Raw genomic sequence first — 72,089 nt, forward strand, 5'->3', positions numbered from 1 at the left:
TGTTAATATTTATTTCAGAGCCCTGCCTGGAGTGGATCATAGAAGCAATAAAAGGAGCATCCTTGTTCTCCTGGTTGCTGTCTGATCATATTTACTACCTACAGACTTGCAAAATGGCAGCCCCACATCTGTCCACTATATGTGGTGAGTTCCTAGGGTAGATTCACTTTACCAGGATTAAGTGGGCACAAAGTAAGGGAGTTGAGTAGCCACAGGGGACTGGGAAGAAGGGGCCGAAATGAAAGGAGGTGGGTATGGAGCTCTACGAACACTTGGTGCCCCAGAATTTGCTCATGTTGGATTCAATGCCCTTTGGGATTTTAGAGGAAGGGCATATGTGCATGGTGGGGAGAGGGAAGAAAATTTAGGGGTGGCACCTCCTTATCCCATCCATTTTATAAAGCTGGGGAAGGTAACAACTCAACCTTTCTGACTTTCAACTTCCTTGCTAGGAAAGTTGAGACTATGTATGTGCCTAGAAACTCATGTCACCCTCTCCTCTATCTCTGCCTGTCCTAGATCCTGTCCTAGACCCTTCGTGTGCCCATGAGAGGATCACAGAGATGGAAAACTTCCACTCTGGGTTACAAGTGAGTCATAATTTTTTTTCTTTCTCCTAAAATACATTCCTGTCCCTTGGGGTGAATGCATCTCCTTCCAGTACTCTGGAGCCTCATAACCCAACCTGCATTTTGATGGTGGTTAAGGGACTTCCAAAAAAAAATTCTTCTACTACCTTACTACTTACAGTTTTTTTTCAGGCATCTCTCCTGCTTAGTGCTGTTAGTAAAAGAAGTAAAAAGTAAAAGAAGGATATAAGTCTGTCTTAGCCTCAAAAATGTATGGCCACTCTGTGGGAAGTAATTTTTTCATTTAGGAAGTATTTCTCTCATTCTTGCAATGTGTTCAGGTCTCTGATTAACCCTGCAGATAGAAGAGAGTACGATTATGAAAGCTTTCAGGCTAGGAGTGGAGAGATACATTTCATCATGTGTTAGAGAGGCCTTAAATTCTTGAGGCTGGTTGAAATTCCTTAAGGAGTGAGCATGAATAGAGAAGGAAGGATTCTGAGGACTGAGTCCTGGGTTAAATGAAGAGCCCTCAGAATCTTGAATTTACTGTGAAACAGGTCTTTCATTTCCAGTGCTATTGCGCATGATCCTCTCCCCAGGAATATTGGTGGGGTTGGTGGCTGGTTGAGACAGAATGTGTTGTTATTTTAGAACTCAATAACCTTTGAGGATGTGGCCATAGACTTCACCCAGGAGGAGTGGACATTGCTGAATTCATCTCAGAGAAAACTACACAGAGATGTGATGCTAGAGAACTATAGAAACTTGGCTTCACTGGGTAAGACTAACAGAATCCCTTGATTTATTTACTGAATTTGAGCATGGAGTTCTTGGGTGAGTAAGACCCAATCAACTTGTGATACAGACTATAGGAGTTTTTTTTGTAGGCTTTTACTTTTAAGAAAAATTGCCATATTGAGACATAATTCACATACCATAATTTACTCATTTGAAGTGTACAAAACAATGATTTTTTTTTCTAGTATATTCATATAGCTGTGCAACCGTCACCACTGTCTAATTCCATAACATTTTTGTTGCTCTGCCTACAGGGTGTTTCATTCCTCCTTGCCTGCAGCCCCTGGCAACAACTAATCTACTTTCCTTTTCTACAGGTTTCCCTATTCAGCATTTCATATTAATGGAATCATACCAAATGTGGTCTTTTGTGACTTATTTTTTCACTTAGCATAATGTTTTCAAGGTTCATTGAACCTTATTGTAGCATATGTCAGTACTTATAACCTATTCATTGCTGAATAATATTCTCTTGCATAGATATACAACATTTTGTTTATCCATTCATCAGTTGATGGACATTTGGCTTTTTGACACTCGCTGTTACGAATAATGCTGCTACAAACATTCACATACAAGTTTTTGTGTGGACATATGTTGCCCTTTATCTTGGGTATATGCCTAAGAGTGAAATTGTTGGGTCATTTGGTAACTTTATACTTAACATTCTGAGGAACTGCCAAACTGTTTTCCAAACTGGCTGTATCATTTTACATTCCCTTCAGCAATGTATCCAGGTTCCAAATTCTCCACATTCTTACCAACATTTATTTCCTGTCTTCTTTTTTTTTTTTTTTTTTTTTTGGTTTGCCGTACGCGGGCCTCTCACTGTTGTGGCCTCTCCTGTTGCGGAGCACAGGCTCTGGATGCGCAGGCTCAGTGGCCATGGCTCACAGGCCCAGCCGCTCCACGGCATGTGGGATCTTCCTGGACCGGGGCACAAACCCATGTCCCCTGCATCGGCAGGCGGACTCTCAACCACTGCGCCACCAGGGAAGCCCACACACAGCCTTTTAGATCCCCAGGAACTTGTTGGGAGTTTCTCAAAGTTCCCTGTGGTTTGTCTAGTTCTTGTTTTCCTTTCAAATTCCCAGCCAGCCTTCTGTTTTCCCCAAGTGAAATCAGAGCCTTAAGCATATGGGGATGTTACTAGCTGGTTGCCATTGTTTGGCTAACGCCTTGGGGGTAAGGGCTTTTTTTATCTGCTAAGCTGAGCTCTGAGTAAAAACAAATAGCCACACCTCCCAGAGTGTAGAGATTTTCTAGGGAGCTGCAATTTTAGAAAAAAAAAATATTGACTGTGTTCTGGGGATGGTTCTTTTTTTTTTTTTTAATGTTCAACTCTTTTATTTATTTATATTTATTTTTGGCTGTATTGGGTCTTCGTTTCTGTGTGAGGGCTTTCTCTAGTTGCGGCAAGCGGGGGCCACTTTTCATCGCCGTGCGCGGGCCTCTCACTATCACGGGCTCTCTTGTTGCTGAGCACAGGCTCCAGATGCTCAGGCTCAGTAGTTGTGGCACACGGGCTTAGTTTCTCTGCGGCATGTGGGATCTTCCCAGACCAGGGCTCGAGCCTGTGTCCCCTGCATTGGCAGGCAGATTCTCAACCACTGCGCCACCAGGGAAGCTGGGATGGTTCTTTTTTTTTTTTTTTTTGCGGTATGTGGGCCTCTCACTGTTGTGGCCTCCCCCGTTGCGGAGCACAGGCTCCGGACGCGCAGGCTCCGGACGCGCAGGCTCAGCGGCCATGGCTCACGGGCCCAGCCGCTCCGCGGCATATGGGATCCTCCCAGACCGGGGCACGAACCCGTATCCCCTGCATCGGCAGGCGGACTCTCAACCACTTGCGCCACCAGGGAGGCCCTGGGATGGTTCTTTTAACAGAGCTCCCAAAGAGGTCAGACCTCTCTGTTGACTGCAGCGCTACTGGTTTTGGCCTTTTTTTCTTCTTTTTTTTGACTGCACCATGCAGCTTATAAGATATTAGTTCCCTGACCAGGGATCAAACCCAGGCCTTCGGCACTGAGAGCACAGAGTCTTAACCACTGGACCACCAGGGAATTCCCAAGGGATGGGAATATTCTTAAATTAAAATGTCACAGATCCTGTTCTCTTACCAAGGTTCAGTAATTTCTCTTGGAAAGACAATTTTCCATTTATGGAAAGTTGATCTCTGAAATGCTCTACTTTTGCTTTCTCTGTTAGAATTTTGTCATTTTGCTGCTTATAAAGTCACAACTGCCTATCTTCAGAACCTCAAAGAACAAGTTGTTGTCACAGTTTGATGGTAGTTTTTGTTGTATACTGCATGATCCTCTCATATGTATCTTTCCCCATAATAGGACATGAACTCAGCAAGCCTCCTCTCATCACCCAGATGGAGCAAGGAGATGAAATGGAGATAGTAGAGAGAAGAATTCACCAAGACACCTGTTCAGGTGAGCACCAGGCATATATGAATGTCTTACCTACAAGATCTGTTCCCTGTGCTAAACATCCCACTATTTTATACTCTAGGAACTTGAGGTTATGTTTCCCATTTGTTTCAGATTGGGTTGGGGCATTACCTGCTTTTTGTCAGCATATTGTCACCATGTCTTTTCCAAAACTTTTTCCCACTTTGTTCAGATGAGCTGATTCTCTTTAAAACCAAACAACAACAGCAAAAACAAGGTATTTTGGAGAAATATACGCTCAATGGCGAGAAGGTAAGAGTCACATGGGATAATTTCTTGTCCTCACATTAGTAGTCCGGAATTCTATAAGATAGAAAAGGACTAGAGGGTAATATGAGTGATATCACACTTATTTCCCCAATAGAAAGCAGATTTTCTAAGTATTCATTGGAAAGAAACTCATAACTTAGTTCCAAAAATGGTTACAGAGAATCCCCAAAGTAAATATTTGCATAATGGAATTAGTTGTTAAATGTTTAAGATACTCTAAGGCAATTTTATCTTAAATCTGTTGAGGAGACTCCAGTGAAGCCATCTGGTAGAGCAATCAGCTTATTCAAGCTGATAAACTCAGTCAGAAACTGCATATTCACTAAGAAAATGTGAAACTCTCATGCTAATAAAGTGCTCATTAGATGTATCAGAATTTATGCCGGGGGGAGATTCTCAGTCATGAACATGATAAATCCTGTGATTGTAACTCATATTTTAATCAATAGGAACAAACTCTTGGAGGCAATCCTATTCAATGCAGTGAAATTGTTGAAGCCTTGAGTGTGAAATCTAACATTACTCAGAATAAAATTTACCCTAGCAAGAAACCCCATCAATACCTTGACTCTGCAAAAGCCCTTAGAGATTCTTCACATCTTAAGCCACCTGAGGGAATTCCTCCTCGGGAAAGATCTTATGAATGTAACAAGGACGAGAATGCCTTCCTCAGGAGTTCTGACATAGCTGGGCACAAGAGACAACATACAGAAGAGACATCCCATGAATGCAGTGACTTGGGGAAAGTCGTAAATTCAATCTCACACCTTAAGAAGGATGAAAAAACTCACTCTAGGGAGAAACCTTTTGAGTGTAATCAGTGTGGTAAAGTATTACGGAGCCATTCATCCATTAAGTTGCACATGAGAACCCACACTGGAGAAAAACCGTTTAAGTGTGATCAGTGTGGGAAAGCCTACAGCTCAAGCTCTTACCTTACGCGTCACAAGAGAATTCATACTGGGGAGAAGCCCTATGAGTGCCATGACTGTGGAAAAACCTTCCGAGATAGCTCACTTCTCAGACAACATTCAGGGACTCATTCAGGAGAAAAACCCTACAAATGTGATCAATGCACCAAAACCTTCAGTAGAAGCTATAGGCTTACTATACACCAGATAACACATACTGGAGAGAAACCCTATACGTGCAATGACTGTGGGAAAACCTTCAGTATTCTCCCATATTTTAAAAGACATAGGAGAATCCACACTGGAGAGAAATCCATTGAATGTAGCCATTGTGGTAAAGCCCTGAGTAGTAAGTCATCTCTTAAGATACACCTGCGGATACATACTGGAGAGAAACCTTGCAAGTGTGATCAATGTGGGAAAGCTTTTAGGCTGAGCTCCAACCTTACCACGCACAGGAAAATTCATACTGGAGAGAAACCCTGTAAGTGCAATGACTGTGGGAAAGCTTTCAGGGATCGTTCATGTCTTAAAGAACATGTGAGAATTCACACTGGAGAAAAACCCTTTACATGTAATGAATGTGGAAAAGACTTCAGAGTGAAATCTTTCCTTGTTTTACACAAGAAAATTCACATGAAAGTGATACATGAATGTAAGGAATGTGGGAAAACCTTCCGTGGTCTCTTATCTCATAGGAGGCACATGAAAATCCATACCAGGGACAAGAAACCTTTTAAGTGCAGTGAGTGTGGAAAAGCTTTTAGCAGGCATGTGTCCCTTACAGTACACATGAGAACTCACACTGGAGAGAAACCCTACGAGTGTAATCAATGTGGAAAATCCTTTAGTGTAAAGTGTAATCTCATTGTGCACAGAAGAATACATACTGAAGAAAAACCCTATAAATGCAATGTCTGTGGGCAAGGTTTCAGTAAATCCTTACCCCTTCGGCGTCATGAGAGAACTCATGCTCAATAAACCCCCTTTTAATGATATCCATGTAAAGTAGCTTTCAGTGAACTCTCAATCTTTAAGGCATACAACCAAATGCTAAGTGAAAAGAACTTGTTGTGAAGAATGTGAGAAAGCCTCTAAGTAATGCATATATGGAAGAAACCTAAGTTATGCAATGACTGTGAGAAATCCTTTATTCATTCATTATCCCTTAGAAGATATGTGGTAATGCTGAAGGGAAAATGTTTTAATATCTTCAAGACTTGTTACTTGAGAAAAATAAACACCTAATGTTTTAAGCCACCATGTTTTCCATGTGTTTGTTCCTTTGTTTTGTGTGTGTGGTGGTGGTAGGGAGGTTTTCCGTTTTTCTTTTTTCACTCCTAATTGACTAGTCACTAATCAATAGAGTCCACAGATGGTCAGTTTTTAAAAAAGTTTTATATATGGTAACAAAAGTGAAAAATTATTTGGTACAGGGATGTATGTTTAATAGATGTTTACCTTTTGAATAAAGCTCCTAAGTTGTGCTCACAAATCATCTGTGTACCTGTATATTTCATGTGTCCTAACCTGCCATTGCCTGCACAAGGTCTATAATGAACCTTCCCATGAAGATTGCAGATGGTGAAATTCTTCGTGGAATTCTGAACTTTTTCCAACGCATTTTGTTTACATTTAACACGTACAAGAATGTACAATTGCATGAATTTTTACAAGGTAGAACACTTCTGTATTAACTACTGTACACTCTGGTTAAGATATAGAATATTATAGGCACCTGAGAATCATTCTTTAATGCTCTTTCCATTACTAATCACTCTGATTCCTACCACCAGAATGTAGATACTCTACGGAATCATGTCTTTTTAATTTTTTAAGTCAAACTATAGTTGATTTACAATGTTGTGTTCGTTTCTGGTGTACAGTAAAGTGATTCAGTTATAGATATATATATACATATCCTTTTTCATATTCTTTTCCATTATGGTTTATTATAGGATATTGAATATAGTTCCCTGTGCTATACAGTAGGACGTAGGACTTTGTTGTTTATCTATTTTATATATAGTAGTTTGTATCTGCTAATCCCAAACTCCTAATTTATCCCTTCCTCACCCCTTTTCCCTTTGGTAACCATGAGTTTGTTTTCTATGTCTGTGAGTCCGTTTATGTTACCTAAATAAGTTCATTTGTGTCTTTTTTTTTTTTTTGGCCATGCTGCAAGGCTTGTGGAATCTTAGTTCCCTGATCAGGAATCGAACCTGGGCCCTGGCAGTGAGCGCTGAGTCCTAACCACTGGACTACCAGGGAATTCCCTGGAGTCATGTATTTTAAAAACAACTTTATTGAGACATAGTTCACATACCACAAAAGTTCACCCATTCGAAGTGTAAAATTCAATGATTTTTATTGTATTTAAGGTTATGTGCACTCTGTGCCTGATACCGTATGTTATAATTTGTGCCTGCCTTCTGCTCAACATTACATTTTCGAGATTGATTTTTGCTGTTGCATTTAGCAGGAGTTTATTTTCATTGTTGCATAGTTTTCTATAGAATGAATATGCACACTTTATCATTCAACTGTTTTGAACATTTTATCTGTTTATAGCTGGGATATTTTACAAATGGCTCTGCCACAAACATTATTGTACATGTTTTTTAATTCACAGTTGTACATGATTTTGTTGGGTATGTATTTAGGAGTGCAATATCTATGGTCATATTTATTCAAAACTACCAAACAATTTTCCAAAGTAGTTGCACCAATTTACATTCCCAGTCTTGCCAATATTTCACATTGTCTTTTCAGTTTGGCCATTTTGATGAGTATGGAGTGCCATATTTTGATTTTTAAAATTTTATATTGAACTACTTTTACACTTAGAGAAAAGTTGCAGTAATAGTGAGTTGCTGTATATCCCTCAGGGTTTCTCGGTATTAATGCAATCAGTTTATCAGTCACTTCCTTTATGATTAGTGCTTTTTTGTGCTTTCTTTAAGATTGTTGGTTTATGTCTATTTTTCAGGCAACCTCGAAAAGCCTGCCCAAGTAACTAGTAAATTGGTTTCCTTGCTACCTCTTTCCTACAATAGTACTAACTTCATTCATGTAGGTACTTTAATTAAGAAAGGAGAAAATTTTCTTAAGTGACTGTGTGACAATGATCCCATGATACATTCCCTGCATCCGTGAGTCTCTGTCCCTATGGGGACTTAAACCACTCTTCCCTAGTCCTTTAGTGATAATCTCTGGCTCAGAGAAGGCTGGGAGTTGGTCTTAGGAGGAGGCCATCAGGTCCCTTAAGGTTAGACCCGAGAATCCAAGAATGCAATACCCTGGATGTGAGAGGAAACGTGGGAAGAAAATGACACATAACCTGTCTGTCCTCTCAGGGTCAGGAAGTCAGCCATGCAGGAGCTCGCCCTTCTGGCATCTGTGCTCCTTAAAGATATGAGCTGCCTGGGGGAAGTAATGACAGTACACATTTGGCTAATGAGGAGCTTTGGAAACTGAGCCCCCAGGGCCATAGAGACTGCGTATAGTCTATCTGTGACCACTCTACTCAACAGCCCTACTCAGGTCAGGAAAGAGCATACTGGAGTCTCCTGAGACGATCCCTCTTGCCCAGCATCCAGTTGCCTTACTTGGTCCATCTGCCCTTCCTGGGGACAGATTTTCCATCCCCGTCCTTCAATATCCAGAGGAAAGGTGAATGAGTATATTGATGGCTCCAAGGTAATCTGAAGTGCCCAGTAAATGCAGGGAGAAATTGAACAGTTTATTTTGATTTTTATTTTTTTTAAATAAATTGCAATTCAAGACATCTTTATTTTATTTTATTTGTGGTACGCGGGCCTCTTCACCGTTGTGGCCTCTCCCGTTGCAGAGCACAGGCTCCAGACGCGCAGGCTCAGCGGCCATGGCTCACGGGCCCAGCTGCTCCGCAGCATGTGGGATCTTCCTGGACCAGGGCACGAACCTCTGTCCCCTGCATCGGCAGGCGGACTCTCAACCACTGTGCCACCAGGGAAGCCCGAACAGTTTATTTTTTTAACCAGCCTATCTGGAGGACATCCAAGAGGTAAGATAAAGTTCAGTGGAATTACAAGTGAGATGACAAGTTTTTGAGGTTCTTGATATATTTACTTTTCCACATTCATCCTATTTGCAATCAGCTTTCATCATTTCTGGCTCCTATTCTGTCTTCCTAATCCAAGGGACTCCTTCCCCAGCTGAGTATGAATTAGCCCCTTCAGAAATTTGGCAGATGTTTTTACAATTCTCTGGTTTCCCTCATTCATTTGGTAGTGAGTGGGGCTGGAGTGACGTGAGTTTGGCTTCTCAATTTTCCCAGTCCTCATTCCAGATTTCATCCTTAGAGAACTCAATAAAGTCTTGTCCTTATTTCTTACTTCTGAGGACTCTGGGAGAGGATGTTGAGTCTACTGTTCAGTCTTTCTTTGAAAACCCCCAAACAAGACATTACAAAATATTTTAAACCATGAGAACTGCACAGTGAGCAGTAAAATAAACAGCCGTGCAACCACCTTCCAGAATTAATGCCAAGCTTTTGCCATATTAGCTTCAGCCACCTTTAAAAAATTGTGACGAAGGCAGACATCATTACAGAGCCTGCTAGGTGCTCAGAAGAAAACCACCAGGACAGAAGTCCAGAGCCATGCGCTTACAGAGTAAGCAGGGTCTCAGTGCAGTCACAGGAAAACTTACATGTGTGCTGGAGCACATGGGCATGTGAACCTCCCTTTTCAACTGTAAGTTGTATGAAATGTAGGTATAGGTCAAGTATTTCTTTTTATTTTGGCTGCGTTTGGTCTTTTTTTGCTGCGCCTGGGCTTTCTCTAGTTGCGGCATGCGGGGGCTACTCTTTGTTGCAGTGCTCAGGCTTCTCATTGTGGTGGCTTCTCTTGCTGCGGAGCACGGCCTCTAGGCACGTGGGCTTCAGTAGCTGCAGCGTGCGGGCTCACTAGTTGTGCACGGGCTTAGTTGCTCCCGCGGCATGTGGGATCTTCCCGGACCAGGGCTCGAACCCCTGTCCCCTGCATTGGCAGGCGGATTCTTAACCACTGCACCACCAGGGAAGTCCCTGTAGCTTACTCTTGGCATTTTCTTTCTTTTTTAAAAATTGAGATATAATTGACATAGAACATTGTATTCTTAACCACTGTGCCACCAGGGAAGCCCTCAAGGTATTTTTAAGTTTCCAGTTTGATTTCTTCTTTGACTCATTAATTGTTCACAGGTGTGTTGCTTAATTTCCACATATTTATGGAAATATGTGGAAACCTCTTGTTATTGGTTTCTAGTTTCATAGCATTGTGGCTGGAAAAGATACTTGGTATGGTCTCAATCTTTTTAAATTTGCTAAGACTCTTCTGTGACCTGTCATGTGATCTATCCTGGAGAAAGTTCCATGTGCACTTGAGAAGACTGTGTATTCTGCTGCTGTTTGATGAACGTTCTATATATGTCTGTTAGGTCCTTTTGATCTAACATATAGTTGAAACCCAATATTTTTTATTGCATTTCTGTCTGGATGATTTATTCACTGTTGAAAGTGAGATATTGAAGTTCCCTACTATTATTGTATTGTCTATTTCTCCCTTCAGTCTGTTAGAATTTGCTTAATATATTTAGATGTTCTGATGTTCGGTTTATATATATTTCTGATTTTTATATCTTGGTAGTGGGGCCCACTAATGCTGGACAGTCTGGTGGTATTCAGGTGCTTTATTGGAGGGGCTGGCTACACGTAAATACAGTGGTGCAGGCCAGTGACAGAAGACATGGCCTGATCTGTGCCCACAAACAGCCATGGAGCTCTGTCTGTTGGTAAGCTCTCCCATTGCTCACCATCTCCTCCTGGGCATGCACACAACAGTGGAGGTCAGTGACAGGTGTCAGGCCAGTGACTTATAAGTTCACATCTGGAGAAGTTAGCCTCAAGTGAGCACATGGTGCTGGGGGGCAGCAAGGGGTGTCTTGCACTCAAGTAGTTCAGAGGCCTGAGCTGGCTGCTATGGTGGCTTATGGTCTCAGGATGTAGGGGAAGGAGTGATGAGGGACTCAGGCGGCTGGCATTAACAAATGCTAATACTTGTGGGGTGAAAGCCGGTGAAATATGCAGGGAGCCCACGGCAGCTGTGCTGGCCATTAGTTTCTTCTGTGAAAAAAATCTGCTGTTTTTTTCTACACAGCAGGTCACTGTGATCTGCAGTCGGTTCTGCTACATGGCTGCTATTAGTATCCCCTGCTTTTCTTTCTCATTCCTAGTTGTCTCTATATGTCTTGGCTTTGCCAGACTGAGGTGGTGTGAAATGGAAGTGTATAGTGCCCCCAAATGCTGGAGAAGCTGGTTACTCACCCCACTCTTCCTTTCCTGGTGAAAGGAACTCTTTCTAGCTGGGAAATTCCCTCTTGGTAGTGGACAATGCCAGCTTAAGGGATAGGATGATGCAGACAAAATGAAGCTGTCTTTCTTCTCTTCTTGTATGATTATTTTCAGGTTTGTATTCCACTATGTTGGTAGAAAAAAATAGTAAGTTTTATGTTTATGTTAATGCTTCAGTTCATAGTGCCCTAAAGTGAAGAAAACTATATATTGAAGCTATTTTGATAAAATCAGAAAAGATGGTTTTGAAAACCTAAAAAGGGAATAAGGGATCTATATGAATTGATCAGAGACAGGATTGTCACAGAGAATATATTACAATCAATTGTATAAAATAAACAATTGTATAAAATAAAGTGAAGATTAAGATTCAGGAAACATTTAATGACTCTTGGAGAGATAAACCCTGGAATGTTTGCTTTTTATAATAGCTTAGCTATATTTTAAAATGTTATTTATATAATATATAGCATATATTGTATAATTAGTTATAATATATAAAACATAGAGTATTATAATATATTATAGGATTACATGTATAGTACAGTATAGTATAATATACTGTAGCATTATAATATTATATCCTTGGTCTTTAAGGATTTGCTGAGCCCTGGGATCACAGTGACAATAAAATTGCTTGGCTAATGAGGATCTTTGGAAATTGAACCTCTAGGGGTACAGAGAGTGTGATCTGCCTATGACCATCTTATTCAACAGTCCTTTCCCTGAAAAGAAGTAGCACACCTGAGCCTCCTTCCATAGATGATCCCTCTTGCCCAGGAGCCTGGTGGCTCACTCAATTCCTCTGCCCTTCCTGAGTATGGATTTGGATAGAACATTCAGCAGAGATATCAAGCACCATTCCACTGTGATGCCAGCCAGGTAACCTAATGTCCATTAGTGAATGTTTGGAAAAGAGGACAGTTGTCTCACTATAGGTTCATCCAGGGGAGGCTGTGAGGAGAGTACATACATCAGATGATTAGAACTAAGCTACCCCTGGGCCTCCTGCCTAGCTGTCTGTCATCTTCTTCTCATGTTTCCTTGTAGTTTGCACCAATACTCAAACATGTCTCATTTACTAATATCATACTCACTCTCTACTCTAACAAAGACCATTTCCTCCTGAGTTGAAATCTGCTTCTCTTAAAAAAGGATGACTGTTATACAATTAACTGATATTCACTTGCAACCCTGTGGTTGGCGGGGGTGGGCAGGAAGTTTGGTAAATTTCACCTTATCTTCCCATTCCTGGTCCTTGTTATACTTATGTATTATATCAGTTGCCTGGCTCTGAGGTCTCTGGGGATCCAGACAGTATATTCAGCTGCCTCCCTAGTCTGTTTCTCTTTATAAAATTATCAAATGTTTTAAATAATCTAAATAGTATAGATAGTGTAATATAAAAAATGACTACCCTTTAACCCTTGTGGGAATTAACAATTGATGACTTTCTGCTGTATCAGCTTCAGTTTTTTTAAAAAAGTAACAGAATAATATGTATACAGAAGACACATTTCTTATTCCTCTCTGTTAGTGTCCATCCATCCCAAGATAGTGTATGCCTCTGGTGATTCTCCTCCTGCTGGTATAGAAAACCACCTTTGATTGTGTTGTCAGTCCATCTTTCCCACCAGGTTTGTCAACAACATGGGACCCAGAAACAAAACAGGAGTTTCAGAATTCCTTCTTATGGAAGTGACAGAGGATCCAGAACTGCAGCCCCTCCTCTTCATTCTGTTCCTGTCCATATACCTCGTTACCATCCTGGGAAACCTGCTCATCATCCTGGCCGTCGTCTCTGACCCCCACCTCCACACCCCCATGTATTTCTTTCTCTACAACCTGTCCTTGACTGACATTGGTTTCAGCACCACCACAATCCCAAAGATGCTGGTGAACATCCAAGCACAGAATCAGAGCATCACTTATACAGGCTGCCTTATACAGATCTACTTTGTCCTGGTGTTTGCTAGTTTGGAAAGTTTTCTCCTTGCAGTAATGGCCTATGACCGCTATGTGGCCATTTGTCATCCACTGAGGTACACGGTTATCATGAACTCCCGTCTCTGTCTCTTTTTGATTCTTCTTTCCTCATTTATTAGCATTTTGGATGCCCTGCTCCACAGTCTGATGGTGTTGCAGCTGACCTTCTGCACAAACCTGGAAATCTCCCTCTTTTTCTGTGAAGTTGTTCAGGTTATCAAGCTTGCATGTTCTGATATCCTCATCAACAATATCTTGATATATTTGGCAGCTGGCATATTTGGTGGTATTCCTGTGTGTGGAATAATTTTCTCTTATACTCAAATAGTGTCCTCTGTTTTGAGAATGCCATCAGTGGGTGGAAAGTATAAAGCTTTTTCCACCTGTGGGTCTCACCTCTCAGTTGTGTCCTTATTCTATGGGACAGGCTTGGGGGTATATATTAGTTCTGCTCTTACTAATTCTTCCAGAAAGACTGCAGTGGCTTCGGTGATTTACACTGTTGTCCCTCAAATGATGAACCCCTTCATCTATAGTCTGAGGAACAGGGACGTGAAAGGTGCCTTGAGAAAACTCATCAGTAAGATACCACTGGCTTTTCAGGAGTATGTTATTTAATTTCCACGTATTTGTGTATTTTCTAGTTGTTATTCTCTTATTGATTTCTAGATTGATACCATTGTAGTCAGAAAAAACACTGTATGATTTCAATATCTTAAAATTTATTGACACTTGCTTTGTGGTCTAACATGTGAACTATCTAGAGAGTTCTGTGTGCTCTGGAGAAGAATGTTTCTTCTGCTTTTGTTAGGTGTAGTGTTTATATATGTCTCTTAGATTTTGTTAGTTTACACTGTTTTTTAGGTCCTCTGTGTCTTTTTTGTCTATCCAGAGTTACTATCCATTGCTAAAAATTTGCATTAAAATCTGTAAGCATTATTGTAGAAATATGGATTTCTGTCAAGTTTGCTTCACATATTTTGAGGTCCTGTTATTTGATGTATATATAATTGTTCTATAATCTTGATTATTGACCATTTTATCTCTATCTCTATTTATCTATCTACCTATTTTCTATCTATCCTTTTTTGTCTATTTTAACAGTTTTGAATTAAAGTCTATTTTTTTCTGATATTACTTTTTTTTTTTTTTTTTTTTGCGGTACGTGGGCCTTTCACTGTTGTGGCCTCTCCCGTTGTGGAGCACAGGCTCCGGACGTGCAGGCTCAGCGGCCATGGCTCACGGGCCTAGCCGCTCCGCAGCATGTGGGATCCTCCCGGACCAGGGCACGAACCCATGAGCCCTGCATCAGCAGGTGGACTCTCAACCACTGCGCCACCAGGGAAGTCCCCTGATATTACTTTTGATTGGACAATTTATTTCACTTATTTAAAGTATCTACTGACAAGGAGATACATAATTCTCCCACTTAACATTTATTTTCTGTAAGTCTAACATTTTTTGTCCTTCATTTTGTCCATTACTGCTTTATTTTCTGTCTAGTTGATTTTTCATGGTGAACATTTTGGATTTTGTTCTCATTGCCTTTTTGGAATATATCCAGATAATTTTTATGTGGTTACTATAGACATTGCACTTAATATGCTAAATTTATAACAATGTAGTTTGAATTCATACCATTTTTACCTCAATAGCATGCAAAACCCCTTCTCTTACATGGCTCTGTCCTTTCTCCTTTATGTTGGTGTCACAAATTAAATGTTTGTACATTATTGCCAATAACATCGATTTAAATTTTTTTACATTTTCTTTCTAAATCCAGTAGGAATAATTTCCTACTTTTCCTAAAGTAAGAAGTGTTGTAAACCAAAAATACATTAAAATTTTTTTCCCTTTCACTTGACTTTACCAAAAATCTTTATTTTTTTCATATAACATTGAACTATCTAGTGCCTTTTCATTTCAACCTGAAGCAATCCTTTAGATATTTTTATAAAGCAGGTATAGTGGTAATGTACTCTTTTGGCTTTGTTCATCTGGGAGTGTTTTATTTCTCACTCATTTTTGGAAGGAAAATTTTGTGAGATATAACATTATTGGTGGACAGTTTTTTCCTTCAACACTTTAAATATGTTATCCCACAATTCTCTGGCCTCCATGGTTCTGATGAGAAATTGGTTGTTAATCTTATTGAAGATCTCCTGTAAGTAATGAGTAATTTTCTCTTCACTTCTTATATGTAATGAGCTCCTTTCAAGATTCTCTCTTTCCTTTTGGCTTTGTCAGTTTGATGATAATATTAATGTCTTAGCGTTAATATCTTTTATTATAGATATTCTTGGAGTTCTTTGAGCTTCATAGATTTGTAGTTTCAAGTCTTTCATCATATTTGGGATGTTTTTGACCATTATTTCTTCAAATATTTTTTCCATCCCCTTTTCTTTTTCTTTTCCTTTTGGACTCATATAGTGCTTTTTTTTTTTTTTTTTTTTTTTTTTTTTTTTTTTTTTTACTTGATGATATCCCATTGATCCCTTAAGGGTCTGCTCAATTTTCTTTTCTTTTTCTTTTTTTTTTGTTGATGTGTCCTTTAAGGGTTGCTTTTATTTTTTGTTTTTAAAGATAAGCGTTCTGATTTATACAGTCTCTCTGGTAACTTAGAATATATATGCATATTTGAAGCATCAAAATTCTCATCTAGAGAAGAGTAAGAAAAGAATATTTTTTTCAAGGAAATAATGTCTCTGTCTTCATATTTTTCTTTATTGAAGTATAGTTGATTTACAGTGTTGTGTTAGTTTCTTCTGTACAGCAAAGTGACTCAGTTATACATATATATACATTCTTTTTATATTCTTTTTCATTATGGTTTATCCCAGGACATCGAATATATCAATAGTTCCCTGGGCTATACAGTAAGGCCTTGTTGTCCATCCATTCCATATGTAATAGTTTGCATCTACTAACCCCAAACTCCCAGTCCATCCCTCCCCCACCCCACCCTTGGCAACCACAAGTCTGTTCTCTATGTCTGTGAGTCTGCTTCATAGATAGGTTCATTTGTGTCATACTTTAGATTCCACATGTAAGTGATATCATATGGTATTTGTCTTTCTCTTTCTGACTTACTTCACTTAGTATGATAATCTCTAGTTGCATTCATGTTGCTGCAAGTGGCATTATTTTATCCTTTTCTATGGCTGAGTAGTATTCCATTGTATATATAATATGTACCACATCTTCTTTATCCATTTATCTGTCGATGGACATTTAGGTTGTTTCCATGTGTTGGCTATTGTGACTAGTACTGCTATGAACATAGGGGTGCATGCATCCTTTCAAACCATGTTTTTCTCAGGGTATATGCCCAGTAGTGGGATTGCTGGGTCCTATGGTAATTCTATTTTTAATTCTCTGAAGAACCTCCATACTGTTTTCCATAGTGGCTACACCAACTTACATTCCCGCCAACGGTGTAGGAGGGTTCCCTTTTCTGCACACCCTCTCCAGCATTAGTTATTTGTAGACTTTTTAATCATGGCGATTCTGACTGGTGTGAGGTGGTACCTCATTGTAGTTTGTTTTTTTTTTTTTTTTCGGTACGCGGGCCTCTCACTGCTGTGGCCTCTCCCATTGTGGAGCACAGGCTCCGGACGCGCAGGCTCAGTGGCCATGGCTCATGGGCCCAGCCGCTCCGCAGCATATGGGATCTTTCCGGACCTGGGCACTAACCCGTGTCCCCTGCATCTGCAGGTGGACTCTCAACCACTGCGCCACCAGGGAAGCCCTCATTGTAGTTTTGATTTGCATTCATCTAATAATTAGCAATGTTGTCTGTTCACTTTTCTTTATTCCTTTTTCTTTCCACTCTTCAGACTCAATATTATAATCTGGATATTATAATCTCCCCCAGAGTTTGCTTTTCTTTATAATTGTTGAAGGTGGTAGTAGTCTATGTGTTTAGTGACTTTCCCAAAATACATTTGCAAAGACTGTAATTCTTATTGTATGTGGTCATTGAAATCTATGTTCCTTACATTCGTCAAGCTTATGGTTTGACAGATTTCCTTGAGTGCCAGGAGTGATACAAACAAAGAAATAACACACCTCTTTCAGTCTTTATAGATTGGATCTGTGCTGCAGTACTCTTTTAACACTTATTCAGGTTTGCACTGAGTCTAGAGATCAATGAGAAAGTTTAGGATCTTCTCTGGACTTCTCTGAGTATAGGTATTGCTGTGGGCATGTAAATAGCTTTCTGAATTCTCCCATAACTTGGCTGCTTTCATTTATTTATTTATATAAATTTATTTATTTATTTTATTTTTGACTGTCTTGGGTCTTTGTTGCTGCGGGCAGGCTTTTCTCTAGTTGCGGCGAGCGGGGGCTACTCTTCATTGCGGTGCGTGGGCTTCTCATTGGGTGGCTTCTCTTGTTGTGGAGCACAGGCTCTAGGTGCGTGGGCTTCAGTAGTTGTGGCACTTGGGCTCAGTAGTTGTGGCTCACAGGCTGTAGAGCGCAGGCTCAGTAGTTGTGGCACAAGGGCTTAGTTGCTCTGCTGCATGTGGAACCTTCCCAGAGCAGGGCTCAAACCCATGTCCCCTGCATTGGCAGGTGGATTCTTAACCACTGCACCATCAGGGATGCCCTTGGCTGCTTTTAAATGTCCTAATTTCCTTTAAAAAAATTTCCCCTGTTTTGCTTGGGGTCTAAGCTAGTCTATTTTATGTGACTTTAATCTTTTACCAGATGCATATGTGAGCTTTGGTTTGTGGTGTTTCAAAACCATATCCACTGCTTTTCCAGCCTGAGTTCTGAGTTAACCAGAGATGAATGCCTTGTGTCCGTCCTTCAAGTAGCTCCCAGACAAGTTAGAACAGACATACAGAATTATTTGAGAAAATGTCAACTCTGCCTCCTCTGAATACATGAACCAGAGTCTCATTCTGAGACCCCAGGCAGTGACCATCTTAAGACTAAGGCTACTGCCATACTGCAGGGTGGGGAAAGGACAACTAAAATGTCTCAGAACTTTCCTACCATTGTGAAGTTGCTATTTTCTTGATTCATCACTCACTTGGTTGCTATAAATTTTGACTGCTTTCAGGAGATCTGACAAAGTTAGTTCTGACAGTTTCTGTTATTTTTCAATGTTTCTTTGAGAGACAAGAGTTTTGAGTTGCCTAATCAGCCATTTTTTCCATTTTGCTGGGGCTATTCTTCTATGCACAGTTTCTTTTGATAACAGGGAATATATTAGAATCTGCTTAATATAAAATGTCAAAACAGAATGTAATGAGCCATACATAGAATTAGTCCTTAGAATTTGTTTTTTAGAGTATATTTGATACACTATCACTTGCATTTTCTAGGTGATATATATCATTATATATACAGTATATATATATATATATATAATATGTATATATATATATACATATAATAAACTATAGTTTTGAAACTAAATGTCCTGTTTTCCTTAGATTGTTGCTATAAAGAGTGCCTTTGAATGTGCTTTAGGAAAGAAAACTATTATAGAATCCAATTATAGAAGAGAACTATATCCATGTGTGAAAGGCTCTTGAAATGGATATGAAAAGAAATAGGGGGATGGAAGAGAATTGTGTACTTTTGACTTCCCAAGATGAGCGGCTTCGTTGGTTTTAATTTCTTTCTTCTCTGGGCCTTGTTTCTTAAGGATTTTCACTGATGTGGGATGGGATTAATAGCAAAAGAATTTGACTGATGAGAAACTTTGGATACTGAACCCCCAAGGGCCACAGAGACTGCCAGTTTTCTGCCTATAGCCACCTTACTCAGTAGCCCTGCTTAGGTCACTAGGCAGAACACCTGAACATATTCCCAGGGACCATCACTTTTATACAACAGCCCAGTCCTTCACTCTATGTTTCTGTGCTCCCTGAGAAGAGAGCTTCCATTTGACAATTTTAATATCAAAGGGAGAACGACTTCTTCACTCTATGTTTCTGTGCTCCCAGAGAACGGGGCTTCTATTTATTTCCTTCATAGCAAAGGGAGAACTGAATGTCATTCTTAGGTTGGCACCCAGGTAATCTGAAATTCCCTAGTCTATGTTTTTCAAATAGCGAGACATGTATGTCTCTGGACCTGTGAGTGGGAACATGCCAAAGATGACCTGATCTTATTAGTCTATTAAGTGTCTGCCTAGCTGTCCATCATCTGGAAACTTCCTTTCACCTTTGCAACACTAGTTAATCTTCTAACCTACTCTGACTCTAAAGTTCTAGAGGCTCTTCCATCCTCAGGAGAAACTTTCCTTTGTAAAATTTTGTGGAATATTCTAGAATTCTCTAAAATGTTTCTTAATTTCTTGGCAGGGGGTTGGGGTGGATGATCACCTTACATTTATCCTTCCATGTTTGGTTCTTCATATCCCTTTGTAGGGATGATCATTGGTCTTGACCCTGGCACCTCTCTTTGAGAACTCTGGCACAGGAGATGGAGAATTACATAAAGCTACATCAACAGTATTGGCGGGGCTTCCCTGATGGCGCAGTGGTTGAGAGTCCGCCTGCTGATGCAGGGGACACGGGTTCATACCCCGGTCCGGGAAGATCCACATGCCACGGAGCGGCTGGGCCCGTGAGCCATGGCCGCTGAGCCTGCGCGTCCGGAGCCCGTGCTCCGCAACGGGAGAGGCCACAACAGTGAGAGGCCCGCGTACCGCAAAAAAATAAATAAATAAATAAATAAATAATAAAAATAAAAATAGGGATATAAAAAAAAAAAAAACAAAAACAGTATTGGCATCTCTTTAGTAACCTATCAAATATTTTAAAATAACAGAGAATATCAGGACAGGCACTCATGTATCTGTGTCCAGAATTAATCAATTTTGACATTTGTTATAACAGTTCTCTTCTTAAAGTAACAAGATAGTTTACATAGAGACAATATTCCATTTTTATTTTCTGCCATTCCTGTCCTTCCATTCCCAGAGGCAACTACAGTCTTGAATTTGTTGGTACACTTGGTATTGTGTCAAACTGTATTTACACACACATATGAGTATGTGTGTGTGCATGTGTACATATGTCAGTGTGTGTGTCACAGTGCAAACGCCCCTTCTGTCAAGATGGAATAAATAAACTGTGATGTTGTGAGACAGGGGAATAAAGAAGTGAGATTAATGAATCAGAATGAAATGTACTAAAATTTGTCTCCTCTTTCTGTTTCTATACATAAAAAAGATTTTGTGGTCATTTCAGAAAATAAATTCTTCCCTGAAATTTGCAGTTATCATCCTAGGATTTTTCCTTATCGCTCTCCTCTTCCTTCATCTTGTTCCATCCCTCACTACCCTCCCTATAATAAACCATGTTAGTTTGTTCAGTCATGTTTATGCCATAAACAAATCACTATAAGCAAGAAGTTCTCATACATCAAGGATTGTGCTTGGTGATATTGTCTATTTATTTCTCATCCTTGCAAAACTTTCATGATGGTTCCCATCATGCAAAAGATGACAACTCCTCGCACAGTTTGTTTATTTATTTATTTATTTATTTATTTATTTATTTATGGCCGTGTTGGTTCTTAGTTGTGTCATGCAGGATCTTCATTGCGGCATGTGGGATCTTTCACTGCAGTGCACAGGCTCTTCGTTGCATTGTGAGGGCTTCTTTCTAGTTGTGGCGTGCGGGTTTTCTCTCTCTAGTTCTGAAATGTGGGCTCCAGAGCGCATGGGCTCTGTAGTTTGTGGCATGCGGGCTCTCTTGTTGAGGTGCACCAGCCTTAGCAGTTGCAGTGCACGGGCATAGTTGCCCTGCATCATGTGCGATCTTAGTTCCCCAACCAGGGATCGAACCCAGGTCCCCTCCATTGGAAGGTGGATTCTTTACCACTGGACTACCAGGGAAGTCCCTCTCACATAGTTTAATACTCTCCTTGTTCCAAAACATGTGCTGGAAACTGGAATAAACTCATGTGTGTCTGAATTCAAATTTATACCAAGTGATCAATTCTGATATAGTTGCTTGGTTTCACGACTCTTTGCTTGGCTCAAATTTTCTCACTGGTGAAGCAGTTTTTATACTTTAAACATCTTGGACATCATCTTTAAACATTAGATGTCTTAATGTCTTAACTTGTTCACCTTTAAAATATCATTAGAGAACTTTTCTAAATCGTTGGTTCATAAGAATAATGAGCAATATATTAATGCACCCAGAACTGAGCCAATTAAGTCTTCCCTGTTTGGGAGGATCGAATATCAACATTCTTAAGAATCTCATCTTAACCCAGGAAATAGGAATGTCCTGGAGTTGATGCTACTGCATATCTTCTGAATATCCTTAGGAGAAGCCCAGGGTGGGCTGACTCGGGCTTTAGTGGGGCCCAACAAGAAAATGAGAGTGGGAGGATCTGAACCTACATGATTGATTTTTATAGTGCATTTGTGATTTATTTATTTGTTTATTTACTTATTTATTTATTAAACCATTTTATTTAGGTATGATTGACATGCAAAAAAGCTGTACATAGAAATGTACACAACTCAACAAGTTTGGGGATAAGTGTACACCCATGAAACCATCACAACCATAAAGACCATAGCTATATCTATCACTCCCCAAAGTTTCCCCTTTATAATTTTATTATTATATATTATTATTAGGAACACTTAATATAAGATCTAACCTTTTAGTAAAATTTCAGTGTACAATACAGTATTGTTAGCTGTTGGCATTATGCTGTATACTAGATTTCCAGAACTTATTTATCTTACATAAATGAAACTTTTGTACCCTTTGATCATCACCTTCCTATTCACCCCTCTTCCCAAGCCCTGGAAAACACCATTTGATTCTATGCTTCTATGAGTTTGACAATCTTAGATTTCACATATAAATGATACCAGACAGTATTAATCTTTCTCTGCTGGGCTTATTTCACTTAGCATAATGTCCTACAGATCCATCATGTTGTTGTAAATGGCAAAATTTTGTTCTATTTTTGAGGCTGAACAATACTCCATTGTACATATACACCACATTTTCTGTATCCATTTGTCCATTGTTGAACATTTAGATTGGTTCCATAACTATTCGCTATTGTGAATAATGCTGCAATAAACATGGGAGTACAGGTATCTCTTTGAGATCTTGATTTCAGTTCACTTGGATATATAACCAGAAGCAGTGTTACAGGATCATATAGTAGTTCTATTTTTAATTTTTTGCAGAACCTCAATAATGTTTTCCACAATGGCTCTACAAATTTACATTCCCACCAACGGCAAACCAGCCTTCCATTTTCTACACATCCTTGCTAACACTGTTATTTTTTGGTTTTGTTTTAAACAGCAATCTTAACATGTGTGGTGATTTCACATTGTGGTTTTGATTGCATTTCCTTATGATTAGTGATGTCGTGCATCTTTTTATATACATTGTGGCCATTTGTATGACTTCTTTGGAGAAATTTCTGTTCAAATCATTTGACCATTTCTGTCTATATTCCCCCTGTTGCACAATATATCTTTGTAGCTTATTTTATACTTAATAGTTTGTACTTCTTCCTCCCCTATCCCAATACTACCCCTTCCCCTTTCCCTCTCCCCACTGGTAACCACTAGTTTGTTCTCTATATCTGTGAGTCGGCTTCTTTTTTGTAATATTCACTAGTTTGTTGTATTTTTTAGATTACAGCAAAATGAATCTTGACCCCAATCCTACACCACTCTCAAAAACTATCTCAAAATCGATTAAAGATGTAAACATAAGGTCTGAATCCATAAAACTTTTAGAAGAAAATGTTGAGAAAAACACTTGGATATTGGCCTTGGCAATGATATTTTTGGATATGACACCAAAAACACAAATAACAAAAGTAACTCCATCACACTAAAAAGTCAAAAATCATAGAAACAGAAAGTAGTATGGTGGTTACCACAGAGCTGGAGGAAATGGGAGATGCTGGTCAAGGGTAAAAACTTCCAGTTATAAGATTAAGTTCAAGGGCTTCCCTGGTGGCGCAGTGGTTGAGAGTCCGCCTGCCGATGCAGGGGACACGGGTTCGTGCCCCAGTCTGGGAAGATCCCACATGCCGCGGAGCGGCTGGGCCCGTGAGCCATGGCCGCTGAGCCTGCGCTTCCGGAGCCTGTGCTCCGCAACGGGGGAGGCCACAACAGTGAGAGGCCCGCGTACCACAAAAAAAAAAAAAAGATTAAGTTCAAGAATCTAATTTGTACAGCATGATGATAATATAGCTAAAAATGGTATACTGTATACTTGAATATTGCCAAGAGAATAGATTTTAACTAGTCTCACCACTAAAAGAAGTCCTAATCATGTGACAGAACAGAGGTTTTAAGCTAATTTTATGGTGGTAATCATTTTGAATATGTTAATGTATCTAATCAACAAACTGTACAGCATAATCTTATAGTTCATATGTCAATGATATCTCAATAAAGCTGAAAACAATGATCAAATGCTGGAAATCAACTGCTGGCTGCATAAATCCAATTTCAATCACCATGGTTGCATTACCTTCTCCTTTTCTTTGTGTCATTTCCATTTCTGTCTAGCTTATTAGGATACATAGATTATATTAGGACATGTTCAGACAATCTGGGATTAGCTCATCTTCTACAAAGACTCTAATTCTAAATAAGTAACACTCACTGTTTTTCCGATTCTATTCCATTATAGTTGATTACAACATCCACATTTTTATCATATAATATTAATAGGTTATAAGAAATAGGATGTGGACAAATTGTTTTTAGGGCCACTATACAACTAATTACAGAAATATATTCTAGTTGACTCCATGGAATATTCTATAATTACCTGACTCAAAGAAGGACAACCAGGGTTCTGTCTCTGGAAATCATGTCCATACATGACATCTTCATCTGGCAACACCACTGATGACCCTGAGGAAAACCAGTCCCAGGACAAAACAACACATGCAGGACTGAATGAATTCCTACTCCCCGGCTTACATACATTTCTTACCTATGAAGACCTTTTTATGAAAGATAACTCTCTTTGTTGTTTGGACATATTAGAGATTCTTTTTCTTATTAGAACTGAAGGCTTCCTCACTAATGGAATTCAAATATCTCATGTTTCAAACCACTGACACATTTCATAGATAATGAAACTGACTATAGTAGATACTTATGTTCCTCAATCTAATTCATTAATTAGTAGGTGTGTGAAAGGTAAGATCTCTTACTCCACTATAGACCTAACTCTGGGGTGCAAATCATATGGCCCCACCATACATCAGGTGGAAGCTAGTCTGTAGATATGACCACAGACTTGCTACAGTACTTCCTTTCCTAATAATTTTGGCAATATTGCTTATTCTGAGAGTGATGCAAAAAATTCATAAAAACTAGAACCCTTGCTTCAGGCTCTACTTCTATAGAAACTGAGCAAAGAAATTGAATTGAAGAACTGAAAATAATGTGTCCAGCAGCATATGGCTGAACAAAGCAAAATGTGGTGTCAACCCCAAGTTAAAGTTAACTTGGAAATTCTGCTGTTGGCTGTTTTAGAAGAATTTGTTAATGAAAGTATCAGACATTATGGCTCACCCAAGATTCCTAATCCCTTGCCTCGTTCTAGAAACTCAAGTCCAAAGTAGAGGGCATGATCACAGGAAAGAAGGTATCCTACTAATAAGTTTCCTCAAGGCTCTCTTCATGTCCTTGTTTCTCAGGCTGTAGATAAAAGGGTTCATCATTTGAGGAAGTACAATGTACATAACTGAAGCCACTGCAGTCTTCCTGGATGAGTCAGTAACCACAGAACTAATGTAAACTCCAAAAAGTGTCCCATAGAATAAGGACACAACTGTAAGGTGAGACCCACAGGTGGAAAAAGCTTTAAGCTTTGTCCCTGCTGATGGCATTCTCAAAACAAAGGGGACAATTTGAGTATAAGAGAAAATGATCCCAGAGAGGGGAATGCCACAAAACAGGCTAGCCACAGAATATATCAAGATGTTATTCATGAGGGTATCAGAACAGGCCAGCTTGATGACTTGAGTAAGTTCACAGAAGAAGTGAGGGATTTCCAGGTCCTTGCAGAAGGACAGCTGCAATACCATCAGACTGAGGAGCAGGCCAAGCACTGTGCTGATGAAAAGTGAGAGTAGAATCAGCAGAACACAGAATCGGGGGATGATGATAACCGTGTACCTCAGGGGGTGACAAATGGCCACATAGCGATCATAGGCCATTGCTGCAAGGAGAAAATTTTCTAAACCAACAAAAACCAGGACAAAGCCAAGCTGGGTCAGGCAGCCTATGTAAGTGATGTGCTGTATCTCTGCCTGGATGTTTACCAGCATCTTTGGAATCGCAGTTGTGCTTATACAGATGTCAGTAAAGGAAAGGTTTGAGAGGAAGAGATACATTGGGGTATGGAGGTGGGAGTCACAGCTAACAGCCAGGATGATGAGCAGGTTTCCTAGGACAGTGATCAGGTACATTACTAGGAACAGGCAGAATAAGAAGGACTGCAGTTCTAGATCATCTGTCAATCCCAGGAGAAGGCATTCTGAAACATCTGTTTCATTTCTGAGTTCCATGTTGTCGATGAATCTGATGGGGAAATGGAGTGAAAAGAAAAGGAAAAGAATGTTCCCCAGATGAGCAGCACCAGCATCAACTGAGAACTTGTTAGAAATGCAAATCCTTGGTACCACTCCAGATTTACTGCTGATAAACTCTGGAGGTAAGGGCTAGCAATCTAAGTTTTAACTCCAGATGAATGTCATATATGCTAGCACTTTGAAACTGTGCTTAAATAAAAAATAAAACTCTGTGTATATTGTGAACCCAAAAGACGATGCAAGTCTGTCCCTTTGCTAATTTTTCTCTCCATCAACATCTCTCATACTTCCTCTTCCCTCTACTTCCCTCTACTCTCTTTATTGGCCATTATTTTGATTGGTCACCAACTCTGTATCACACCTGTGCCAAGTGTTAAGACTGAAACAAAGAATAAGACACAGCGTTTCCTTCAGAAATATTTCTTGCCTCAAGCAAAAGAAAAATGAGAATGAAGTTATTCTCTCTTTTGTAATGCACGATGCCTAAACTTTGACCTGCTGCAGAGTCATCTGAAGGGCTTGTCAAATTACAGATGAGTTAGATCGTACTATCACTCCATTCATCCATGTGGACACTTAGGTAAAGTGAGGGTACATCATGGACATGAAAGACACAGTGTGTGGAAAAGACTAAGTCTGAGCTAAGATTATCTGACTGCTGAGTTGACTCTCTTAACCAATCATTGTCAATGTCGCTGGATAGTACAGAATTAGCATTCCTAAACCAACACTCAGATTTTACAATTTTCCTTTAAAATTTTAATATTTTAATCTAGGACCATGCTCTAAACCTTTTCTCTTCCCTACAGTGTATGTCCATCCCTACGCATGAAATACTGGTCATGGAAATACGCATGACCTGCTGGTCATGGCATCTATCCAAGGATACACTCTGCACCTGAGCAAAGATTAGAAAATGTTGCCTGTAAACTAGAGCTCATAAGACTCCCTCATGAAATGTAACGCACCTGAATTAACAATTAATTCTAAGAGAAAGTGTGCAAATATCAATGACATTCTCTGTCTCATCCTAATGGGACCTCTTCCCCTAAGGTGATAGGAGGCATATGATTTTGTTTTTTAAAAGATAAATGAGAGAGAGAACAAAATGCATAGGCTTCTAAAAAGTCGAAGAAAATAGCAACAATTTTTGGCCCTTGCAAGACAGAGAATTACAAGATAAGAAGACATATGATACTTACAAAATATTCAGGCATCCTATAGGACTGTCTCCGTAAAGCAGTGGTCCTCTTTCTCCTGGCGGGGGATGGAAATGGGCATGACAGCCTTTATTATTTGCTGTATTACTTAGACTCAAACACTCTGAACTGAATCCAGGACCAGCACTTCCTTTGAGAATAGGGAAAATGGTTCAATTGTATGAGAAGATTTGGTGTCCTCATTTGTATGATGGGAACTCTCATAAAGCTGCATAGGGATGTTGCAATGATGAGAAATGAATAGAGACAGGGCAGCCAGCATAGTACTCAGCATACAGTGCATGTCATTTACAATTTGCATTCTTATGTGATTTCACTTTTCTCTATTGTTGCTATATTTAATCCCTCTTCATTATTTTTAATCACCAGGGAGTATTCCACTGCAAGTTACATCATGTTTTATTTCTCCATTCTGCTGTGTTGATTCCTTTTATCAATGTATTTTTTTGAACACATATATACCATAAAGCAATGCATGAGGGATACCACCACATTCAAGGTGATGTTGTCTCTAGGAAGAGGAGAACAACAACTGAGGGGATGCGAAAGGGAGGGCTTTTGTATGTGTGTATTATTTTGTAACTTTATTCTTAAAAAAAACCTGAAGTTGATATGATAGAGTGTCAACATTTGAAAATTCTAGAATAAGTTGAAGGATGGTTATTTTTTAAAATTTATTATACTATCTCTGCTGTTCTTATATTAAATACTTGGCAATTTTATAAAGAGAAACAGGTGTACTGGGATGGTAGCTAGCTGTTTCTCTGTGTCTCTACTTTCTCCCCCATAATTTCATAGCCCAAGTCCAGAGATAATGCAGACACACTTCTGTGCAGTGGTGTTTAAAGAAGCAGGAATGGACATGAAGGGAAAGCTGACAAAACACCTTCCCCACAACCACAAGAATTTAAGTAAGTGTCAGAAAATTTTGTAACAGTCGTCATGTTTGAGAAGGGGCAGATCTCTTCTCAGGAGGATAAATTTTTCCCCCATTTTTAGAGAAGATATTAGACCAGCAGACTGAGAACTGGGTGAGCATTGATGCAAACAATCATGAGAATTTGGCACCAAGAAGACAATTTGTCTGGAGTTCCATGGGACACTTGGGACACATGTACATTTCATACATGTACTCTGCTCGTTGCTTCCCATAGATGACTTTGGAGTAAAACGCCTCATCTCATTACAAAAGCATTATCTAACATGCATGAATTTACCTGACTGGCATCAGTGTGAGATGAAACTTGAAATGACACCTGGATATTGAAGACAGATCTGTACTCAGAAAGGGCAGAGAGACCAAATGAGACAATGCAATTTTAGTTCAGGATTATCTCTGGAAGGTGTGCCTGTTTTGACTAGGCAAGAGCCATTGAAATGTTGTCACAAGTTGATTCTTTAGAGTATCTCGTTTTCCCCAGGGGATTAATATCCAAAGCTCCTCATTAGACATATATTATTAATGTCATTCTGATCCTTGAGCAGTCAAATCATTAAAGACCAAAACTACAGAAGAGAGGAATTCATGATGACTAATCCCTGACTTGTGAGGCAAGGATACATTACCCATTCTCTTTACCTGTTCATGCTCGCTTGCATTTTACATACCTTGCACATATGTACACACACTTCTCTTCTAATGAACTCCTGGATCCTTTTATAAAATTACAAAAAAGGCATCTCAAATTAATAATACCAGAAAGCCTGATTTCAATTTTTGTGTGAAAAAATATTTTACATATTAGGTACAAATAGTACATTTATGAATATAGTTAAGATATTATAAAATTCAGACACTTAGGGGCATTTCAGTTTTAGAGCCACTGAATGTTAATTCCTGTTCTTTATATTTTATACAGCAGTATCAAAGTTATTCCCTATGATCTATTGTGACTGTGCTCAGTATAAACTGACGTCATACTCTCTTTTTAGGCTTTCATAACCATGTTTTCCATTTTTCACACAATAGATTCAATGTACATTTTCCTTCACATTTAGGCAACTTTGGATTGAATTATGGTTTTTTATTTTAAAATTGTGTTGTGATAAAGTACAATGTCACCAAAGGCACTAGTGTGCAGTTTTGTCTATTATATAGTAGATCTCATGAGATTTCATCCATAATTTAAAATGTGATGGTGCTCTATCTTAATATTCACTTAAAAATATTTTTCTTTAAAGACTTCAGTATTTTCATGTGTTCATCATTTATTTTCATTCTAACTTTTTCTATATGAATTTTCTTATGCTGTATATTTCTAGATATATTTTAAGAATAAACTTATGACAAGATGGCATTTTAATATCACTGAGGAACATCTTAACAGCAGTAAATTTCAAGCACATGTATATTAGGTAAAATACACAAAGCCTTAGCTGGCTCAAAAAAAGGTTAAATTTTCCATGTAGCACCAAAAGATCTGACACTTAAAATGGTAGGTGGGCTGGAGTCAAGTGGCTCTGCTGATCTATGTCCTTAGGGAAGAGGATGCTGTTTCAGGTAATGAGGATTAAATAATGAATCTGGACTCCTGTCTTACACCAATGACAGACGTCAACTCAGAATAGATTAAAGAATTAAATGTAAGATCTGAAATGGAAAACTCCTGAACAAAACATAGGGGTTATGCTGTTTGACATTGGTTTAGGCAATACATTTTTGGAAGTGACATCAAAAATAAAGGCAACAAAACAAAAATAAACAGGTAGACTACTACAAGCTGAAAAGCTTTTGCATAGGAAAAGAAACAATTTAAAAAATGACCTTAATTTGACAAATTCCTCACCTTTCCCAAATTCGTGTTGGCTGATTGCCTCACCTTGAGACACAAAGAGAATGATATGCTTTTCTCTCTGTGTATTTTAAAAAATATATATTTAAGTTGTAAGCCATGTTGACTTGATATACATGCTCAGTGAAATTATCATTGTGGTCAATATAATTATCATATCCATCTCCTCACATAGCTACCATTTTTTTTTTTTTTTTGGTATAAGAACACCTAAAACCTAAGCTGCGGCTAGTGCTCTGGCTATAATGACACACTTGCTCAACTCCTTCCCCTACCCTGTTCTCTTTCTGACACTAAAATTCTCCTAAGAACATTGTTCACAAAGTCACTATAGAAATAACCCTGATCTTGGGTTCACCTGAGCTAAGCACCCTGCATATGTGATGGATTTGTTTTGCGTCTGGAGGTTCACTAGCATCTTGAGGACTGTGGTGGTGCTGAAACTGATGTCAGTGACGGGCAGGTGGGAGAGGAAGATGTACATGGGGGTGTGGAGGTGAGAGTCAGAACTGACGGCGAGGATGATGAACAGGTTCCCAAGCACAGTGACCAGGTATATGGTCAGGAATAGACAAAAGAAGAGGGGCTGCAGTTCTGGATCCTCTGAGAGGCCCAAGAGGAGAACTTCTCCTATACCTGTTTGGCTTTCTGATTCCATGTGTGGATGAGTCTGCTGGGAAAAATACATGTGATAAGACATATAGCAGATGTACACAAATCACTTACTTTAGAAAACTGTGATATCTGTATTGTAAATTGAAGTGAATAGTCCTCATGTTTTTCTTTGCCTTCTGCCTTTCTCTCAGTCTCTCTCACTTCCTCAACCTCTAATCTTTCTGTCCTTCTCTCTCCTACACTCAAAACTAATTGAACTTTCCCACATTGTGCCAAACAATAGGAATAAAATAGGGAACAACATGTAAAATAGATAGCTAGTTGAAAGCAGCTGCATAGCACAGGTTGATCAGCTCAGTGCTTTGTGACCACCTAGAGGGGTGGGATAGGGAGGGCGGGAGGGAGACTCAGGAGGGAGGAGATGTGGGGATATATGTATATGTATAGCTGATTCACTTTGTTATAAAGCAGAAACACACACCACTGTAAAAACAACTATACTCCAATAAAGATGTTTTAAAAAAATAAATAAATAAATAAAATAAAGTTTAAAAAAAATAGGGAACAACATATGGCTGATTCACTGAGAATTCTCCAAAGCTTCAAACCAGCAAGCAGCAAAACCAAAACCAAGCATATGAAATATGACTTTACAGCAGAGTTTCTCAAACTGTGCCTTGCATTAGAATCAACTCAAGGACCTGTCAAAACCCAAATGTTTGGCTCCACACTCAGAATTTGAGATTCAGAAGTTGGACATGGGGCTGGAAATTTGCCTTTCTAACACATTCCCAAATGTTGCTGTGTTGGTCTGGGTTTTACTTTGACAACCACTCTTCTAGAGCACAGATCACTGTGGGCCTAGAACATCAAATTGTTTATGTGTTGGAGCAGAACCAGCATAATTAAAGAGGAAAATGAGGGCCTGACTCATCAATGTTCTTCTAATGCTCTGTGAGTTCAAGTTCATGGCTCCATTCAAACTCATCATTTTCAATGAATCACCAAAATCTGTCCTTTTAATTCCCCATTTCCATTCCTGTCCCATTATAGGATTATTATCACAAACATGATCTATAATCATTGTAATAATAATGGTATTACCAGGTATCATAAAATTAAATGCAATAATTATTATTGACTGTTCACACTATCACTAACACTTGCAATGCTCTACTGTCAGGCATAGTTTTCAGCACTTTTCTCATGCTAATTAATTTCATTTTCTCTGCTGACCTATGAGTCAGGTGCTTCTAAAATCCTTCTATTTATGCTCATGAAAAGATAAAGTGAGGTGAAGATATGGATCCAAAGTACTTGACTCTCCAGTGGTAAGTGTTTAAGGGATTTGAACTCAGGTTTCCATGCTTTGCAGCTGAACTCATACCAGAAGGATGCAAACTTAGAGAAGTAGAGATTTAGGTATCCCGAAGGGTTCATCAGATTCCATCAATTGCCTTTTAAAAACTTTAACCTAAATGAAGTTGCAAATTCTTGCCCTGGTTATGAGGGTCTTCTAATTTCTGACTGCAAAAGGAATATCTAGAAATTACAGTATCAAAACAGGGCCCACACTCAGCACCTGAGATCAACATTAGAATATGCTACTTGTACATGCTACTTGTAAATGTATATTCAAAAGCAACAATTTGTCAGTGCATTCAAATTAGGATTCTGGGATGATGAAGTTACAATCTATCACACCACTGTCCATGCTGCTTGACAAATGCATCACCACAGTACTAGGAAGAGGGAGAGAATGGCCAAGTTAGCCTTAAGAGGGAAACAGGAAACTGAGAAAGGTATGTCTGGATACCTGAAATGCCTTGACAATTGTGGGACTCTACATTTTTAATCAATAAAATCATCTTAGCAGAGAGCCTAGTACCTGGTGAAGTACTTGTTATTTAAGATAATGAAACACAGGAGATCAAGATGGCAGAGTAGTAGGCCATAGAATTTACCTCCCTGCCATGGACACATCAAAAATACATCTACACATGAAACAATTCTCACTGAAAACTAACCGGAGACTGGCAGGAAGACTCCTGTACAACCAAGGCTGTAAGAAAGATCCACATGGAATCAGGTAGGTGGGGAGGAGAAGCAGTCACGTCAGGACCTGTGCCCCTGTGTAAGAACTCAGAGGAAAGGGAGAATACATGGGTGGAGATGTTCCCTGGGGAGTGAGCTGTTCAAGCCATATATTGGGCACCCCAGCCGTGGGGTCAGCACAGAGATGAGCCCGCTTGGCTGCTTGCAGAGCCAGTGGCACTAACAGGAGAGTTGTTAATATCAAGACTAAGGGTATGCTTTTAGAAAATATGGGGCGGGATATTCTCTATCTCATTTTATAAGGCCAGAACAATTTGGATGCCTGAAGCACACAAGTTTAGAAGAAAGGAAAATTACACTGCATTCTTTTTTTTTTTACATCTTTATTGGAGTATAACTGCTTTACAATGGTGTGTTAGTTTCTGCTTTATAACAAAGTGAATCAGTTATACATATACATATGTTCCCATATCTCCTCCCTCTTGCGTCTCCCTCCCTCCCACCCTCCCTATCCCACCCATCCAGGTGGTCACAAAGCACTGAGCTGATCTCCCTGTGCTATGTGGCTGCTTCCCACTAGCTATCTATTTTACGTTTGGTACTGTATATATGTCCATGCCACTCTCTAACTTTGTCACAGCTTACCCTTCCCCCTCCCCATATCCTCAAGTCCATTCTCTAGTACGTCTGTGTCTTTATTCCCATCTTACCCCTAGGTTCTTCATGACATGTTTTTCTTATATTCCATATATATGTGTTAACATACAGTATTTGTCTTTCTCTTTCTAACTTACTTCACTCTGTATGACAGACTCTAGGTCCATCCACCTCACTACAAATAACTCAATTTCCTTTCTTTTTATGGCTGAGTAATATTCCATTGTATATATGTGCCACATCTTCTTTAACCATTCATCCGATGATGGACACTTAGGTTGTTTCCATCTCCTGGCTATTGTACATAGAGCTGCAATGAACATTTTGGTACATGACTCTTTTTGAATTATGGTTTTCTCGGGGTATATGCCCAGTAGTGGGATTGCTGGGTCATATGGTAGTTCTATTTTTAGTTAGTTTTTTTTTTTTTTTTTTTTTTTTTTTTTTTTGCGGTACACAGGCCTCTCACTGCTGTGGCCTCTCCCGTTGTGGAGCACAGGCTCCGGACACGCAGGCTCAGCGTCCATGGCTCACAGGCCCAGCTGCTCTGCAGCATGTGGGATCTTCCTGGACCAGGGCACGAACCCGTGTCCCCTGCATCGGCAGGAGGACTCTCAACAACTGAGCCACCAGGGAAGCCCTATTTTTAGTTTTTTAAGGAACCTCCATACTGCTCTCCATAGTGGCTGTACCAATTCACGTTCCCACCAGCAATGCAAGAGTGTTCCCTTTTCTCCACACCCTCTCCAGCATTTATTGTTTCTAGATTGTTTTGATGATGACCATTCTGACTGGTGTGAGATGATATCTCATTGTAGTTTTGATTTGCATTTCTCTAATGATTAATGATGTTGAGCATTCTTTCATGTGTTTGTTGGCAATCTGTATATCTTTGGAGAACTGTCTATTTAGGTCTACTGCCCATGTTTGGATTGGGTTTTTTGTTTTTTTGTTATTGAGCTGCATCAGCTGCTTATAAATTTTGGCCTTACATTTAGTCTTTAATCCATTTTGAGCTTATTTTTGTGTATGGTGTTAGGGAGTGTTATAATCTCATACTTTTACATGTACCTGTCCAGTTTTCCCAGTACCACTTATTGAAGAGGCTGCCCTTTCTCCACTGTACATATCTTTTTTTTTTTTTTTTTTTTTTTTTTTTGCGTTACACGGGCCTCTCACTGTTGTGGCCTCTCCCATTGCGGAGCACAGGCTCCGGACGCACAGGCCCAGCGGCCATGGCTCACGGGCCCAGCCGCTCCGCGGCATGTGGGATCCTCCCAGACCGGGGCATGAACCCGCGTCCCCTGCATCGGCAGGCGGACTCTCAACTGCTGCGCCACCAGGGAGGCCCCTGTACATATCTTTATCAAAGATAAGATGACCATATGTGCGTGGGTTTATCTCTGGGCTTTCTATCCTGTTCCATTGATCTATCTTTCTGTTTTTGTGCCAGTACCATACTGTATTGATTACTGTAGCTTTGTAGTATAGTCTGAAGTCAGGGAGCCTGAATCCTCCAGTTCCATTTTTCGTTCTCAAGATTGCTTTGGCTATTCGGGGTCTTTTGTGTTTCCATACAAATTGTGAAATGTTTTGTTCTAGTTCTGTGAAAAATGCCAGTGGTAGTTTGATAGGGATTGCATTGAATCTGTAGATTGTTTTGGGTAGTAGAGTCATTTTCACAATGTTGATTCTTCCAATCCAAGAACATGGTATATCTCTCCATCTATTTGTATCATCTTTAATTTCTTTCATCAGTGTCTTATAATTTTCTGCATACAGGTCTTTTGTCTCCTTAGGTCGGTTTATTCCTAGATATTTTATTGTTTTTGTTGCAATGGTAAATGGGAGTGTTTTCTTAATTTCACTTTCAAATTTTTCATCATTACTGTATAGGAATGCAAGAGATTTCTGTGTATTAATTTTGTATCCTGCTACTTTAACATATTCATTGATTAGTTCTAGTAGTTTTCTGGTAGCATCTTTAGGATTCTCTATGTATAGTATCATGTCATCTGCAAACAGTGACAGCTTTACTTCTTCTTTTCCAATTTGGATTCCTTTTATTTCTTTTTCTTAACTGATTGCTGTGGCTAAGCCTTCCAAAACTATGTTGAATAATAGTGGTGAGAGTGGGCAACCTTGTCTTGTTCCTGATCTTAGTGGAAATATTTTCAGTTTTTCACCACTGAGGATGATGTTGGCTGTGGGTTTGTCATATATGGCCTTTATTATGTTGAGGGAAGTTCCCTCTGTGCCTACCTTCTGGAGGGTTTTTTATCATAAATGGGAGTTGAATTTTGTCAAAAGCTTTCTCTGCATCTATTGAGAGGATCATATGGTTTTTCTCCTTCGATTTGTTAATATGGTGTACCACCTTGATTGATTTGCGTATATTGAAGAATCCTTGCACTCCTGGGATAAACTCCACTTAATCATGGTGTATGATCCTTTTAATGTGTTGTTGGATTCTGTTTGCTAGTATTTTGTTGAGGATTTTTGCATCCATGTTCATCATTGATATTGGCCTGTAGTTTTCTTTTTTTGTGGCATCTTTGTCTGGTTTTGGTATCAGGGTGATGGTAGCCTTATAGAATGAAACTGGGAGTGTTTCTCCCTCTGCTATATTTTGGAAGAGTTTGAGAAGGATAGGTGTTAACTCTTCTCTAAATGTTTGATAGAATTAGCCTGTGAAGCCATCTGGTCCTCGGCTTTTGTTTGTTTGAATATTTTTAATCACATTCAATTTCAGGGCTTGTGATTGGTTTGTTTATATTTTCTATTTCTTCCTGGTTCAGTCTCGGAAGGTTGTGCTTCTCTAAGAATTTGTCCATTTCTTCCAGGTTGTCCATTTTATTGACATATAGTTGCTTGTAGTAATCTCTCATGATCCTTTGTATTTCTGCAGTGTCAGTTGTTACTTCTCTTTTTTCATTTTAATTCTGTTGATTTGAGTCTTCTCCCTTTTCTTCTTGATGAGTGTGGCTAATGGTTTATCAATTTTGTTTATTTTCTCAAAGAACCAGCTTTTATTTTTATTGATCTTTGCTATCATTGCCTTCATTTCTTATCTGATCTTTATGATTTCTTTCCTTCTGCTAACTTTGTGGGTTTTTTGTTCTTCTTTTCTAATTGCTTTAGGTGTAACGATATGTTGTTTATTTGAAATTTTTCTTGTTTCTTGAGGTAGGATTGTATTGCTATAAACTTCCCTCTTAGAACTGATTTTGCTGCATCCCATAGGTTTTGGGTCATCATGTTTTCATTGTCATTTGTTTCTAGGTATTTTTTGATTTCCTCTTTGATTTCTTCAGTGACCTCTTGGTTACTTAGTAGTGTATTGTTTAGCCTCCATGTTTTTATAGTTTTTTTTGCTGTAATTGACATCTAGTCTTATAGTGTTGTGGTCAGAAAAGATACTTGTTATGATTTCAATTTTATTAAATTTACCAAGGCTTGATTTGTGACCCAAGATATGAAATATCCTGGAGAATGTTCCATGAGCACTTGAGAAGAAAGTATTTTTTTGTTTTTGGATGGAATGTCCTATAAATATCAATTAAGTTCATCTTGTTTAATGTGTCATTTAAAGCTTGTGTTTCCTTATTTATTTTCATTTTGGATGATCTGTCCATTGGTGTAAGTGACATGTTAAAGTCCCCTATACTATTATTGTGTTACTGTTGATTTCCCCTTTTATGGCTGTTAGCAGTTACCTTATGTATTGAGGTGCTCCTATGTTGGGTACATAGATATTTACAATTGTTATATCTTCTTCTTGGATTGATCCCTTGATCATTACGTAGTGTCCTTTTTTGTCTCTTGTAATAATCTTTATTTTAAAAGTCTATTTTGTGTGATATGAGAATTGCTACTCCAGCTTTCTTTTTTTTTTTTTTTTGCAGTATGCGGGCCTCTCACTGTTATGGCCTCTCCCGTTGCGGAGTACAGGCTCCAGATGCGCAGACTCAGCAGTCAAGGCTCACGGGCCCAGCTGCTCCACAGCATGTGGGATCTTCCCGGACTGGGGCGCGAACTCGTGTCCCCTGCATCAGCAGGTGGACTCTCAACCACTGTGCCACCAGGGAAGCCCTCCAGCTTTCTTTTGATTTCCATTTGCGTGGAATATCTTTTTCCATCCCCTCCCTTTCAGTCTGTATGTGTCCCTAGGTCTGAAGTGGGTGTCTTGTAGACAGCATATATATGGGTCTTATTTTTGTATCCATTCAGCCAGTCTGTGTCTTTTGGTGGGAGCATTTAATCCATTTACATTTAAGGTAGTTATCGATATGTATGTTCCTATTACCATTTTCGTTACTGTTTTGGGTTTGTTATTTTAGGCCTTTTCCTTCTCTTGTGTTTCCTGCCTAGAGAAGTTCCTTTAGCATTTGTTGTAAAGCTGGTTTGGTGGTGCTGAATTCTATTAGTTTTTGCTTCTCTGTAAAGTTTTTAATTTCTCCGTGGATTCTGAATGAGATCCTTGCTGGGTAGAGTAATCTTGGTTGTGGGTTTTCCCCTTTCATCACTTTAAATATGTCCTGCCACTCCCTTCTGGCTTGCAGAGTTTCTGCTGAAAGATCAGCTCTTAACCTTATAGGGATTCCCTTGTAAGTTTTTTGTTGCTTTTCCCTTACTGTTTTTAATATTTTTTCTTTGTATTTAATTTTTGATAGTTTGATTAATATGTGCCTTGGCGTGTTTCTCCTTGGATTTATCCTGTATGGGACTCTCTGCACTTCCTGGACTTGACTGCCTATTTCCTTTCCAATGTTAGGGAAGTTTTCAAATGTAATCTCTTCAAATATTTTCTTAGACCCTTTCTTTTTCTCTTCCTCTTCTGGGACCCTTATAAGTCAAATGTTGGTGCATTTAATGTCGTCCCAGAGGTCTCTGAGACTATCCTCAAGTTATTTTCCTCCTTTTTTCTTTATTGTGCTCTGTGCTAGTTATTTCCACTATTTTATTTTCCAGGTCACGTATCCATTCTTCTGCCTCAGTTATTCTGCTATTGATTCCTTCTAGAGAATTTTTAATTTCATTTATTGTGTTCTTCAGCATTGTTTGTTTGCTCTTTAGTTCTTCTAGGTCCCTGTTAAACATTTCTTGTATTTTCTCCTTTGTATTTCCATGATTTTGGATATCTTTTCTATCATTACTCTGAATTCTTTTGCAGGTAGGCTGCCTATTTCCTCTTCATTTGCTTGGTCTGGTGGGTTTTTACCTTGCTCCTTCACCTGCTGCGTATTTGTCTTCTCATTTTGCTTAACTTACTGTGTTTGGCGTCTCCTTTTCGCAAACTGCAAGTTCGTAGTTTCCGTTGTTTTTGGTGTCTGCCCCCAGTGGGTGAGGTTGGTTCAGTGGCTTTTGCAGGCTTCCTGTTGGAGGGGACTGGTGCCTCTTTTCTGTGGGGTGGGGCTGGATCTTTTCTTTCTGGTGGGCAGGGCCACGTCCAGTGGTGTGTTTAGGGGTGTCTGTGAATTTAATATGATTTTAGGCAGCCTCTCTGCTAATGGGTGTGGTTGTGTTCCTGTCTTGCTAGTTGTTTGGCATGGGACATCCAGCACTGGAACTTGCTGGCCGTTGGGTAGAGCTGGGTCTTAGTGTTGAGATGGAGATCTCTGGGAGAACTCCTGCCGGTTGATATTACATGGGGCTGGGAGGTCTTTGGTGGTCCAGTGTCCTGAGCTTGGCTCTCCCACCTCAGAGGCTCAGGCCTGACACCAGGCCAGAGCACCAAGACCCTGTCTGCCACATGTCTCAGAAGAAAAGGGAGAAAAAAGGAAAGAAAAAAAATTTGAATAAAATAAAATAAATTATTAAAATAAAAAATAATAATAATAATAAAGGGAAAAAAAGGGAAGAAAAAAACAAAGAAGAGAGAAACCAAACCAATAAACAAATCCACCAATGATAACAAGCACTAAAAACTAAACTAAGATAAACATAAATATCAGAAACAAATCAGTCACAGACAGCAAACCCCAAATCTACAGGTGTTTCCAAAGTCCACCACCTCAATTTTGGGATGATTTGTTGTCTATTCAGATATTCCACAGATGCAGGGTACATCATGTTGATTGTAGAGACTTAATCCACTGCTCCTGAGGCTGCATGGAGAAATTTCCCTTTCTCTTCTTTGTTTGCACAGCTCCTGGGGTTCAGCTTTTGTTTTGGCCCCACCCCTGCATGTAGGTCACCCTCAGGCTTCTGTTCCCACTCAGACAGGATGGGATTAAAGCAGTGGCTGATTAGGGGGCTCTGGCTCACTCAGGCCAGGGGAGAAGGAGGGGTACAGTAGCTATAACTGGAATGCGGGGCGAGCCTGTGGTGGCAGAGGCTGGTGTGACTTTACAATAGCTTGAGGCCCACCGTGTGTTCTCCCAGGGAACTTGTCCTTGGATCATGGGGCTCTGGCAGTGGTGTGTGGCACAGGCTCCTGAGGGGGTGGTGATAGTAGTGACCTGTGCTTGCACACAGGATTTTTGGTGGCTGCAGCAGTAGCATTAGCATTTCATGCCTGTCTCTGGTGTCCGAGATGATAGCTGCAGCTCGTGCCTATCTCTGGAGCTCATTTAGGCAGTGCTCTACCTTCTGTGGGCAGACAGGGAAGGAATTCCCTCTCCTCATGCACCCCAAAACAATGGTCTCTTGCCTCTTAGGCAGTTCCAGACATTTTCTTGGACTCCCTCCCGGTTAGCTGTGGTGCACTAGCCCCCTTCAGGCTGTGTTCACGCAGCCAACCCCAGTCCTCTCCCTGGGGTCTGACCTCTGAAGCCCAAGCCTCAACTCCCAGCCCCCACCCACCCTGGCAGGTGAGCAGACAAACCTCTCGGGCTGGTGAGTGCTGGTTGGCACCAATCCTCTGTGCGGGAATCTCTCCGCTTTGCCCTCCGCACCCCTGTTGCTGTGCTCTCCTCCGTGGCTTTGAAGCTCCCCCACTCCGCCACCCGCAGTCTCCGCCCGTGAAGGGCCTTCCTAGTGTGTGGAAACCTTTCCTCCTTCACGGCTCTCTCCCAGAGGTGCAGGTCCTGTCCCTATACTTTGTCTCTGTTTTTTCTTTTTTCTTTTACCCTACCCAGGTACGTGGGGGAGTTCCTTGCCTTTTGGGAGGTCTGAGGTCTTCTGCCAGCCTTCAGTAGGTGTTCTGTAGGAGCTGTTCCACATGTAGATGTATTTTTGATGTATTTGTGGGGAGGAAGGTAATCTCCACATCTTACTCCTCCATCATCTTGAAGGTTCCCCCTTCTCAAATAGTTTTGATCTGAAGTTGGTTGAATCTGCAAATGCAGAATCTGTGGAGGGCCAACTGTAATTTCAAATGATCTACCTTGGAGCTTACAAATTCTTTCCTCTGCTTGATCAAGTCTCTTCTTGATAGTCTACTGCATTTTCCATTTTAGCTCCAGAATTTCTCTTTGGTTCTTTTTCATGATTTCTTATCTCTCTGTTAAACTTCTCATTTTGTGCATATATTGTTTTCCTGATTTCACTGAACTGTCTTTTGGTGTTTTCTTGTAGCTCATTGAGCTTCCTTAAAGCAATGTTTTGAATTCTTTATCAGGCAGATCACAGATCTTCATTTCTTTGGGGTCGGTTACAGGAAAAGTATTGTGTTCCTTTGGTCTTGTCATGTTTCCCTGATTTTTCACGTTCCCTGAAATCTTGCATTGATGTTTTCACATTTGAAGAAGGAATTACCTCCCCCAGTCTTTTCTGACTGATTTTGGGAGTAAAATATCTTCTGTCAGCCCTGTAGGGATTCTTAGACTTTCTCAGACTTTTTCTATAGATACATCTTCTTGACATTTCTTGTTCCCGCTTGGGGAAAGGGAGGATTCTTAAGATCATATACCTTCTCTTGATCCTGCAGAGTCAAGCCAGATGCTAGCAGTCTCCTGTTTGCTTTCCCTAGAGTGGTGCTTTGAAACAATCAAGAGTGTGTGTTTTCTCCCAGTCCCTCAGAATCAGGCTGACTTTCTGTGCCTGTTCACTAGCCATCTGCAAATGCTTGTGTTTGCTGCCCATGGTGGCACACACAGGGAGCTAACCACAGGGCATGGGTGTGTTTGGTGGGGGCGGGGGTGAGTTGTGTGGAGTGTTAGGTATGCTCTTGGGCCAGTTGGTGGTCCAGAGGTGAGGAATCCCCAGCAGCATATGCGTGGGCTTCCCGATGGAATCTGTGAAGCAGTTCATAAGATCTGCATCCTTTTGATGCATTTTGAGTCTGCCTGCTGTGCTCCCAGCCTCTCTCTGCCCTCAGTCATACAGTTCATCTTAGTATTCTGGATGGGATAAGCAAGAGGTGAGCCTCTTTGACAGCATTCCACACAGCTGGGGGAGACAGACGCTCACTCATGCACTCTCACTTTTCCCTAAGGGACAAATCAAGTGCTGAGGGTGTCTCTCTTGGCACTGAGCTGTGCTGCTTTGGGGGAGGGCTGATGTGAGCAAAGTGAAACTGTTCCTCTTCCTCTCTTCAGAGTTTTCAATCTCAGATTTTTTTTGCTCCACTTGTGTGTTGGAACCTCTCCACTGGACCCCAGACTCCCACAAAGGTGCTCTTGTCTATTGGTGATGGACAAACTTGGTGTTCTTTGGGGGGAGGATGGTAGAAAACTCTTATTCCACCATCTTGCTGACATCACCAGTAAATGTTCTTTAAAGGAAGAAAGTATTCTGAACTGAGCAATTATGTAAATATAATATGTCCATTTATTTAAGTTTTCTCATGACTTTCAATAGTTTTGTAGGTTTCAAACTTTCTTTCCTAAATTATGCATATAAGAATATGAATTTACCTCTGAATACTGATTTAGCTGCGTCTCCTTTGCTAGTTAGGGTTTTTTTTTTTAAATTATAAATATTTCCTGATTTCAGGGCTTCCCAGGTGGCGCAGTGGTTGAGAGTCTGCCTGCCGATGCAGGGGACGCGGGTTCGTGCCCCGGTCTAGGAAGATCCCACGTGCTGCAGAGAGGCTGGGCCTGTGGGCCATGGCTGCTGGGCCTGTGCGTCCGGAGCCTGTGCTCCGGAGCGAGAGGGGCCGCAGCAGTGAGAGGCCCGCGTACCGCAAAAAAAAAAACAAAAAAAGAAACAATAAATATTTCCTGATTTCAATGATGATGTCTTCTTTGATGCATACATTAAGTGTGCTTTTAGTATTTCCAAACATATAGGAAGAGACTAATTATCTTTTTATTATTGATTTCTAATTTGATTACATTATAAGCAGAGAACATGCTCTGTTTGATATGTATCATTTGGCACTAAGATTTACTTTGTGGCCTAATTTTTGCAGATATGACATATATCCTTAAAAAGAAAGTGGATTTTCTAATAATTTAGTGTAGTGCTCAAATCAAGCTGATTCTGTTATCAAATTTTCTATACCCTGACCAAAATTTTGTCCCCTTGATCTACCAATTGCTAAAAAAGATATCATAAATTTCCTATTATGATATGGTTTATAATTTTTTACTTACAGTTCTGTTGGTTTTTTCTTTATATATTGTAAGCCTATGTTGTTAAGTGCATATTAGTAGCTTTTTTTCTCTTTCTGGTGAATCATTCCCTTTATTATTACATAATGACTTTCCTTATTCTTTTTAATGCCTTTGCCTTAAGTATGTTTTGTCTGATATTAATAAGCTATCCAACTTCTCTTTGGTTAGTATTTCTTGGTATATTTTTAGCATTAATTTTCTTCAACCCTTCTATGTCATTATAGTTTAGGTGTATCTCTTGAATACATGATGTAATAGGGTTTTGTTTCTTTGTCCAACCTGAATCTGTTTTTTAATGATCAGCTTAAGCCATTTAAACTTCTGTTGTAATTATGCATGTGTTTTGTAATTTTTATTTTCTTCTTTATATCTCCTTTCCTAACTTAAAGTGGTTTGATCAAAATCTCTATTTCTGTTGTACCCATACTGTAATTTAGAAGTTATATATTCTATACCCACTAGTTTAGTGGTTACACCTAAAGTTTAATTACATATACTTTATGTAGGAAGTCCAAAATGTTCAATACCTTTTGTCTCATATAATTTTTGCATTTATTTTAATCCACTTTACTTACATATACATTCTCATTATTATTATTATTATTTTAAAACAGTGTTTTGTTCACATTTCTTCTACATTTATACCAATTTCTTGGCTGATCATTGTTTCTTGGATAATGCTTTTTTCTGGATTCAACTTGTTTTACCCTGAAGTAAATCCTTTAGTAGTTTTATTAGCAAAAGTTCATACATGTTATACTCTCTCAATCTTTGTCTGAAACAGGAATAGTCAGCCTTGAGCCAAGGCTTGACATATGCGTTGCTATAAACAGTTTATCAAAGGTTCAAGATGCAATACGTATATAAGTTGATAACATAATTAGTCCAGATTGGAAATTGAGTGTAATCTCTTCTAGTCTTCCAGAATCATCTCTATAGCATTCATGTACCTTCCTCCTTTCAATACTTCTAGGGGAATCATGCTGATGGAACCAAACAACCAAACAAGTGCATCCAATTTTATCCTCCTGGGACTTTCAGAAAAGCCAGAACAGGAAACTCTCCTCTTTTCTCTGTTTCTCTGCATGTATGTGGTCACAGTAGTGGGGAACCTGTTGATCATACTGGCCATCAGCTCAGACTCCCACCTGCACACTCCCATGTACTTCTTCTTAGCCAATCTCTCCATGGTTGATTTCTGCCTGGCCACCAACACTGTCCCCAAGATGCTAGTGAACATACAGATCAGGAACAAATCCATCTCATATCCTTGCTGCCTGACCCAAATGTACTTTCTCCATTTCTTTGGCATCATGGACAGTATCTTAATAGCCGTGATGGCTTATGACAGGTTTGTAGCTATATGTCACCCCTTATACTATACCACCATCATGAGCCCACGTCTCTGTGGCCCACTGGCTGGTGGCCCATGGGTGTTTTCCTGCTTCATCTCCCTCACCCACATTCTCCTGATGGCCCATCTGGTTTTCTGTGGCAACAATAGGTTGCCTCACTACTTCTGTGACCTCACTCCCCTCCTGAGACTTTCATGCACTGACACCTCTGTGAACAAGATCTTTGTGTTCACTGTGGCAGGAATAGTGATAACCACACATTTCATCTGCATCCTGGCCTCCTATGTTCACATAATTGTGGCCATCTTGAAGTTGCCCTCTGCAGGCAGCAGGAAGAAAGGCTTTTCCACCTGCAGCTCCCACCTCTCTGTGGTTGTACTCTTCTATGGGACCACAATTGGGGTCTACACATCTGTCCACACAGCCGTGAAGGAGAAAGCATCTGCTGTAATGTACACTGCGGTCACGCCCATGCTGAACCCATTTATTTACAGCCTGAGGAACAGAGACCTGAAGGGGGCCCTGCTGAAGCTCATCAACAGAAAAATCACCTCATCTTCCTGACCACCAGGGCATCTGGAACCTTCCAGGGGGTTAAGATGTAAACATCTGGATTCTTGGGCAAAAATCTGGAATTGCATGGGTTGGGAGAGTAACCACCTTAGATTTTGAATCGCTGAAGCTTGAAAGGTAACCTCAAGATAGCCCTGTAACTGTTTTCTCAATTACTGAGACCACTAAGGGTCCACTGGGATATGACTCATGCTGTATTTCTACCAGGAGCAGTCTAGTTCTAGCAGATTGGATTTATCCATTCAGATCCATTGAGCACTCAACAAATATATATTAAGTATATATTCTGAGTTTGATGTTAGATGCTGGTTATAGAGTCATGAACAGGAGTAGCAAAAATCCCTATAGTTTGAATTATAGTTGAGAGTGAGAGAAGATATCGTACACTTTGTTATAGTAGAATGGAACATGAACATGAGAGGGAGGATAGTATAGTAAGAACACCCAACAGAGTCTGGAAGGGAGAATCAGGGAAGGTCTCCTGGGAGAAGTGACCCCCAAACCCAAAGGATAAGATGGTGTTGTTCAGGCAAAACGAGAAGAAAGAGTATCTCAGAAAAACAAAACAACATGTGAAAAGGTGAGAGAACTACAGAAGCATGCATTTGTGAAGTGAAAAGTCCAGTTATGGCAAATGATGCCAGGTCCTAAGGGCTTTTAGGATCAACCTAAGAGTGCAGCCTTTTTCCAAGGAACCAGCCAGCTAACTTGACTTCCAGGGACCAAAGTCAGGGAGCATGTGGATGAGTTGTACAGCCCCTACCCCTTTCCTATCATTTATCTTATCTTCTGAGGGAGCAAGATGGCTTGTGCTAGACAAAAGTTATGCGAGGCACAAGGGAGAAAGAGATTCAGACCATGAATTAAGAAAGTGAGGAACTGGAACTTCCTTGGTGGTGCAGTGCTTAAGACTCTGCCTGCCAATGCAGCGGTCATGGGTTCAAACCCTGGTCCGGGAAGATCCCACATGACGCAGAGCAACTAAGCCCGTGTGCCACAACTACTGAGTATGCACTCTAGAGCCCATGAGCCACAACTACTGAGCCTGCGCACCACAACTACTGAAGCCCACACGCCTAGAGCCCATGCTCCACAACAAGAGAAGCCACCACAATGAGAAGCCCTCACACCGCAATGAAGAGTAGCCCCTGCTCTCTGCAATTAGAGAAAGCCCACGCACAGCAACAAAGACCCAATGCAGCAAAAACTAAATAAATAAAATAAATAAATTTATTTTAAAAAAGAAAAAAGAAAGTGAGGAGCCAATCTTATAATACAATTGGAAATGAAAAAAAAGCGAGGGACAATCACTTGATGGAATATATCTTCATAGACAAAGAGGAAAATATCAATCAACTGAATCATGAACCTCTAAACCAGAGGAAAGTTGAGGCATGTCTCATTCTCAATATATACCTATGGAATGCATGTAAGTAGTAACACTGCTGATACCAGAAATGAGAGCTAGTCATTGCGCATTTTCCTTGTGCCACCTCACCACGTTTCTTTGTGCTGTCTCATTTCATCATTCTAAAGTCCCTATGAAGGCAATTCATTATATCTACCTCTATAGTGGAGTAGTCCTAATACTCATACGGAGATTTACAACTAAAATGGAATGAGCAGTGACTTCGAATGGGGCCAGAAATTTTCAAATGGCGCTAAGGAGCTGACATCATCTAAGCAGAATGGCTTCAAATAATCGTATCTCTAATTTGCTTTTGTTGCTTTCTTTTCTTTCTTTCTTTGTTTTCTTTTTGACACTATTTCAACTATTTATTTAAACTTTTTTTAACAGAAATTTTTAACACACACAATATTGACATAATTGTTTAATGAACTCCCGTATACCTCTTTCCCCGGCCACATAACTACCAACCTCTGGTCAATCCTACCTCATCTACAACCTTATTCTTCTCCCACTCTTGTATTCAATGTAATTTTTAAAAATAAATTACCATTTGAGGGTTTCCCTGGTGGCGCAGTGGTTAAGAATCTGCCTGCCAATGCAGGGGACATGGTTCGAGCCCTGGTCTGGGAAGATCCCACATACGGCGGAGCAACTAAGCCCGTGCGCCACAACTACTGAGTCTGCGCTCTAGAGCCTGCGAGCCACAACTACTGAAGCCTGCACACCTAGAGCCCACGCTCTGCAACAAGAGAAGCCGCCACAATGAGAAGCCCACGCACTGCAACGAAGAGTAGCCCCCGCTCGCTGCAACTAGAGAAAGCCCGCACGTGGCAACAAAGACCCAAAGCAGCCAAAAATAAATAAAAATAAAATAAATAAACTTATTTTTTTAAGTGTAAAAAAATTAAATAAATTATCATTTGAGAAGGACATATTAGCTTGAAACAAACTCATTCAAAGCAGGATTGTTTATATAGGTCACTTGATGGAACTGGTTTTTTAAAAAGGAGGCAAATTGAATGCACATGTATTGTTATTCCGGGGGATATGACCTTACTGTTAGAAGCATTGAGTATCACCATAAACAATCTTTAAGGATCATCACATCATCAATGTGCCAGATAATTACCAATGGTGAGAAGGACTTCGAAGGCATATCGAAGAGCATGTGACAGAGGTAGATGGGGGTGGTATTTTAGTCTTAGGATTTCTGAGAGCAACCGGTCTCTATTAAGGTGGCTTCTGATCTGAGCTCTGAATTAGACCAAGAGAGAAGTATTCCTATGAAGGAGGTGGAAACAGTGTGCCAGACGAAGGGAATTGTACATGCAAAGTCAGGCACAAGTCAGTATTTAAGTAAGTTTTAAGGAGCTGTCCATGCTTTTTAATATATATTTAGATTTGTTCTCGTCTTAATCCTTGAACAAAGTCCTGCAAGCATTATAAACCCAACATAGAACTCAGCTTAAAACAACCAACAGTTATTATCTTATAGTCTCTGTAGGTCAGGAAACTGGGCGTGGCTTAGCTGGGTAACTTGCTCAGGGTCTCTGATAAGGCTGCAGTCAAAATGCTAGTAAGGGGATTTCTCTTTCTGATCTTTCGTTGTTAGTGTATAGAAATGCAACAGACTTCTGGGTATTACTTTTGTAGCCTGCAACTTTACCAAATTCATTGATGAGCTCTAATAGTTTTCTGGTAGCTTTTAGGATTTTCTATGTATAGTATCATGTCATCTGCAAACAGTGACAGTTTAACTCCTTCTTTTACAATTTGGATTCCCTTAATTTCTTTTTCTTCTCTGATTGCCATAGCTAGGACTTCCAAAACTATGTTGAATAAAAGTGGTTACAGTGGGGCTTCCATGGTGGTGCAGTGGTTGAGAGTCCACCCGCCGATGCAGGGGACACGGGTTCATGCCCCGGTCCGGGAGGATCCCACATGCCGCAGAGCGGCTGGGTCCGTGAGCCATGGCCGCTGAGCCTGTGCGTCCGGAGCCTGTGCTCCGCAACGGGAGAGGCCACAACAGTGAGAGGCCCGCCTACCGCAAAAAAAAAAAAAAAAGTGATTACAGTGAACATCCTTGCCTTGTTCCTGATCTTAGAGGAAATGCTTTCAGCTTTTCACCATTAAATATGATGTTAGCTATAGGTTTGTCTCATGTGGCCTTTGTTATGTTGAGGTATGTTCCCTCTATGCCCACTTTCTGGAGAGTTGTTATCATAATGGTGTTGAATTTTGTCAAGAGTTTTTTCTGCACCTATTGAGATGGTCATATGGTTTTTATTATTCAATTTGTTGATGTGATGTATCACACTGATAGATTTGCAGATATTGAAAATCCTTGCATCCCTGGGATAAATCCCACTTGATCATGGTATATGATCCTTTTAATGTATTGTTGGATTCTAATTGCTAGTATTTTGTTGAGGATTTTTGTGTCTATGTTCATCAGTGATATTGGCCTGTAATTTTCTTTTTTTGTCAAACGTGTATTGCACTGCTTAACATGCAAAATTAAAGTCATTCCCATGGGTAAACACACTAATATCCTCAGGATATATCTTAACATGGATAGAATTTAAGTATCTAGATGGCAGGACATCCCTTTCAAGATAAAGACTATATAACATGATAGATTTGTAGAGGCATATAAATGCCAAAAGAAGGGATAAAGATTGGTTATGTAACTGCTTTCGTGCAGTTTGCTACTGTTTCAATTCTGCCTTGTATAGATTATGTCAACATAACTTTGGAAGCAATAATTTTACTATATTTTATTTTCAGAGAGCTTTTAAAAATCAGCATTGTAAATGCAGCTATGCTCATTTAATGTTCAGAATTTTCATTAAAATAAAAAATTTAGCACTGACACTTTGGCTTTTTAAATGGTGTTTAAGGACTTATGGATGTGTATTTTTTATTTGTAATCATAGAGGCTGTCCCAGAAAAAGTAGATTATAATGTATATTTTAATATGCCTGTTAAAATTCAGCAAAGACAGTAGGAAAATAAGTGTTATGGGGAAATTAAAGAAAAACTGAGCCAGAATCTTTATATTCCTGACTTTAATTTGATTAAAGTAAAGTTTATCATTGTTCTTTCTAAAAAAAATATATATATATATAAATATAAATATATATATATATATATATATATATATATATATATATATATATATATATTTATCTGGTTAAGATCAGGAAGAGAAATTCAAGAAACAATCCCATTTACCATCACATCAAAAAGAATAAAATACCTAGGAATAAACCTACATAAGGAGACAAAAGAACTGTATGAGAAAACTATAAGAAACTGATGAAAGAAATCGAAAGAAATTGAAGACAGTTGGAAAGATATATCATGTTCTTGGATTGGAAGAATCAATATTGTCAAAATGACTATACTACCCAAAGCCATCTACAGATTCAATGCAATCCCTATCAAACTACCAATGGCATTTTTCACAGAACAAGAACCAAAAAATTCACGATTTGTATGGAAACACAAAAGACCCCGAACAGCCAAAGCAATATTGAAAAAGAAAAACGGAGCTGGAGGAATCAGGCTCCTTGACTTCAGACTATACTACAAAGCTATAGTCATCAAAACACTATGGTATTTCTATAGAAATATAGACCAATGGAACAGGATAGAAAGCTCAGAAATAAACCCACACACCTATTGTCAATTAATCTATGACAAAGGAGGCAAGACTATACAATGGTGGAAAGACAGTCTCGTCAACAAATGGTGCTGGGAAAACTGGACAGCTACATGTAAAAAAAATGAAATTAGATAATTCTTTAACATCATACACAAAAATAAGCTCAAAATTAAGACCTGAATGTGAGACCAGACACTATAAAACTCCTAGAGCGAAACATAGGCAGAACACTCTCTGACATAAATCACAGCCATATCTTTTTTGATCCATCTCCCAGAGTAATGGAAATAAAAACAAAAATAGACAAATGGGACCTAATTAAACTCAAAAGCTTTTGCACAGCAAAGGAAACCATAAACAAAATGAAAAGACAACCCACAGATTGGGAGAAAATATTTGCAAATGATGTGACTGACAAGGGATTAGTCTCCAAAATTTATAAACAGCCCATGCAGCTCAATATAATCAAAACAAACAACCCAATCAAGAAACGGGCAGAAGACCTAAACAGTCATTTCTCCAAAGAAGACATACAGATGGCTAAGAGGCATATGAAAAGATGTTCAACATCACGAATTATTAGAGAAATGCAAGTCAAAACTACAATGAGATACCACCTCACACCAGTGAGAATGGCCATCATCAAAAAATCCACAAACAACAAATGCTGGAGACAGTGTGGAGAGAAAGGAACCCTCCTACACTGTTGGTGGGAATGTAAACTGGCACAGCCACTGTGGAGAACAGTATGGAGGTTCCCTAAAAAACTAAAAATAGAGCTATCATATGACCCAGCAATCCCGCTCCTGGGCATATATCCAGAGCAAAACATGGTCCCAAAGGATACATGCACCCCAACGTTCATTGCAGCACTGTTTACAATAGCCAAGACATGGAAGCAACCTAAATGTCTATCAACAGAGAAATGGATAAAGATGTGGTGCATATATACAATGGATTATTACTCAGCCATTAAAAAGAATGAAATAATTCCATTTGCAGCAACATGGATGGACCTAAAGATTGTCATACTGAGTGAAGTAAGTCAGACAGAGAAAGAGAAATATCCTATGATATCACTTATATGTGGAATCTAAAAAGAAATGATACAAAGGAACTTATTTACAAACAGAAACAGACTCACAGACTTAGAGAACAAACTTATGGTTACCAGAGAGAAAGGCTGGGGGGAAGGGGTAGTTAGGGAGTTTGGGATTGACATGCACACACTGTTATATTTAAAATAGATAACCAACAAGGACCTACTGTATAGCACAGGGAACTCTGCTCAATGCTATGTGACAGCCTAGATGGGAAAGGAGTTTAGGGGAGAATGGATACATGTATATGTATGGCTGAGTTGCTTTGCTGTGCACCTGAAAATATCACAACATTGTTAATCAGCTATACTCCAATCTAAAATAAAAAGCTTTTTTAAAAAAGATGCTAGCAGAGACTGTGGTCATCTAATATCTTGACCAACAATAGGAGATCTGTTTCTAACCTCAGATCTCAGTTCTTTGCTGATTGGTGACAGTTCCTGGACATATGGACCTTTTTATAGGGCAGAAAGACAGAGACAGAAAGGGAGAGAGACTGAGGCAGAGAGAGAGAGGCAGGGAGGGAGGGAAAAAGGGAGGAGGTGGGGAGGAAGGGATGAGCGAAGATGAGAAGGAGGAGGGTACAACAAGATGAAATCGCAATCTTTATAATCCAATATCAGAATGAGTTTTTATCATTTTTGCTGTATTCCATTTGTTGGAAGCAAGTCACATGTCCCGCCCATATTCAAGGAGATGCCATTACACACGGAGTAAATACCAGCGGGCAGGGATCTTTGGGATGTTAGCCACCTTAGAGGCTGCCTGATGCACCGACATCCTCCTAGAGGCATCTTTTCAGGCGGATTGGCCCTCGGTGTCATGGGAGATTGAGGGCGGCATTCTCAAAGCTGGGCTTGGGTGCTGGTATTGACACTCTGAATTCATGCAGTTCCAAGTTGAGACACACGGGGACAGCAGAAACACATAGCTAGGACGTCTCATGCCCCTCAAGTCCTTGGGACCGAAGTTTCCAGGAAGGGTCTCAGTGGTACCAGGCACAGACTTGCTGCTCTTTGTTCCTTACCCCACCCCCACCTCAGCCCGTTCACCACAGGGGAGCCACAGATTAAGCTTCCCAAAGGCTTCCCAACTTGGGGCACATTAGGAAAGTGGCCTTAAGTGTTCTGAGTTTCCCAACCATCCCATCCTCAGGATTTACCAAATCTCTGCCCCCTCTTCCCACCGCACCCAGGACCAGCACTGTCTGGGGTCCAAATAGGGAAGGCCCAGAGGGTTCTTGTTCTTTCTGGGGTAGGGGGAGAGAGAGAGAGAGAGAGAGAGAGAGAATGGAAGATACTGTGATCCTGATCAAAAATACAACAACAAATGTGTATGGAACCCAGAGGCCAACTTGGAACAAGATAGGTTGTCGTGTCCACTTCATCTGAGCGGTGGGGATCAAGGCAGGACTTGGAGAAGGAGGCCAGGGTGAAGGTGGAGAGACAAGACTGACAGAGTAATTAGACTTTTGGGACACTCAGCATTCCCATAGCAGATATTCATTGGGCGCCTACGATGTTGCTAAGTCTTATGCCTGGAAATACAGTGGACTAATTGGTGAATCAACCCAAAAAAATCTGTCCTCCAGGAGCTAACATTCTAGTGTCAGAGTCCATGAATATAATCAGTAAGTAAAATTTTTTTTTCTTTTTTGGCTGCGCTGCGGGGCATGCGGGATCTTAGTTCCCCGACAGTGCCCTCAGCAGTGAAACCTCGGAGTACTAACCACTAGACCATCAGGAATTCCCTCAATAAGCAAATTAAGAAAGATATAAGATCCCACTTTTGAGGAACAAAGTAGGGATGAAGGTGGAGGGGTATATTCTAGTTTTCTTTTTAACAGCTTTATTGAGATATAATTCATATATCATTCACTCATTTAAAGTATACAATTCAATGGTTTTTAATCTATTCACAGCGCTGTGCAACCATCACCACAATCAAATTTAAAGCATTTCCATTACCCCAAAAAGGAACCCCATACTCAATGACAGTCCTTAGACCCCATTTCACCCAAACTCCACAACCCTCTGCCCTGGGCAACCACTAATCTATTTTCTGTCTCTATAGATTTGCTGATTCTGGGCATTTTTCATAAGTGGAATACACAATATATGGTCTTTGTGACTGGCCTTTTTCACCTAGCATAATGTTTTCAAGGTTTATACTTCATTCCTTTATATAACCAAATAATACTCCATTATATTTTGGATATATGTGTCGAGATACCACATTTTGTTTATCCATTCATCAGTTGATGGACACTTGGATTGTTTCCACTTTCTGGATGTCATGAATAATGCCACTATGAACATTTACATACAAGTTTTTGTACAAACAAGATTTTTGATTTATATTATTATTATCTTTATTGAGGTATAATTGACTATATTATAACATTATATTAGTTTCAAGGATACAACATAATGATTCAATGTTTGAATATACTGCAAAATGATCATAGTAAGTCTAGTTCACATCTGTCACCATACATAGTTACAAAATTTTTTTTCTTGTGATGAGAACTTCTAAGCAACTTTCAAACATGCAGTACTGTATGATTAACCATAGTCACTGTGCTGTATATAGGATGGCAGTTTTAAATTAAGTAGTTAGGGAAGATCTCTCTGAGAAGGGGACATTTGGTTTAAGGACCTTAAAAAGTGAAGGAGGTGTATATGTTAATCCCAGTCTCACAATTCATCCCTCCCCCTCCCTTCCCCCCTGGTAACCATAAGTTTGTTTTTTACATCTGTGACTCTCTGTTTTACAAATAAGTTCATTTGTACCATTTTTTAAGATTCCACATATAAGCAATATCATATTTGTCTTTCTGTGTCTCACTTACTTCACTCATTATGACAAGCTCTAGGTCCATCCATGTTGCTGCAATTGGCATTATTTTGTTCTTTTCTTTTTTATGGCTGAGTAATATTCCATTGTGTATATGTAGTACATCTTCTTTTCCATTCTTATATAAAATAGATAATTAATAAGGACCTACCATATAGTACAGGAACTCTACTCAATACTCTGTAATGACCTATATGGGGAACGAATCTAAAAAAGACTGGATATATGTATATGTATAACTGACTCACTTTGCTGTACAGCAGAAACTAACACAACATTGTAATTCAACTATACTCCAATAAAAATTTTTTAAAAATTAAATTAGGTTATGAAGAATCTAGGGGCAGGACAGGAATAAAGATGTAGATGTAGAGAATGGACTTGAGGATGTGGGGAGGTAGAAGGGTAAGCTGGGACAAAGTGAGAGAGTGGCATGGACTAATAATACTACCAGATGTAAAATAGGTAGCTAGTGGAAAGCAACCACTTAGCACAGGGAGATCAGCTCAGTGTGTTGTGACCACCTAGAGGGGTGGGATAGGGAGGGTGGGAGGGAGACGCAAGAGGGAGGAGATATGGGGATATGTGTATATGTATAGCTGATTCACTTTGTTATAAAGCAGAAACTAACATACCATTTAAAGCAATTATACTCCAATAAAGATGTTTAAAAAATTTTTTAATTTGGGGCTTCCCTGGTGGCGCAGTGGTTGAGAATCTGCCTGCTAGTGCAGGGGACACGGGTTTGAGCCCTGGTCTAGGAGGATTCCACATGCCGCGGAGCAGCTAAGCTCGTGAGCCACAAGTACTGAGCCTGCGTGTCTGGAGCCTGTGCTCCGCAACAAGAGAGGCCACGATAGTGAGAGGCCCGCACACTGCGATGAAGAGTGGTCCCCGCTTGCCACAACTAGAGAAAGCCCTCGCACAGAAATGAAGACCCAACACAGCCAAAAATAAATAAATAAATAAATAAAATTAAAAATAAATAAATAAATTTTAATTTAATTTTAAAAAGTGAAGGAGGATACAGAGGACACAGAGGACAACCAGTGCAAAGGCCCTGAGGTGAGAGTGAGCACACTGGCATGTACAAGGAATCACTCTGAGAATAAGATTGGGTCATATTAATAGAGCTAAATAATGAGCAGGGGTCTTCTGTCTTTTTTTTTTTTTTTTTTTTTTTGCGGTACTCGGGCCTCTCACTGCTGTGGCCTCTCCTGTTGCAGAGCACAGGCTCCAGATGCGCAGGCTCAGTGGCCATGGCTCACGGGCCCAGCTGCTCCATGGCATGTGGGATCTTCCCAGACCGGGGCACAAACCCGTGTCCCTTGCATCAGCAGGCGGACTCTCAACCACTGCACCACAAGGGAAGCCCCTATTTTTGTAGATTTTTTTGATGATGGCCATTCTGACTGGGGTGAGGTGGTACCTCATTGTAGTTCTGATTTGCATTTCTCTAGTAATTTGTGATGTTGAGCACATTTTCATGTGTTTTTGGCCATCTGTATGTCTTCTTTGGAGAAATGTTTGTTTAGATCTTCAGCCCTTTTTTCAGTTGGGTCATTATTTATTTTTTGATATTGAGCTGCATGAGCTGTTTGTAGGCCCCATTTTATTGAGGAGAAAACTGAGGTTCAGAGGGGGTCAGGATTTTCCCAGAGCCACACAGCAGAGGAGGTCCATGATTCCTCTTCCTTAACACAGTCCTACCTTCTTTCTGCCTCCCCTGGGAGGGTCACTCAGTCACTCATTGGGCTTTTATTTGTTGAGTCCCTGCCATGTACCCCTGCAGGCTTTGAGGACACAGCAGGCCCATGGCACAGGGAAAGTAGAAGCACAGTACAGAGAGATGAGAGGTTTGTATTCTTTTCCTGGGACTGCCATAACGAAGTACCACTGACTGGAGGCTTAAATGACAGAAATGTCGTCTCACAGCTCTGGGGACCAGAAATCTGAGAGCAAGGTGTCTGCAAGGTTGGTTTCTTCTGAGTGCTATGAAGAAGAATGTTCCATGCCTCTCTCTTAGCTTCTGGTGATTTGCTGGCAACCTTTGGCATTCCCTGGCTTCTGGTAGCCTCACTCCATCTCTGCCTTCATCTTCACATGGTTTTCTATGTGTGCCTGTCTGTGTCCATATTTCTCTTTTCTATAAGGACACCAGTCATACTGGATTAGAGACCCACGTTGCCAAAATTTGGCCTCTGTACACCGGTGCTGGATTAAATCTTGGAGACAGAGTTTTGGGTGAAGTAGAAAAAAATCGCTTTATTGCTCTGCCAAGCAAAGGGGGCCACATTGGGCTAATGCCCTCAAGACTGTGTGTCCCACCCTGGAGGGTGTAGTGAGGAGTCTTATAGTGTTCAGGGAGCAGGGCATGGTCAGCTCGTGGACATTCTTCTGATTGGTTGGTGGTGAGGTAATTGGGAGTCTGCATCATCAACCTTCTGGTTCCAACCAGTCTATGTGCTGTGGGCAACATACAGTAAACCTCTTCCACCTGGTGGGAGTTTCAGTATCTGCAAAACAGCTCAAAGGATATGGACAGAATATTATCTATAGCCCTGGAGGAGGAAGTAAAGGTCCTTGACTTTGTTTGATGGCTAAAATATTGTTATTTTGTCTTGCTTGACAGTTTTCCTTTCTTTTTGCGTTTTCTCTCTTCTCTGATTAAATTTCCTTTTTTTTTTAAATTTACTCTTTGACTAAAGTTTTTCTACAGACAAAAGGAAGGCGGAGGACATGGGTGGGGGTCTATGCTGGGAAGGCTTCATAGGGTCCTACTCAGTTACACCCACCCTACCCCAGTATGACCTCATTATGACTTAACTAATTACATCAGCACCAACCATATTTCCAAACAAGGTCACGTTGTATGAAATTGACATATGTCAAAGGGGAGACAATTAAACTCATAACAGAGGCATTGGGAAAGTAAAGGTAACTGAGCTAGTGGTGTGGGGTGGGAGGGAACCTTCTCCAAGAAGGTGGGGTTACAGTTGAGCCCTGTTGTCAGAGAGGGTCTTGCACTAGCTTGGCTTGAGACAAAGGGCAGGAATCCCAGCCCCAGGTGGTGAGGTTTAAGTCAAAGAACAACTGAGGGAGGTTGGGGTCTGCTCACTCATGGTCCCCATGACCCACATTGCAGAGGGATGTGAGGTGAGAGAAAGAAGGAACTTTCACTCCAGTGGTTCTCAGATGGAGGGCACATCAGCATCACCTACAGGGCTTATTAAAACACAGCTTCTGGGAGTAAGTCTAGAATGGGGCCCAGGAATTTGCATTTCTAACAAGTTATCAGGTGATACTGATATGGCTGGTCAGACTCATCCAGGGAACCACACTTCAAGAATCACTGTTTTGCAGCCTGGGTCCATGTCTGGTTTATAAACAGAAGCAATCTTAACTCTGCAAACAAAACAGAAAATGAAAACCAATACCTGTATGAATCTGTGCCAGCCAGAAATCTCATAGAGGCCTTCCTCTGAGACATGGGGCCCCAGTCTTGCCCACATAAGAATCACCCCTGTGTACGAGGGGGTGGAGAATAGGAAAAGGAGGTGTTGAAATCCAGATTTTTGGTTTCCACTTGCTGAACTCAAATTTCCAGGGAGAAGAGAGGGATAAATTAGGAGTTTGGGATTAACATAAACACACAACTACATATAAAACAGGTAACCAGCAAGGACCTATTGTATAACACAGGGAACTATACTCAATATTTTGTAATAACCTACAAGGGAAAAGAATCTGAAAAAGAATACATATATTATATATGTACATATAACTGAATCACTTTGCTGTATACCTAAAACTAACACAACATTGTGCATCAACTACACTTCAATAAAAAAATTAAAAAGTATATCTATCAGTTAAAAAACATTTCCAGGGAAGGAGCCTTGGGCAAGTTCTTTTACCATCCATGCAAGCCTCAGTTTTCTCACCCTTAAAATGGGTTTGTCTGGGAGATTTGATGAACTAACAGAGTAGATTTCAAATGGTAGGGTGCATCACCTGCGGGGCAGGGGTTTATAGTACAGAAGGATTAGTCCCACCACCAACGTTTCTGATTCAGTAGGTCTGGGGTGGGGTTGGAGAACTGACATTTCTAACAGCATCTCTAGTGATGCTGATGGTCCGGAGACCACTTAGAAAAGCACTGAGCTAAGGCTCTGAAAGGCTGGCAGAACAATGCCTGGTACTCTGTGAGTTTCATAATGGAAGCATCCCCCTGGAATTCTAAAGGTCAAGCAGGCTTAAAGATGCAGCTCTGGGGAAGTGTTGGACTAAATTGGCTAAGAGTAAAAAGCAGTCTGAGGCTTCCCTGGTGGCACAGTGGTTGAGAGTCTGCCTGCTAATTCAGGGGACACGGGTTCGAGCCGTGGTCTGGGAGGATCCCACAGGCCGCGGAGCAACTAGGCCCGTGAGCCACAGACTGAGCCTGCACGTCTGGAGCCTGTGCTCCGCAACAAGAGAGGCCGCGATAGTCAGAGGCCCGCACACCACGATGAAGAGTGGCCCCCGCTTGCACAACTAGAGAAAGCCCTCGCACGGAAACGAAGACCCAACACAGCAAAAATAAATAAATAAATAAAAATTATATATATATTATAAGGTTGTTACCAAAAAAAAAAAAAAGCAGTCTGTGTTGGAAGGAAGATCAAGTTCAGTACTCAAATGGTAGAATCCAGGGCACCTTTATTCAAAATGACATGATATAAAAAGAATTAGCCCCCCACTTCATACCCATTAAGATGCCTACTATAAAAATAAATACATAAATAAAATACAAAAAAAACCCCAAACAAGTATGCATGAGGATGTAGAGAAATTGGAATCTTTGTGCACTGTTGGTGGGGATGTAAAATATAGAAAATGGTATGGCAGTACCTCAAAAATTTAAAAATAGAATTACCATAAGATCCTGCAATTCTGCTTCTGGATATACACCCAAAAGAACTGAAAGCAGGGTCATGAACAGACATTTGTACACCCATGTTCATAGCAGCATTATTCGTAATAGGCAAAATGTGGAAGCAACCCAAATGTCTGTTAACAGATGAGATGAATGGATGTATATAAAATGTATAAATACAGAATGGAATATTAGTCCTGAAAAAGGAGGGAATTTCTGACACCTGCTTCAACATGAGGACAGTATGCTAAGTGAAATAAGCCAGACACAAAAGGACAAATATTGTACAATTCCATTTATAGGAGGTCCCTAGAGGAGTCAAATTCACAGAGACAAAAAGTAGGCTGGTGGGTTGCCAGGGGCTGGGGGAGGGGGACGGGGAGTTAGTGTTTAATGGGGACAGAGTTTCAGTTCAGGAAGATGAAAAACGTTTTGGAGATGGACGGTGGGGATGGGTGCACAACAGTGTGAATGTATTTAATGCCACTGAACTGTGTACTTAAAAATGATTAAGATAGGGCTTCCCTGGTGGCGCAGTAGTTGAGAGTCCGCCTGCCGATGCAGAGGACACAGTTTCATGCCCCGGATCCCACACGCCGTGGAGCTGCTGGGCCCGTGAGCCATGGCCGCTGGGACTGCGCGTCCGGAGCCTGTGCTCCGCAACGGGAGAGGCCACAACAGTGAGAGGCCCGCGTACCGCAAAAAAAAAAAAGATTAAGATAGCAAATTTTATGTTGTGTGTATTTTACCACAATTGTTAAAAAATAAATAAAAAAGAATGAACCTAATGCCTGCCATCCAATTAAAACTAAACATTAGCTTTTATTGAGAATGCAGATATCATTCCATTGTTATTAACATTGGGGTTTGACATGGTGCTGAGCCAATGAGCATGAGCGATCCTAAAAGCATGGTGGTTATTATTATCGACTATAATGGTTTGATTTGTGCTGGGATTTGTGCTAAGCCTTTTGCCCCATAAGTCCTCGTAAAAACACTCTGAAATAAGCAGTGTTATACATAATTCCAATTTACCAAAAGGGAAACTCAGGCACAGAAAGGTTGAATGCTTTGTCCAGGCCACACAGGATTCGAACCCAGAATTAACGGCAGAGTCCATTATGTCACTATAAAATTATAACAACAAACTGGGCCATCTCTGGCTTCCTGGGACTCATAGACTGGCTGTGTAGATTAGCAAAAAATAAGAAGTGACGTGCAGTTGTTGGAGAAATATAATTGAAAACCATGAAACCACAAGTGTTAATGTGACGCACTTCACAGGCAATTTGCTAAGAGATTGCGAGACAGAAAGACATCTCACCTTTTTCCACAGCCGCGCTGATACAACCTATTACATACACATTTGCAAGATAAAGGATAATTAATCCTCAAGTCAGAGGACTTGACAACACCATTTGCCACACCCACATCGTCCGAGATTCACCCTGGTAATTGGAGTGACCATTTGTGTTAGCTAATTGGCTTTATGCACAGCAAAACCAAATTTCTCATGTCTTGGTGACAGGAGGTAATTTTGCAACTTGGAGCAAGGGACCAGCTAAAGTTAGCATCCTATGCTCCCACAGAAACGGGGAGACCGGGAAATTTAAGCCTCTAATTTTTAATGTTTATTTGTCCTTCCACAGACAAGTCCAGGATATAAAGTGAAAGGGAGCGAAATGCGGACGGGGTTGTAGAGAACTCTGTACCTTCTACCTGCTGGCGGGATGTAAAGTGGTAAGAGCACTAATGAAAACAGAATGGAGGTGCCTTAAAAGGTAAACGTTGAGCTACCATTATGATCCGGCAGGTCACCTTCTGGGCCTATAAACTAAGACCACCAGAATCGAAAGACAGAGGCAGGCAAATGTGCTCTGCAGCAATATTTAAATAGCCAAGGCATGGAAGCAGGAAAAAGGACCATAAACAGATGTATGGAGAAAGAAGAAGTGATATATCTACAGAATGGAATATTAGCCACGAAAAAAATAAAGCAATGCCATTTGCAGTGCCACAGATGAGCCTAGAGATGATCACACAACGTGAATTAAGTCAGAATGCAAAAGACAAATGTCCTGTGACATCATTTATGTTATCTGAGGAGAGAGGAAGATTGGGGGTGGTTTGCCTTGTTTTTGTTATTCAGGGGACTGCAAAGAATTCACAAGAATTGGGTCTTACAGGAGCAAGAGTGAGAAGGGTCTGAGGTGAGGGCAATTGAGGCATGAATAGAGACCCAGAAAGATTGAAAAACCACCTCCCACTCCCCTGTTTATGCTCCCAGGCTCCTGTCCTCGGGATAAAATCTTTACTCCTCATGTAGCCTAAAACCCCTGCTTTCTTTTTTTTTTTTTAAATGTGTGCTTTAAAAAATTTTTAAATTTATTTTTGGCTGCGTAGGGTCTTCGTTGCTGCGCGTGGACTTTTCTCTAGTTGCTGTTGTCCTCGTTGTGGTGCTTGGGCTCCTCATTGCGGTGGCTTCTCTTGTAGTGGAGCACGGGCTCTAGGCATGTGGGCTTCAGTAGTTGTGGCCCACGGGCTTAGTTGCTCCGCAGCATGTGGGATCTTCCCGGACCAGGGCTCGAACCCATGTCACCTGCATCGGCAGGCGGATTCTTAACCACTGCGCCACCAGGGAAGCCCAACCCCTGCTTTCTGCTCTCCCGCCTCTTAGCCCCTTCCTCCAGCTACACTGGCCTTTGCTGTTTCTGGAGAGGTTTGGACCACAGGGCCTTTGCACTTACTATTTTGCTCTGCCTGAGTGTCCTCTCTCTCCCCAGGGCCGGCTCCTTCTCATCATTCAAGGTGTGACCGGCTTCTTTTACAAAAATAAATCAGGAATGCTCTTTTTTAGAATCCTCAGAGCACCAAAATACTTAAAATTACCTTGTTTGTTTAATGATTATGCTTCCCTCACTAGACTATATGTTCCATGACAGTGGCACCCATCTGAGGCCCCACAGCCTAGACTGGAATCCCAGCTCAGATGTGTGACATGGGGCCTCTCTGAACCTCTGTTTCTTCCTCCATAAGAAGAGGAACATAGAAGAGTTTCAATAAGGATTAAATAAACAACTCTTAGAACATGTAGGGGACACAGAATAGGGACTATATGTTTAAGCGTCTGCTGCTTTTTCTGGTTATGATAGTAATAATCCTTAGGTTCTAGCATAGAATTTAGCCTATGTGAGACACTCAGTACATATTTATTGGATGGATACACAGATGGGTAGCAGATTTTTGAGCAGAGAAGGGCAGTACTGAGCCCTTTCCAAGCTCTGGTCATGGCTTATAACAAAACAGAAAGCCTGGCTGGGGGTGGCCAGGGGCTTCTCAGCTTATACCCCCAGCCTTCAAACTCCCACTTCAGAGCTCAAATATCAGATAAAACCAATGGGAGAGAAATTATCTAAGTAAATGTGGTCATGTCTGCCTTTGAAGAGCTGGAATCTTTAAAACCAAGTTTCATTTTAAAGGAGCCCCAGCTGACTCAGCTCTAAGCAGCCCGAGGGGAACACAGCCCTTGGCTCAAAGCCAGAAAATTTCTATCTTCAAGTTTCTATTTGTTCCAACTCACAATTTTATTTATTTTTTTCTCCTCTGCAGTCTTTGAAAGAAAAATGAATGCTCCCTGCATGCAAAGGAGGGGGAACCTCCCCACACTCCAGTCCATACTGCTTTATTGTTTTGTCCCCAGGGCTGCTTTTGTGGTCTCACAGCAGGAAGTTACCTGGAGGCTTTCTTCAGTGTTGTAAGCCTCTTGACCAATACTGTTTGATGAGAATTAAAGAATGTCAGAACTGCTCAAGTCTTCCCAAGGCGTGCCAGGAAGTCATTCATATACTCCAGGCCTCCGGGCGGTCTCAGGGCTCAAATGTCAGTGAAAATGAAGAGAGAAAAGGATGGGAGTAAACGAGAGCTTGTCCTCTTTGTCTTCCTCCTCCCACTTTCCACTGAGGGTGACAGACGTGAGGAGTGGAAGATTTAAAAAAAGAGAGAGGGCTTCCCTGGTGGCACAGTGGTTGAGAGTCCGCCTGCCGATGCAGGGGACACGGGTTCGTGCCCCGGTCCGGGAAGATCCCACATGCCGCGGGGCGGCTGGGCCCGTGAGCCATGGCCGCTGAGCCTGCGCGTCTGGAGCCGATGCAGGGGACACGGGTTCGTGCCCCGGTCCGGGAAGATCCCACATGCCGCGGGGCGGCTGGGCCCGTGAGCCATGGCCGCTGAGCCTGCGCGTCTGGAGCCTGTGCTCCGCAACGGGAGAGGCCACAACAGTGAGAGGCCCGCGTAGCGCAAAAAAAAAAAAAAAAGAGAGAGAGATGGAGAAAGAAAGGGAGAGAGAGAGAGAGATGGAAGGGAGAGGGAGAGAGGTAGGAGGTGGGGAGAGAGAGATAAAGTGAGGTGCCTGTTTTTCTACATTTCTATCCCATCTATCAAGCACCTACTTTGTCCCTGTCACAAAATACAGCACAGGGACACGCAACAAATGTTTATTGGATGAAGAGTCCGAGGCATTTAAATCAGGGGCTCTCAAGCATATCTGAATGCCTGGAAGCTTTGAAAACAGTTCTACGTCAGCACTCCACCCCAGACCGGTATTTTTCTTTTTAAAAAGCTTTCGCAGGAGATTTTAATGCATAGCCAGGATGGAGAACCATTGATTAATATCAAAAGCCGTGCCACGCGGCTTGTGGAATTTTAGTTACCCAACCAGGGATTGAACCCAGGCCCTCGGCAGTGAGAGCGCGGAGTCCTAGCCACTGGACCTCCAAGGAATTAAAATCAAAAGTTTTGAAATGATGGCCTAGGCCTTGATTCAGGCCTAAAGATGATGTGTTTGTTTCACTGCACAGTGTCTTAAAAATATTTGCATTCCTCAATATTTCAAACTCTGGTAGTGCATAAACTTTCCAGGTTTCCAATTTTTTTTTAAAAAGTTTGAAGTTCCAGCCATCATAGGTGTACCTCCCAGCAGAAGCAGAGCAGCACCTGTTCCTTTAGATGGAGCAGAAGGAGGTTTTCAATTTGCCACCGTTCCCACCACTCCCTGTTGCCCCCTGGATGCTGAGTTGGAGGACCCAATTTCCCTCCTCTTCACAGTTGCACTGCTGGTTCTTCTTTGGAATAAAGTTTAGGAGAAGGTGAAATATTTGTCTACAGTTAGCATCTCCAAGTCAAGTGGGAAATGGGAGCCTCATATTCCCAGGAACACAAGAAGTATTTCTTTATAGAAGTCAAGTTTATTCCTCCACATTTCTTATACAAAGTTTGCCTTTCTTACAGCTTGTTCAATCACAGACACTATATGTCAGGAGGTGAAGTGTGTGGTTCAGAGAAATGATCCCAAAGTCTGCTTCTCAATACGATAGCCTCTAGTCACATGTGGCTGTTTTTATTTAAATTAATAAAAATTAGATAAAAATAAAAATTACGTTCCTCAGCCATAGTAGACACTTTTCAAGAGCTCAGTAGCTGTGTGGGACTGGTGGTTACTATATCGATGGTACAAAACATGTCTATTGCTGCTGAAATGTCCAGTGGTCTATTGGAGAGCAATGCTCTGGAGTGAGACTTCCAGGGTTTAAAACCCTGCTTTGCTACTTCCTAGTTGTGTGACCTTGGGCTAGGTACTCTACCTCTCCTTGCCTTAGTTTCCTCATCTGTAAAATGGCTTTGTTTAACAATAGTACTGACATCAAAGTGTTGTTATGAGAATTACATGACAATACATGTAGAGCTTTTGGAACAGTGCCTGGCACATGGTAAATGCTTATTAACATTGTAAAAGCATTTAATATCTATGTGTTATTAATACAAATAATTATTAATATCTATTATTAATACTATTATATATTTTAATAATAATATATTATATAATTTAATAATTACATAATTATATTATGTAATATTTATATTATATAATTATATAATATATAATTAAATATATACAATAAATACCTAGTATATATAATAAATGTAATATATTATATTATACATTATAAATGTTATGTAATTATATAATTATTATGTATTATTATATATAATTATAATAACCTATTATTATAATTATATAACATTAATTAACATCCTTTATTAACATTAACATTTTATTTATTTTACTAAAATAATTATTTACTATTATATATTACTTTTATATATTATGTATAATTATATGCTATAATAATTATAATTACAATAATCTATTATATACTTATATGTAATAACACTTGCATCTAATATTATTATTTATTTTACACTAATAATAATGATTAGTAATAGACATCCCTGGTCCAGATGAGTTTCCCATCCCCCCCCCTTTTTTTTTTTTGTGGTACGCGGGCCTCTCACTGTTGTGGCCTCTCCCGTTGCGGAGCACAGGCTCTGGACGCGCAGGCTCAGCAGCCATGGCTCACGGGCCCAGCCGCTCCGCGGCGTGTGGGATCTTCCTGGACCGGGGCACGAACCCGTGTCCCCTGCATCGGCAGGCGGACTCTCAACCACTGCGCCACCAGGGAAGCCCTCCCATCCCCTTTTAACCCTCATTCGTAATCTGTAAAGTTTACGAATTTAGATTCATATAGAGTGTAAATTATCCACTCTATACTACATATGAAGAAACTGAAGATCAGAGAGGTTTTGTCACTTGCTAAAGATCAACAGCATCTGCAAGGTGTAACTGGGATACAGTCCAAGATTGTTAAATTCTGATGCCCTTGCCTATTCACTCTACCATGAGGTCTCTTAAGGTGAAAGGCTAAGCAGAGGTCCTGGGGTAGACATCACCAGGTGTGTCTGGCCTGTGGTGCACTGGCCAATTTTGCTGGAATGCAGGGTATGTGAAAGGGGGGTAGCACCAAAAGGAGGGGTAAAATCTTAGCTATAAGGAGGGATTGGAACCAGCCAGAAATTGAGCAACAGCCTGAGGATTTGAAGGCTTCATTTAGGGAGCAATATAGTTCTTTAAAAAGCATCTGATCTGCCTGCCCTTTGGCTTATGCCAGTCAAAAGAGCAGCCCACGGGGCTTCTCTGGTGGCACAGTGGTTGAGAGTCCGCCTGCCGATGCAGGGGACACGGGTTCATGCCCCGGTCTGGGAGGATCCCACGTGCCGCGGAGCGGCTGGGCCCATGAGCCATGGCCGCTGAGCCTGCGCGTCCGGAGCCTGTGCTCTGCAACAGGAGAGGTCATGGCAGTGAGAGGCCCGCATACTGCAAAAAAAAAAAAAAAAAAAAAAAAAAAAGAAGAGCAGCCCACAACTATTGAGCAAAAACCATTTGCTAGGACCAATGCCCATGGTCCTTCTCACAAAGCCCTTACGAGAACCTTTGGAGGAAGGTTTTATTATTGTCATTCCCACTTTACAGATGAGAAAACTGAGGCTCAGAGAAGCCCACACAGCTGGCCAAGGGTGGAATCAGGATTGAACCTCAGTGCCTTCTTTTTGACCTCGTTGCATCACTGTTGGGCCAGGGACTTGCTTAAACTCTTACTTCAAGGAAGGTCTTACCATGGGTACCAATTTCTGGTGCTGACAATGCATTTTCTCCAGAAGAATTTGCATAACAAGGATGTTGGGATGCCTTTGGCCTCTGAGAGCTTCCAAAGGTGTGTGACATCACCAAAGTCAGACCATGGCCCTGTGTGAACTGGTCCCTCTCCCCTAAGTGGACTGGCTCCTCCTCCTCTCCCTCTGCCTCCCTCCTCCTCCTCTTCTTCTCCCTTCTCCTCCTGAACATCCACTTAGAGAAATCCTTAGGGGCTTGTTCGAGGTGTAAATGCATTGTTATGATTAGAAGTGCTTAGAACAGGGACTATCACATCGCAAGTGCTCAATAAAATCTGTTGTTGATGATAATAATACTGTTGGATTATTATCATTGTCCACACAGAGATAACAAGACCTACCCCAATTTCAGGAGACTAGATGAGGAGAGAGTTGTAAAAGTTGCCTTAGGTTATGGAGAGGCTGTGACATACAGCTTATGAGGGAGGTATGGACCCTGGTGCCTCAGACATCTTTGTGATGCTTGAGAAAATAGAAACAATTTCCCATGGTGGGAAAAACCTTTGGCAAAGGGTTTTGGGTGGAATTATGAAAGGAAACTGAAATCTTTTGAATTGTGTGTAATGTTATGTGTGTATCTGTTAGCTCTCACTGGGGTACACAATCTCCTGCCACAAAAGTTCAATAACCATTCATTCATTCATTCAATACATGTTTATTGATTATCTATAATATGCTAAGAATAGATTCAGAGGTCAATATAAGAGGTGGTATAACTATTATGATTAATGATTATGTAAATCTTTATAATTATTAGTCATATTTAGGTAAGAAATATTATTGCAACTGCTCACTTGTGTATGTTTGGTAGTCAAAGAAACTGAGGCTCAGAAGGATTAAACAACTTGCCAAGAAACATAACCAGTAGGTGACAGAGGTGGGGTTTGAAGGTCTAGGTCCGCGGGGGCGGGTCCAGGTCCACATCTGTCTTCAGCAGGAGAGGAAAGGTAAGGGGGGACATTTGGGGGTGGCTAAGAGGAGGAGAAAAGTCTGGGGTGAAGGGGAGAAAGAGGACAGGAGAGAAGAATTTGAGTAGAAGCCCTTTTCCATCATTTATTCATTCCACAAACATTCATTGAGCATACTGTGTGCTAGGCACTGCACTGGGGATGTAGTGGTGAGCAAAACGGACATCGCCTTTGCTGTCCTGGAGTTGATGTTCCAGAGAAGAAGGGGTCGACAAACGAGCGAGGAAATGTATCATGTCTGGTGGTACTAATGCTTTGGGAAAAAGAGAAGAGAGATAGTGGGTGACAGGGGTGTAGGGATGGTTCTTGAAGAGGTGACGTCTGAGCTGAGGACTGACCAGGGTGAGAATGGACTCATGTAGATATTTGGCAAAAGGATGTTTCAGGCAGTGGGAACAGCAGGTGCAAGGGCTCTGAGGCAGGACTGAGTTTAAGAAACAGTAACGAGATCAGAGTAAGGCACAGTGAATGAGTGGGAGAGAAGGAATTAGGGGAGGGACACAGGCTGGGGGTTGGGGATGGGGAGATAAATCAATAGGTCCTCATAGGTCATTGTAAGGAATTTGGCTTTTACGCTGACCTAAATCCAGGGCCATAAAGCTTGGTCCATGGTGCTCTTATTCTTTTTTTTTTTTTTGCAGTACGCGGGCCTCTGACTCTTGTGGCCTCTCCCGCTGAGGAGCACAGGCTCCGGACGCACAGGCTCAGCGGCCATGGCTCACGGGCCCAGCCGCTCCGCGGCATGTGGGATCCTCCCGGACCAGGGCACGAACCTGTATCCCCTGCATCGGCAGGCGGACTCTCAACCACTGCGCCACCAGGGAAGCCCTCTTATTCTTATTTTTTAACAATGTTCTTCTGGCTGCTGCCTGGAGAATAGATTGGTGGGGGCAAGGGTAGAAGGCAGAGAGGCCGTTAGGAGGCTACGGTGATCATCCAGGACAAAGAGGATGATGACTGGGCTTGGGAGGTAGTGAGAAGCGGTTGACTTGTGAATAGATTTTAAAGACCTTGAAGGATTTGCTGATGGACAGGTCACTGGAAATGGGGTGCGTGCATGCAGGGAATTCAGGTGGTTGAGAAGAGAAATTAAGCAGTGCCCCAAATTAGTATTTTCAGAAGGGTCTGTGGGGTGAAAACCCTCAGCAGATAAAAGGAACAAGCATACGCTTTTTATCACGTTCATGGAAGCAGGGAAAATGTGGCTTTGCTCTTAAGTGATGGGAAATGTCCTCCACCCTTGTCAGATGGTCCAAGAGGCCTGTGAGAGGAAGCTCTGGGGCCAGGTAGGCATGGTAGGTGAAGAATTGGGAGATCCTGGATCTGTTGAGATGTGTGAGGTTGGGGAAGGGGAAAGTAAGAAAGATAACTACAGATCCCTTTTACTGAGCGCTCATTATGGTTGGGGCATGCACAGAGGGATTTTAAGAAGATATTAACTCATTTAATGACCTCTACGGCCGTCCAGTGTGGCAGCCATGCTCATCCCCATTTTCCAGATGAGTAAAACTGAGTCAGAGCACATAGGAAATATATCCAAATTAATAGCCTCTTTCTGGTTCAACAAAACAGACACAGTCTTCCACGTTCCTGGAGCTGAAATTCTGGAAACAGGGACGGACATTAAACAAAGATGCAAATATATAACAACAGGTGGAACTAAAGGGATAGTGGGTGACAGAAGGAAAGTGGAATGAAACCAGCCAGGAATTTACCTGAGGCGGGTGTGTTGGAAGTAGAATCACAGAGTCATTGGATTTCTGACATCTCCTGCCTAAAAGTCTTCTGTTGGTGGGTTCAAGCTCCTGGAGGGAGGTAATAACAGATCTGGTCCTCAGGGTGAGGGCTGTTCTCCACCTGGTACCTTCATTGATGTCTCTAGAGTTGAAATATCCTTTCTTTCCATCCCTGGCCCAGCGTTCTCAGCTTGGTGGGGGCAGCTCTCTCTCTTTCCAGCTTGCCTGGCACCCCCGGCTTCCCTCTGATGGCTCTTGTGTTCTTTCTGCATCTGCAGTTTGAGTCCATTTGCCAGAGCTGTGCAGTCCACTAAGATAGCCACTAGCTTCCCGTGGCTACTGAGCACTTGATATGTGGCTGGTCCAAACTGAGTATGAGACAAAGGCTTAGTTAAAAAAATTAAACAGAGTAAAGGAATGCAAAATTTCTCATTGACACTTTGGAAATGTCAGGTTCAATAAAGCACATCATTAGAACTAATATAATAGTGACAAAAACCCTCTTCTTGATCAAACTTTAGTCAGGCTCTTCTGAGTCCTCTTCTTGAGTTGACCTTGACCTTGGCTTTCTGTTTCCATTCAATCCTTGTCAAGGCTGCCTAGCCCAGTCTCAGCAAGAATCTGGCGAAGGCAGTTTATCAAGAATCCCCCCATCCTTGATATCCGATTATCCCTGACATCTGATCAGTTTCCTCATCCCTCACCTTTGCTGTACAAATCTTTGACCTACCTTTAGCAAGAGTCCTGGTAGTTCAGTTAAACAAGAATCCCCCTCCCCTTGAAGTCTCCTCAGTGATTTTTCCGTGCATGGACCCCCCTGACCCTGCTCCCTGGCTATAAATCCCCACTTGTCCTATTGTATTCTGAGTTAACCCTGATCTCTCTTCCCTACTGTAATTCTTCTATTAAATAAAGTAGTCCTCACCATTTTAACAAGTGTTAGAATATTTTTTCTTTTAACAGTAGAAAATTTAAAATTATCTTTGTGGCTTGCATTTGTGACTCATATTTCTAAGGAACAGCCCTGCATTGGCAGGTGGCACAGTATCCTCCCCTCCTACCCTGGGGCAGATTTTCCTAGACCTACTTTCATTGCTGACTACGAGCTTTAAGTTTCTTCTTTCCATTCATCAATCTATCTCTCCAGTCTGCTTAGCATCCCTAGGTAAAGGTAATGGCTGGCACACCTATTTTTGAAAGGTTGCTCATTCCTTCCTTCCTTCCTTCCTTCCTTCCTTCATATATTCTGCCAGTGTTAAAGAAAAAAATACTTAATGACATTTTTAAAACATGGTAAAAAAGACTTTACACAAGGGGAAGACTATCAGGTATAGGGCCCACTGTGATGGAATTTTCCACTGGGGGAGTGAGATTGGGCTTAAGTCCATAAACAACATGGGCCAGTGGAAAGTTATAGCTAAAGAGCAGGATGGCAGGTTGGGGGTGGGGCAGGGTCAATGGATAAAAAATTACTAAGAGGAAACATCAGGGGCAAGGAGGATTTTGGCAAAACCAGCTAGATAATAGATATCATTATATTATATTACTATATTAGGCATTAGATATTGAAAGTGATCAGGGTGGAGTGGTTCTTGCTAAAATTTAATTTTCCAAGGAAGTGCACACATGCGGCTATGAGAAGTTTCTGAAGTCTGATTAAAGTTTGGTCAAGCAAAGAATCTTTGTCACCAGCCAACCACCCAGCTAGCCTTCTGTGATATTGTAATTTATAATAAGAAGTATATATTTGGTCTTCATCCAGTTTCTGGCACAGAGCTCCTAAAACCCTTGGAAGTGTTGAAAGTGATCAAGTTGTCTTTTGTTATGTTAATGAGGTGACTTTTGGTCCTCACCTAAGGATGGGGGCTGGTTGCCAAGGACACCTAACTGTTGATTAGAGGGGGAGAGGTAAGGGCCTGGAGGTTGAATCAGTCTCCAATGGCCAATGATTTAGTCAGTCAGGCCTATGTAATGAAGTGTCCATAAACACCCAAAAGGACAGGGTTTGGAGAGTTTCTGGGTCAGAGGAGATTTGGGGAAAATGGCAAGCCTGGAGAGAGCGTAGAAGTTGCATCCTTTCGCAATACATTGGCCTGTGCATCTCTTCCATCTGGCTGTTCCTAAGTTTTATCTTTTTATAATAAACTGGTGATCTAGTAAGTAAACTATTTCTTTGAGTTTTGTGTGCCATCATTTCTAGCAAATTACTCAAACCCCAAAAAGGGGTCATGGGAACCTCTGATTTTATAGCCAGTTGGCTGGAAGCACAGGTAACGATTGTGCTTCTGAAGGGGGTGGGGGTGGGGAGGCAGGCTGTCTTGTAGAACTGAACTCTTAACCTGTGTAATCTGATGCTGCCCCTGGGGAGATAGTGTCAGAATTGAGTTGAATTGAGTTGAAATCTGCTGGTGTCTGAGAACTGCTTGCTGGTGTGGGAGGAAACCACCACATACCCTCACCACATTGGAATTTGAGTCTCAGAGCACCGAAAGACCTTCTATATGCCAGGCTTTATGCTGAGCCCTGGGATTACCACTCCTTGGAGAAAGGACTTCATGGCGTTCCAGGACAGCTTCAGATGCTAAGGACACAGTGATGAATTTGGCTGAGAGGAGAGACAATTTTCGGCAGCAGTGGAGAATCTGAATGTCTTAGTCTTCTCAGACTGCCAGAACAAAATGGACTGATAGCTTAAACCATCAAAATTTATTTTCTAATAGTTCTGGAGGTTGGAAGTCCAAGATCAAGGTGCCAGCAGGGTTGGTGTCTGGTGAGAGCTCGCTCCTTGGGTTGCAGGTGGCTGTCTTCTTAGCTTCTCACTGTGTTGTCATATGGCCTTTCCTCTGTGCCTTCGACAAGAAAAGAGAGCGAATCTTTTCCTATAAGACCATTAATCCCATCATGAGGACCCCACCCTCATGACCTAATCTAATCCTAATTGGATCCCAAAGGTCTCATCTCCAAATACCACCACACCGGGGGTTAGAGCTTCAATATATGAATTTTAGGTGGAAGCAAACATTCAACTGAAGCTTTGTTCTACACATCCAGGGTTGGAGATGCCTCGTAGGCATCCACAAAGAGATGTCAAGCAGTTTGGTACAGGAGAATAGAGCTCAGTGGAGAGAGAGAGAATGAGAGAGAGATTTTAATTTTAAGTA

At 40.9% G+C, this 72,089-nt stretch overlaps 4 protein-coding genes across 4 annotated transcripts; 3 read left to right on the forward strand and 1 right to left on the reverse strand.

Annotated features, from left to right (window-relative positions):
• Positions 1-238: 238 nt before the first annotated feature.
• Positions 239-5,988, forward strand: LOC132486920 (zinc finger protein ZFP2-like). The gene is made up of 7 exons (XM_060094463.1): positions 239-248; positions 520-590; positions 1,224-1,350; positions 3,713-3,808; positions 3,999-4,078; positions 4,546-5,547; positions 5,635-5,988. The coding sequence occupies exons 1-7, from the start codon at positions 239-241 to the stop codon at positions 5,986-5,988; spliced, it is 1,740 nt and encodes a 579-aa protein (XP_059950446.1).
• A 7,039-nt stretch (positions 5,989-13,027) lies between these two features.
• Positions 13,028-13,984, forward strand: LOC132485646 (olfactory receptor 7G1-like). Its single transcript, XM_060092198.1, has one exon. The coding sequence runs from the start codon at positions 13,031-13,033 to the stop codon at positions 13,982-13,984; it is 954 nt and encodes a 317-aa protein (XP_059948181.1). The 5' UTR covers positions 13,028-13,030.
• A 10,995-nt stretch (positions 13,985-24,979) lies between these two features.
• LOC132485647 (olfactory receptor 7G2-like) lies at positions 24,980-25,918 on the reverse strand. Its single transcript, XM_060092199.1, has one exon. It carries the CDS (start codon positions 25,916-25,918, stop codon positions 24,980-24,982), a length of 939 nt encoding a protein of 312 aa, XP_059948182.1.
• Positions 25,919-43,767: 17,849 nt separating this feature from the next.
• Positions 43,768-44,700, forward strand: LOC132485648 (olfactory receptor 1M1). The gene has a single exon (XM_060092200.1). The coding sequence runs from the start codon at positions 43,768-43,770 to the stop codon at positions 44,698-44,700; it is 933 nt and encodes a 310-aa protein (XP_059948183.1).
• Positions 44,701-72,089: the final 27,389 nt, after the last annotated feature.

The sequence above is a fragment of the Mesoplodon densirostris genome, chromosome 3 (genome assembly GCF_025265405.1).
Source record: "Mesoplodon densirostris isolate mMesDen1 chromosome 3, mMesDen1 primary haplotype, whole genome shotgun sequence".
Lineage (NCBI taxonomy): Eukaryota > Metazoa > Chordata > Mammalia > Artiodactyla > Ziphiidae > Mesoplodon > Mesoplodon densirostris.

Bases quoted from the DNA above. Each gene is read 5' to 3' on its own strand.
- LOC132486920 (XM_060094463.1), top strand. The intron at 3,809-3,998 runs GTGAGCACCAGG...CACTTTGTTCAG, and splicing joins TCACCAAGACACCTGTTCAG to ATGAGCTGATTCTCTTTAAA. The intron at 5,548-5,634 runs GTGAGAATTCAC...GTTTTACACAAG, and splicing joins GTTCATGTCTTAAAGAACAT to AAAATTCACATGAAAGTGAT.
- LOC132485646 (XM_060092198.1), top strand. From the start codon at position 13,031: ATGGGACCCAGAAACAAAACAGGAGTTTCAGAATTCCTTCTTATGGAA.
- LOC132485647 (XM_060092199.1), bottom strand. From the start codon at position 25,918: ATGGAACTCAGAAATGAAACAGATGTTTCAGAATGCCTTCTCCTGGGA.
- LOC132485648 (XM_060092200.1), top strand. From the start codon at position 43,768: ATGGAACCAAACAACCAAACAAGTGCATCCAATTTTATCCTCCTGGGA.